General features: G+C 51.3%; 2 protein-coding genes across 3 annotated transcripts in view; one reads left to right on the forward strand and one right to left on the reverse strand.

The window, feature by feature from the left end:
• Positions 1-2,151, forward strand: part of Tkt (transketolase) — a 22,070-nt gene extending 19,919 nt beyond the window's left edge. Inside the window, exons 13-14 of the mRNA XM_021635208.2 lie at positions 740-862; positions 1,866-2,151. Of these exons, the coding sequence (XP_021490883.1) occupies positions 740-862; positions 1,866-2,041 (299 nt within the window). The 3' untranslated portion in view covers positions 2,042-2,151. The remainder of the gene's footprint in view (positions 1-739; positions 863-1,865) is intronic.
• Positions 2,152-29,903: 27,752 nt separating this feature from the next.
• On the reverse strand, positions 29,904-60,547 carry Prkcd (protein kinase C delta). 2 transcript variants are annotated; one of them, XM_021635228.2, is made up of 19 exons: positions 60,311-60,536; positions 56,812-56,921; positions 44,448-44,570; positions 43,372-43,571; positions 41,980-42,040; positions 41,655-41,817; positions 41,524-41,555; positions 40,469-40,554; positions 40,124-40,253; positions 39,185-39,285; positions 37,734-37,830; positions 37,366-37,466; positions 37,093-37,266; positions 36,801-36,892; positions 36,242-36,304; positions 34,302-34,440; positions 34,006-34,194; positions 33,399-33,527; positions 29,904-30,533 (listed from the first exon to the last, which is right to left on the reverse strand). In XM_021635228.2, the coding sequence occupies exons 3-19, from the start codon at positions 44,560-44,562 to the stop codon at positions 30,375-30,377; spliced, it is 2,031 nt and encodes a 676-aa protein (XP_021490903.1). In that variant the 5' UTR covers positions 44,563-44,570; positions 56,812-56,921; positions 60,311-60,536; the 3' UTR covers positions 29,904-30,374. The 2 variants fall into 2 exon arrangements, with proteins under 2 accessions (XP_021490903.1, XP_021490902.1); XM_021635227.2 differs by lacking the exon at positions 56,812-56,921 and having other exon boundaries at positions 60,311-60,547.
• Positions 60,548-67,962: the final 7,415 nt, after the last annotated feature.

Raw genomic sequence — 67,962 nt, forward strand, 5'->3', positions numbered from 1 at the left:
CATAGCTCAGCTGGGCACTAGTTAGATGAATTATTTGCCATCGTTGTGACTCAGTTTCCACATCTGTAAACTGGTACTTAACTTTTATGGCTATCCTGAGGGCTTAGGTGTCACTTGGCATTAATACTATTATAAGTATAATGTAATGTTAGCTAATGCTAATGTAGGGACGGACATTTAGTCTCCTCTCAGTATGATCACCAGGTGTGCCATATCTCAAGCTGTGAGCACCAGGAAGCAAAGGGTAATAGCTTGGTCATGTGCACAGTGGCCTGTGCAATGTGGAGGCGAACAGGACTGAGGCTTTAGCAAGACAGGCTTGAGAGGTTGAGAAAGCCGTGCCCAGGCAGGGCATCCACGCAGCTGGGCATGGTGAGCTCCTAGCTTTTCTTCTGAGAAGGCCACTGGCTACAGATTTTCTCCCCATACCCCGTACACCTTCACCTTAGATCAGACATCTGAAGCCCTCTGTTTATTTTCAAAAGCATAGGTAGATAAGAGCCCCATCCTTCCACTCTGTCCTTGAAGGGGCCACAGGGCACACAACTGACCACGATCTCTCCCAGAGGTGATTGGCAAGCAAAGGTTCACAGTGAGAACCAGTGGACAGACAGCTAGTCCCCCAAAGAGCAGTTCTTCCTAGGCCCAAGGCATCCTATTCAGGAAGAGGGGTCATTGAAGTTCTGTCATGGGGGAAAGCACAGCACCTCATCTACCATGCCCTCTTCTTCCCTCGCAGAGAAGATTTCCATTCGGGTGCTGGACCCCTTCACCATCAAGCCCCTGGACAGAAAGCTCATCCTTGACAGCGCCCGAGCAACCAAAGGCAGGATCCTCACGGTGGAGGATCACTACTATGAAGGTAACAGGGGCCAGACTGGGTAGGAAAGGCTAGAATGTGGCAGGGACCAGGGAGCCAAGGGTAGGCGTGACTTTGAATTCCTCTGAGGACAGCCTGCTTTGCCACGCAGAGCGCTGGCAGCGGTGTGTGGGGCCGAGCCAGCCAGCAGCTGTGACTTAGATGGGTCTCTAAGCCAAAGCCAAAAGCCTCAGAAGAGGCCAAGTCTCAGCTGTAGTGGTTGATATAGGGCTCTGGGTTTTCTGGCTACAGCTGAACTCCTAGGACTCGGGTAAAGGAGGTAAGAAGACTGGACAGAAGCAAATAGGTAAAGCAGTGCTGTCCTTTTAGTCCTTAACAAGCATCTTCTCCAAGCACACACCACTTTTTTCTTACAGAAGCCCCCCAAAAAAAGATGAGTTAGACTCCTAGGTCAAGTGCACAACCGGTGGGAATCAAGCTGACCTCTGCCCATACCATATATGTGTGCACATGTACATTAAATGAGAAATAGATGTTTAGAATATTAAAGGAGCCGGGAAGGGAGCAGTCTTCTAGAGGACCTTTGTTCAGTCCCTAGCAGCAGCTCATAACCATCTGTAACTCCCCGCATCCTCTTCTGGCCTCTGAGGGCACGGAGCATGCATGTGGTTCACAGACATGCAGGCAAAACACTCATACACATTTTAAAATTTTATTACACAAAGCTAAATGTCATGGCAACGTCCCTTTAAATCCCAGCACCCAGAAGGCAGAGATGGGTGACTGAATTCAAGGCCACTTTGATCTACATAGGGAGTTCTGGGTGTAGGGCTGAGTTGGTAGAGTCTTTGGCTAGTGTGCATGAAACTGTGGGTTCAATCCCTGGCACCACATAAAATCAGGCGGGCGGCTTATACTTGTAGTCCCAACACTCTGGAGGTAGAATTGAAAGATTCAGACGTTCAAGGTCAGGCTAGACTCTGGTTAGCTTGAGATCTTCGTGGTCTCTGGCCCAGGGATGAGACTCTGACTTTCCTTTGCTCAGGTGGCATAGGTGAAGCAGTGTCTGCCGCTGTGGTGGGTGAGCCTGGAGTCACCGTCACGCGCCTGGCTGTTGGCCAAGTACCACGAAGTGGGAAACCAGCGGAGCTGCTGAAGCTGTTTGGTATTGACAAGGACGCCATCGTGCAAGCTGTGAAGGGCCTTGTCACCAAGGGCTAGGGAGGCCATGGGGTGCCGGGTGGGAGAGCTACACATTCCTGGGAGGGTCTGGCAAGGTGCTCAAAGGTCTACTAAGAGGAGAGGTAAATATATGTTTTGAGAAAAATTAATCGTGAGACTTTTCTCTTTGATGTGAACACATCCAGTGCCAAGTGGGAAGAATGGGGGGAAGACAGCAGGCACTCAGCCTGGGGTCGGGATCTGGGTGTCTTCGGGAGGCCCCTTCCCCAGTCCGGCCTCTACAAAGCCACAGATGCTCCCTCCCAGCCACAGCCAGGGGGTTCACACTCTACCCTGCCTTTTAGCCAGACTAGGGTCAAGTCCCTCCCCTCACCAGTGTGCTCCAAAGAAGGCTGTGGGCTTCCCTCATGGCTTAGAAACTTTCCTGGATCCTTCGTAGCCTCCTCATGTCCCCCAAGGTCCCGGCACTCTATTGTCAGAGCTTGGAGTAGATAGATTTGTTTGTTTTGTCTTCATCTTTTTGGGGTGTCCGTGTTAAGTTCCCCAGAAAATCCTCAGCACCCCTAATGAGGAGGAGGCACATACGGGGAGCTGTGCCCCTTGAGTCTGGACAAACCACTGGTGAGCTGCTTGGTAGATCTGGCTGTGCCAGGGGCTGTGTGGCACCAACCCCAGAAACAGGGAAGGTAGGTCTTGGGTATGACTAGAACCGCTCAGTGGGTGATGGGGCTTAGGGCAGGTGCTGGGAAGCTTTGAGCTCCACATGTCAGGGAATCTCTCTCAGGGAGAAAAGGAGACAAGCCATCTCCCTGTCTAGGACAACTGAGGGACAGGGGCTACTTCTCAGCCAAGAGTTTGGAGTCCTCGAGTAATTACAGTGTTTTCTTCTGTAGTCCATAACAGCAAAAACAGTAAAGCACAAAAAGGGGTCTGGGATATTTGGTCACCACCTGGTGGTCATGTGTGGTACTACAATGCACACTCCACATAGGAATCTGAGGAAGAGCAGGCGAGGCTGTTTGCTGAGCTAAGAGGTATGGAAAGTAAAGGACTGCAACTTGATTTTTTGTGACTACCCTTTTTGTCCCTGTGGCTTTCTTAAAGGAGAAGCTATGCAGTCAGTCTTGAGTAGAGGTCCTTGTCCTGCGGGATGCTGGGAGCAGCCTGCAGCTTTGTGCCCTTGTGTGTCACAAAGTTGCTGCACTCTTTAGAAAGGGTGCCAAATGGGCCACGTACACCCATTTTGAGCCTCCACCTGCTAGTTGTCTATAGGCCCAAGGATTTGCAAAGCAGAGGGGTGAGAACCAGAGGTGGGGGGGGGCTTGAGTTTCTGCAGTGCTCTGAGCATTTCGCAGGCACCTGGGCAGTTTGAGCAGAATTGTACCTAGATGGCTTCAAGGAGCAGGTGGGTTGGCTGGACCACCTGCTGTCTGGATTCAGTCCCTAGCCTGCCAAGCTCGGGGTCGGGGGAAACATGACTTCCAGAGCAGGGATGAGAGGTTGCTTCCCTCACCTTCAGGCTGCCCGGCCTCGCCAAGGCCAACACACTCTCCAGGAAAATAGTAAGAGCTTGAGCAGGACCCAGATGCCCTAGGAGTGAGCAGGCTAGAGGATCTCCCAAGGCCTGGTGCCCAGTCACCTAAACTCAGACTCAGGAAGCTGTAATCTCTAGGACCCAGGAGCTTGAGGCATGTGTGAAGCTGCTTTGGGTCTTTGTTTGTTTTTCTGAGGATTCCGGAGTGTGCTGGAATCTCAAACACCTATCCTTGAAAACCTGAAGAATGCTTCACTCCTCCCTCAGCCCGTGGGGAGGGTGAGAAGGTTAGGCAGAGCATCTGAGACATCCTTGGAGCTCCTGGGCCTGGTGAGGGCTATGGCTCCAGGCTGCGCAGAGGCCACAGGTCTGACAGAAGGGAGCTCATACCACCACGTGGCCAGGTAATGTGACATGGCAACAGGAAAGAAGGTGCCCCGCTCATTTCTGTCTACGTTGCACAGGTGGCAGGGCAGGGGAGCCTCCCAATGCTTTCAGATCACAGCTGTGGGGGAGCAGGGTCCTGCCCTGGGCCCCAGGCTCCTGTGCCTCATCTGTTAAATGGGAACAATGAAAACATCCTTAGGCAGCCAGGAAGATGAAGCAAGAGGCATTAAATAATATCATTAATACATTGTCTAAGATGTCGCTTCTCATGCAGTTCATTCAGGGCAAGTAGATTTAAGCGCCAGTTTCCTGTGACTGCAGACGTGGAGCCCAGAACTCAGGAAGCTGCCCAGCACCGTTACAGTTATGATGACTGTCATTAACACAGCCCTGTCTTGTTTACCAAGGCCTAATGACATGCTATACAATTTACCCTTTTAAAATATAAGTCCGTGGTTTTTAAGCACTCACCAAGTTGTGCAACATTTTTACCATCCCTGAAAAGGAAACATGTGCCTTTTACCCAACCCTTCCTCCCCCCTACTCCCCCCCCCATGGCTGGGCTCCACACTTCTGGCTGCGGCTGGGGTGATGTCCATCGTCACTCCTGCCAAGCATTCCTTCTCCCTGTGGGTACATGTGGGAATCTGGCCTGTCCTCCGTGTCCTCCCTTTGAGAGTGGGGAAAGGTAACAGGAAAACCATAGCAGACACTCTGGGTGAGATTCCAGAAACCACACCCCTCGGGAACCTGGGATTTACTGGCATGTAAGGTGCCAATCATGGGCAGGAGTACTATCAGTGCCAGCCACAGGGCTTCTCCTGCCCACGTGGTGGCTCAGTAGAAACCCCCAACCCAGGATTCTTGCCCCTCTGTGATCCAGGGAGCCACCCACACAGGGCGCTGCTGGAGGCCCGACAGCATGGACACTCAGGTTAGAGCTAGCTTGGGAACATACTAGGTCAGTCACAGCCATGGGAAGCGTTAGCCCTTTGGTCCAATCAGCAAGGCAGACAGTTTGTCCTAAGAGCTGTTTCCCAAGAGCCTGAGCCCAACACAGAAGGGGTCCTATTCCTAGCCTTCTGGACTGGGATTAATAATGTCCAGAAGTAGGGAGGGGCCCAAAGCTATAGGAATCTCAGTCATAGGCTTGAAAAAACAAAATTCCATTTTTTTTTTTTTTTTTTTTTGAGATAGGGTTTCTCTTTGTAGCCCTGGTTGTTCCTGGAACTCACTCCATAGATGAGGCTGGCCTGTAACTCAGAGATCCCCCTGCCTCTGCCCCTGAGCCATCTTTCCAGTGCTGGGATTAAAGACATGTGTCACCACTGCCCAGCTGAAAATTTGCTCTTTTGCCTGTGAGTGAGAGAATACTGGGAAGAGAATAGGGGGCCCCCAAACAGCCTTCATCTGGCATTAATGATGGTTTCTTTCCTCCCTACACACACATCAGTTAATCTAACCCCATATACTCTAACACCTACCCCCGAGCTTATCTGCAGTTACAGCAGAATTGCACACAGAAGGCTTCAAGGAGCAGTTGAGAGTGGCTAGACCCCCAGGTAAGGGTCCAACACCATCCTTCCCCTCCAATAGGTAGGCATCTAATGGCCTCCCCAAAGCAGGCATAGCTAATCTGACAGAGATGGCTGCCACTCAGAGGACTGAGTCTGGCAGTACTCAGGAAAATACACTGCATAATCTTATGTGGAAATTAAAATTCGTACATATATATGTATTTGGGTGTGTGTGTTAGGTCAACAAGCTAGAAAAGGGATCATGAAAGTGAAAGAGATCTTAAAGGACAGTGGGAACTAGTGAAGATGATGGAGTCGATGTAATAGAAAAGCAGAAGTGAGAATTAACTGGGGAAAGAAAGGGAAGGGGGAGGGCAGGGTCATGAGGTATACAGTGGGGGAGAGGGGTGAATGACAGCAAAGAATAATGGCACACATTCATAAAGACATCATGGGTGAACCTGTTATTTTGTAGTCTAGCCCAAACAGAAATTATAATGAAATATTAAAAAACAAAATGAGGGTTGAGTATGAGCAAAGTGCAATGATACTATATCATCATACATGTACCACATATCACATGTATGTGAAAATGTCATAATAAAACCCATTATTTTATATGTTAACAAAAATAACGAGAAAATAAAGGGCCAAGTGGTGGCACACACATTTAATCCCAGTGTGAGGAAGAGGCAGGAGAATATGTGAGTTCAAGGCTAACCTGGTCTGCATATTAAATTCCAAACCAGGCAAGGCTACACTTTGTCTCAAAAAAAGAAAAAGAAAAAAGTCTATAAAATGGGAGCTTTAAGGAACAGAAATTTCAGGGTTTTTTAGCACTGGGGCTCAGACATAGGGCCTCAGATATTGCTAAGCAAGCTCTACCAGTGAGCTCTAATCCCTGCCTCTGGTGCCTCTTAGAAAGATGAAAATTCAGTGGTGGCCCATGCCTTTAACTCCAGCACTCTTGCTGGAGAGATGGCTCAGAGGCTAAGAGCATTGCCTGCTCCTCCAGAGGTCCTGAGTTCAATTCCTAGCAATCACACGGTGGCTCACAGCCATCTATAGTGAGATCTGGCGCCCTCTTCTGGTGTGCAAAATAATTGTATAAATAATAAATAAATAAATCTTAAAAAAAATATCCCAGCACTCAGGAGGCAGAGGCAGGGGGATCTCTGTGAGTTTGAGGCTAGCCTGGTCTACACAGTGATTTCAGGACAGCCAAGGCTACACAGAAACCCTGTCTCAAAAAAACAACAGATGAAAATTCTGTGAGCTCAAGGCCCTCCTCTGGGACCTATTTAACAGTTGGCTTTCTTTTCCATTTCTTCTTCTAAGACAGTGTTTCATATATCTCAGGCTAGCCTCAAACTTGCTGTGTAGCTGAAGGTGACCTTGAACTTCTGAGCCTCCTGCCTCCTCCACCTCCCAGGAACTGGATTATAGGCCTGTGCCATCTCACCTGACTGTCATTTAACCTTCGTTACTTTCTGTAGCCTACTCCTAAGTCCCTTAGGGCTTCTACATAGGACTTTTGGAGAATATGAGGCCAAATAGCCCCCAAATCTGTGGAGCTCTAGGCTTGCTCATCTCTTCCAGTCTGGAACTTGAAATGTAATAGAAAAGGGAAAGTATCTGAGATTTAAAAGGAAAGAGGGAAGAGTCTTCAAATGTGAAGCTGAGGAGTGCTTGAAGTCACGTCAAAGCCAGAACTACTACAGCTTAAGTGACAACTTCAGGTTCAGTGGGAGGCCCTGTCTCAAAAAGGGAGGTCAATAGGGACTGAGGGAGACACCTGGCCCCAACCTCTGGCTGAGTCCACCAGTTCATACATATGCATGCAACTCATACAGTCCCGCAAACACACAGAGGGAGGGAGTGGGAATCCACCAACAGGGTCCTGACCACCCCTAACAGACCCAGAGGCAGACCCCATCCTTCGTCCAGGGCCTAACTACCAAACAGCGGCCACCTCCAGTATCGGTGGTGTCACTACCCTCTTCCCCTATCCAGAGGAAGAGAACTAGAAGTCTTTCTGCCTGCATCCCCATCTAAGACTCAGGAGTGAGACTGTCCACACAGGACAGGGATCATGATCCCTGCAATGACTTCAGATAACAATGACTTCAGGTCACATTGATCTGACCGCACTCGATAAATGTTCTTCACATATTTCCACAGAGGAAGGACATCTAACTGAGTCTTAATGACGACAACAACAACATTTTGCATCCCACACTTTGAATTTAGAAATTGCCCCTTCGGTGGTGACTCACACCTTTAAACCCAGAAGTTGGGAGGCAGAGGCAGGCGGATCTCTGTGGCCAGCCTCAGAGTGGCCCGTCTTCAAAGTGAGTTTCAGGAAACTCTGTCTTGGAAAAAACAAAACAACAAGCCAGGCAAGGTGGCACACACCTGTAACCCAGCATTCAGGGAGGCAGAGGCAGGCAGATCGATGTGAGTTCCGAGGCCAGCCTGGTCTACAAAAGGAAGTCCAGGACAGCCGAGGCCACAAAGAGAAACCCTGTCTCAAAAAAAAATTTTTTTTTCTTAGAAATTCTAGAATTTCTAGAGATGTCCAAAAGCTTGAAACCCATTGCCCAATCAGAACTGGATGCTAGAGCTTTGTCCCTTCAGGAGGTTATTTAGAGACAGGCTAGGAACTTTGTGCAGCTGGAGCCATAGAGGGAGATAAGAGTGCTGACCTTTGAACCTCAGCAGCAGCTTTGTTTTACTGGTCTCCGTGACACTGACCTCACCTTGGCCTGAGTTTGTCTGCATCCCCAGAGGCCTGTGTTTCATCACTTTACACATAGAAGGCCTGTGTGCCATCTGTAAAGGTCAGAGCATGTGGCTCCTGGGCTACAGGCATGCCTTGCTATAAGCACACAGCACTGATGAGGTGAGATTTGTGCTGGATAGAAGGGAGTTTTCAGGCCTGTACATTTACCCACTATGAGGATGAACAGGGCTCCTTCCTAGTAGAACCAGGGCCCACGAGTTTCACTTCCTGAATGAACCTATGAATGGAAGAAGAGGAGGAGGAGGAGGAGGAGGGATGGGGGAGGGGTCGAGGAAGGAGGAGGAAGAAGATCTGAAGAAGATCCCAACGTCTACTTGACCTTGGCTGAGCAATAGAGTTTGTAGACAGATGAAAAGCTGTAAATTAAGAACAAAGTTACCAAACCAGGCCTGGCGGCCCACACCTTTAAACCCAGCACTTAGAGAGGCAGAAGCAGTTGGGTCAGGCCAGTCTGGTCTACAAAGCAAGTCCAGGACAGCAAAGGCTACTTACTATACAGAGAAACAAAGTTTGTTGAAGACAAACAAAGTTACCAGCTGGCATGGTGGCACGCCTTTAATCCCAGCAAAGGTAAAGGCAGAGGCAGGCAGATCTCTGAGTTAAAGTCCAGCCTGGTCTACAGAGCAAGTTCTAGGACAGCCAGAGCTACACAGAGAAACAAACACAAAACAAGAAAGTCACCCCAAGCTCCTAAACGGTCTTTATCAGCTACTTAGCTGAACCTCTGCATCTGACCTAGCATTCTTGTGACAAATGGTAAACTGCTAAAAATGTATCACTAACCCTGGCAGGCCTCCATCCCCCACCCACACTTATAGCTAAGAACACTAAAGGACTGCAGGTGAAGTTTATGGAAGAGGTTTCTCCATCAGCCTGCTTATGTGATCCTCCTGCCTGCCTGCAGCACTGCTTCGTGCTCTGTTCACTAGGAGGCGCTGTTGGCTCTGTTGTGTCTTCTGCCGCTGGAAGCTGGGGAATGTAGCAGCAGCCAACCGCTGCGGAGGCTGCTAAGCTAACCCCAGAGCGGTAAGCCTCTAGCCTAAGGATGTGTAGGGCTGGGGAGCTACGGGACTGGGGGAAGCCAGCCCCAGGCAAGAGTGGGGTCGAAGCGTGTCCAAACCCCGGAAATCGTGTCCTGAGATCTGCAGATGTAGGATTGCTCCCCTCCTGCATGTTCTGGCTCCTGTAGCCCTGACCTTTGCTCCCCAGGAGGTCATGTAGCCCGGTAGACAGGTTAAACTGCCTCTACCTTTATAAGGTAAAAAGGTCATGTCTGGCAGCACCTGGAATTTCGCCTTATGCAAATGAGGCATCCCTGGCATCTGGGCGGATGATGTACGCCCAATTCGAAAGCCCCTACCCACCCCCAAAAGGTTTAAGTAGCCTTTGTTCATTCCGTTAGCGAGCTGTCTTCCTGAAGCCTGCCCCCCAAGAGTTTGTTCTGTCATGCTCAGGTCTCATGCTGAGGTCTGTTCTGCTCCCGGCCATTCAGCTTCACTCCCCCGCTCCCAGGATCCACCTGCAGGTCTGGGGCTGAGGGAGCCACCACAGCGGAAAGCCGCGCCTGACCAGGACACAGGCTTTGATAAGAGCAGTAGGCGCATAGCTGTCCTGTGTAAATTAGTTCCACTGAACGTGGGTGTGGTGGGAAATGGCCGCCTAGTAATCAAGATGCAATCCCATCCTATGAAGACAATAGTACTTCTGAGCCCATTGAAGGTGACTATGCCACCAGGGCGCAGTCAGAGGGTTGACGTGATGGCTCAGCAGGGAACGATGGGTGCCACTGGGCTTCACAAGCTGAATTCTGTCCTTGGAATCAACATGGTATTTGTTTGGTTTTCAAAACAGGGTTTCTCTGTGTAACCTTGGCTGTCCACCTGCCTCTGCCTTGCAGGGTGCTGGAATTAAAGGCATGCATAATCATGCCCAGCTAATGAACCCATTCTCTCTTTTTTTTAATATTTATTTATTATTTATACAACATCCTGTCTGCACACCAGATCTTACTATAGATGGTTATGAGCCACCATGTGGTTGTTGGGAATTGAACTCAGGACCTTTGGAAGAACAGTGAGTGTTCTTAACCTCTGAGCCATCTCTCCAGCCCATTCTTGAAAGTTGTCCTTTGACCTTGACAATGACAGCCTTTGAGCTGTTCTGTAATCCCAGCACTCTGGGAGGCAGAGGCAGGCAGATTGTTCAGCCTGGAGTCTAGGACAGCCAAGGCTACACAAAGAAACCCTGTCTTGAGAAAAAAGGGGATAGTAGAGAGGTTAAGAGCACTGGTTGTTCTTCCAGAGGTCCTGAGTTCAATTCTCAGCAACCACATGATGGCTCACAACTATCTATAATGAGATCTGGCCTGCAGACATACATGCAGGCAGAATACTGTATACATAATAAATAAATCCTAAAAACAGAACAAAACAAAAATTTTGTTCTTGCTGGGCTCAGTGGCGCACACCTATAATTCCAGCACACAGAAAGGCAGAGGCAGGTGGAACTCTGGGAGTTCAAGACCTTGTCTACAAAGTGAGTCCAGGACAGCCAAAGCTACACAGAGAAACCCTGTCTCAAAAAAAATAATAATTAAAAAGAGCCTTGATAACCTGAGTTTGATCCCTGGATTCCGTGGGCTCCCGAAAGTTGTCCTCTGATCTGTATACACATGCTGCATGACATTCTTGTACCCCTACACACGTCATGCATAACACACACAGCAATAATAATTAATAATAGTAAATTAAATAAATGTGAAAAATGAAAATATTCATTTAAAAAACTCAAGCCTGTCATAGTGACACATTCTTGTAATCTTGGCATTCTGGAGGTTGAGATTCTGAATTCAAGGTCAGAGATCTCCACCTAATGAGATCTCTCAAAAATTATATATATATACATACATACATATGTATATATTTTTTTATGTGTATACAGGAAACTATTGTTTTTCTACTCTATAACGTGTAGTTTAAAATAGCCTTTTATATCACTTAACTGTAATGTTGGTATCATCCCTTACTTAATTTTTAAGATTCTTACATTCTTTAGTTCATATACAAAATTGTTGTAGTAAATTTAAAACATGGCCTAATAAATTTTTATTATTAGGCTACAATTATTGTGGCAGCTTTATCTATCCACTGTCACAATCAATAAACAGACACTTATTAGATTTTATAATTGCCTTATCACACCTTGGGCTGGGCAGAGATTCCACCTCCGCTATCTCAAAATCCTACCCATCATCTCCCAGCCCCCATCCAATGCCATTTGCCCTAACCACTCCCATCTAGCCTGTCTGTCTCCCAGCCATAACTCCAGAAATATTTGCTCACCCTTCATCTGGATCTCCTTTCCACGCCACTTTCAGAATCTTTCCTCCCCGCCCACGTGGTTCCCTCTTCCCATGATTCTCGCTGTCCTCCAATCCCGAGAACACTTAGCTCCACCCACCTTTTTTAGGCTTTGCCCAGGTACAGGCTTTTATTATTAACCCATCAGGAATAATGTCTTAGGCAGGTTTACACAACAAGGATAGGTGTGTCTGAGCAGGAACCAGATCTTGAGGACCAGTAATTAGTATCCAAATACAACCAGACCAACCCCCAACACATAATAATGGATTTAGAGGTTGAAGTTCCAGCAACCACAGGGCAGCTCACAACCAGCTGTAATTCCAGTTCCAGGGAATCTAATGCCTGCTCACGGTCTCCTCAGACATTCCATATATGTGGCATACAGAAATACATTCCAGCAAAATACTCACACACATAAAAGATAAAATAATTATTTAAATAAAACTCACAAAATAGTAGGTTTCATTATTATATTTTCCTGTAAGTAGATTATTATAGTTTGCTCATATTTATTCTCCTTTAAACCTTCCTGCCTCTAACTCCAGTTCATACTAACTTCCACCAAACAACCCAGCTTCTGCTTTCATTTTGTATACAAACACACAGACACAGACATACACACAGACATGCATACACATACACTATGCTATAAAAGAAAACGTGCTGTTTGTCTTTCTAAGGAAAATAAAGCTGCTCATAAGTTTCCATGTCGTCCTGCACAGGCCATGCTAATCTCTGGAGCATTCCAGTTTTAATGCCACTTGAAGTGAGCTGCCTTACTTAAATGCTTGGTCGAATCCTCTAAGTCCAAGGTCTGGAATTAGAGTGATAGAGCATGAGGCCTTGGGTTCAATCCCAAGAACTTCCGCCAAAAGAAGAAGAAAAAGAAAAAGAAGAGGTGGAGGAGGAAGAAAAGAAAGAGAAGGAGGAGGAAGAAGAAGAAGAAAAAGAAGAAGAGGAAGAGGAGGAAGAGGAAGAGGAGGAGGAGGAAGAAGAAGAAGAAAAAGAAAAAGAAGAGGAGGAGGAGGAAGAAAAGAAAGAGAAGGAGGAGGAAGAAGAAGAAGAAAAAGAAGAAGAGGAAGAGGAGGAAGAGGAAGAGGAGGAGGAGGAAGAAGAAGAAGAAAAAGAAAAAGAAGAGGAGGAGGAGGAGGAGGAAGAGGAGGAGGAAGAAGAAGAAGAAGAAGAAGAAGAAGAAGAAGAAGAAGAAGAAGAAGAATTATTTTTACTCAAGAAGTCCCCAATGTCTCTCATGGCTGTAGGAGTGCCTGGCCTGTCTACCTCTTCATGCGTGAGTCTCTGCATATCTCAGGGGATTGGTTCTTCTTCTTTAACCTGTGCTGCTTTAGCTGCATCCAGCCCATTTAGCCGCATCTCCGTTCATTCCTGTATATTTACAAGTATATTGTATATTATTTAGTTTACTGATGTTTGATAATTTCCAGAGATCGTTTTATACTGTCCACCAACTCAATTCCCTGTGGTCAGAAAACATACTTGTATGACCCGAGTCTTTTAAATTTACTGAAAACTGTTTTTTTGGTTTTTGTTTGTTTGTTTTGTTTATTTAGAGGGGGTTGACTTTTTTTGTTCTCTATTTGAGTCAGTTCTCACTAAGTAACCTCAGCCGTGTATTCATGGAAATCCTCCTGCCTCCAGCACCTAGGTGCTGAAATTACAGTTTTATAATCCACAGAAGGCTTTGAGAATTGTCTTAGGACATGTGGTCTTTAAAAGAAGGTCAGGGCCGGTGAGACAAGTTAGTGGGTAAAGGTGTTTGCCACACAAGCTTACTGACCTGAACTCAATTTCTAGAACCCATGAGAAGGCAGGACAGGACACTGACCTTCACGCATGTATCAATGTGCATGCACGCGCACACACACACACACACACACACACACACACATCTTGGACATGAACATTATAAATAATAACAATTTTTTATTTAAAAGAAAATGAAGAAGCTGGAGAGATGGTTCAGGGCTCTTCCTGAGGATTTGAGTTCAGTTGCCAGTACCTGTGTCACGTGGCTCAAAACCACTTGTAACTCCAGCTCCAGGGTTATTCAACACCTTTGGCCTCTGTGGTCACCTGAACACACACACACACACACACACACACACACACACACACACACACAATTTAAAAATAATTAAGCCTTTTTTTAAATAAAAAAAATATTATCTTGTATAAGACAAGTGATCATTAAATAAGTGATCAAAATTCATGTCACATCCCAGTTAACCAAAGCTAACCTTAATAATTTAGATCTCAACCACATCTGAAAAGATTGAAGAAACTACCAATTTTGCTTCCTCAAAAGTAGATTTTTTTTTTTGAGGGAGGGGACTACAGCTGGGATACAAAGTAAATAAACTGTAATTAATATAAAAAAATAAAATTTTAATTAAAAAGTAGATTTTTTTTCACCCTCTCTGAGTTTTGTTTTTCCCCAGTTCTCAAGATAGAACCCAGAGCCTTGCCTGTGGTAGGTAACCGCTCACTGCTGAGCTACAGCCCAATCCCAGCCAGCCAGGCCAATCGCCCAGCTCCTGTACTGAGGAACACCCATAGATGAGCAGGTGAGCCAGCCTGGGTTCTGCTCTCCAGGCCAGCAATGCCTGTATCTGGATGATTGGCATAGTGGGGCTTTCCCCATGTGACAGGTTCCAGGACCAAGACAATGCCTTCACTGCAGCGTGTTTATTGAGACAGGCACTCACGCAGCCCAGGTTGCCCTCAAACTGTCTTCTGAGGCAGAGGATGACTTTAAACTCCTGATCCTCTGCCCCCACCCCTAAAATGTTGGGATTATAGCAGTGCTCCATCATACCTGACTTGCAGTGTTCTCCAGCATAGGCAAATAGGATGACATTTCCAAAAGGGTATTTACTAAGGCAAGAGAAAATAAAAACGAATGAAAAGGAAGGAAAGCTGAGCGCTGAGACTAAACGTGTGCTCTACCACACCCGGATTTTCTTTGTTTTTAAAGACAGGGTTTCTCGGTAGCCCTGGCTGTCCTGGAACTAGCTCTGTAGGCCAGGCTGACCTGGAACTCAGAGACCCACCTGCCTCTGCCTCCCAAAAGCTGGGATTAAAGGTGTGCACCATCGTGCCTTGCTTTGAATGGTTTGTTTTCTATCTCCATAGATATTCTCAGGCTTCCTTCTAGAATATGTTTCAATTGCTTGGAAACCCATGGGTCCTTTGGGTGTTGCTTCTACATGTTATTAGGCAGGACCACAACAGTACCTAATCTAGAGGTAATTTTTCAATGTGTTTTAAACTTATGTGTGTGGAGTGTTTTCTCTGGGTGCTGTCTGTCTGTGCACCACACGCATGTTTGGTGCCCACAGAAGTTCAAAGAGGGCATCAGATTCCCTGGACCTGGAGTTACAGACAGTTGTGAGCTGCCTTGTGGATGCTGGGAATCGAACCCAGGTCTTCAGGAAGAGCAGCCAGTGCTCTTAACCACGAGCCACCTTTCCAGCCCTTAGAGTTAATTTTTATTCTGCTACTAGAGCAAAACCTCTCTGGGTATTGGACACCCTGACCCTTGAATTATGAGGCTTTCTGGTCTGCAGCTGCAACAGGCTCCAGTCGAGGTCACTGTGAGGTCTGAGGAGTGTTACAATTCATTCAGATGATTCTCTCTTCCAGCACAGGGTGTTACTGTTTGAAGGGGCACGTGGGGGTGGGTTGCTCTGCAGGTATCTGGGTTTGTCTTTCTCTGTGGCTCTCTTGTCTCCAGTGAGATCACTGTCGTTCGTTCGTTGTGTTCCTGATTTCGCATCCACGTATGCCCCGGGATGTTCAGATCTGTCCTTACCTTGGAAGATCTACCCTGTTGTGTGTGGCTTCCGCTTCCCTGTGCACAGCCCTGAGATCACAGACAAGCTGGGTGGCTGTGAGGTTGTCTCTGATCACCTGGAGAACACGGGCCTTGGTCGCCTAACACTGTGTGTGTTAAGAACTGTTGTTTCTTGTGTTTTTACCAGTTTGTTCCAAGAAGGATCTCTTTAAATACATCTTGGCTGAAAGCAGAATTTCACACCATTTTTTTTCCAGATTAAATGAATTGTGGTAAGTTTATATAATGAAACACCATATAATCACGGGAAGGGATGTACTTAAATCAGTCTCAAAAATGGTGTGTTAGCCAAGCAGTGGTGGCACACACCTGTAATCCCAGCATTCAGGGAGGCAGAGACAGGAGAAATCTCTGTGAGTTTGAAGCCAGTGAAACAGACAGTCCAGGACAGTGAAAGCTTCCCAGAAACACTGTCTTGAAAAAACAAACAAACAAACAAACAAACAGAAAAAGGTGTGTTGTCTGAGATGTCCCAGACAGACATATCTGTAGATATGGAAGATAGATAAGTCAGTGGTTTCCCAGTTCTGGGAGTGCAGGAGCCTATGGACAATAGCAGAAGTTACAGGGTGACATTTTGTGATAGAAATTTTCTGTAACTCTGCTGTGCACATACAGACAACTCTGACTAGACTAAAAGCCCCTAGAATGGGGACTTTTATAATTTATTTATTTAAAAAATTTGTTTTTTTTTTTTTTTGAGACAGGGTTTCTTTATGTTGCCTGGCTGTCCTGGAACTCTGTAGACAAGGCTAGCCTTGAACACACAGAGATCTGCCTGCCTCTGCCTTCCTGAATGCTGGAATCAAAGGCGTGTGCCACTACCTCCAGGCTGAGGACTTTGAAAAGTTTCAGGATTCATGTATTTTGTGTGAATAAGCACTTTGCTTTCACATATGTATATGCATTACATGTGTGCCTGGTGCCTGCAAAGGGCAGAAATGACTTTAGATTGGATTCTCTGAGTCCGAGTTACAGACAGTGAGCTTCTACATGGTTGCAGGAAGCGGAATCTACATCCTCCACAAGAAAAACAAGTGCTCTTAACCACTGCACCAACTCTTCAGCCCCACTTTTCCCCAGATTCATTTGATTTCATGGCATGAGTGTTTTCTCTGCACGTATGTGTGTGCAGCCCTGTACGCACACCTGGTGCCCACAGCAGTCAGAAAGGGCTGACCCAGCTCTCCAGTCTTCAAATACCTCTTTGAGACAGGGTCTCCTTACGTAGTCCTGATGGTGCTGGACAAGTTATGTAGACCAGGCTAGGTCAGAAGTTCCAGAGCGCCACCTGCCTCTGCCTGGCAAGTGCTGGGATCAAAGGTGTGCACACTACACCCAGCTCTGAACTGGGGACCTTAAATGGGTGGATGATGTGGCATTTGCTAAGTATAACTACTGAGAAAAGGAAGAAGCAAGGAAAGGCATGCCCTTGTGTGAGTGGGTTTGGCAAAGACCAATGAGGAGAACATGCAGAGGACAACACCTACCTTAGGGCATGGAGCCTGTCTCTCCTCCGTAGGCTAGAAGCAGAATTCGTGCAGACACTGTTTATATGGAGCTTGAAAATACGCTAAATAAGTGGACAGCAGCTCCACAAGGAGAGCAACAGAACCAGAACCAAAAAATCTGGGCCCAGGGGTCTTTTCTGAGACTGATGCTCCAACCAAGGACCAAGCATGGAGATAACCTAGAACCTCTGCACAGAAGTAGCCCATGGCAGCTCAGTGTCCAAGTGGGTAAGTGGGTTCCATAGTAATGGGGACAGGGACTGTCTCTGACATGAACGCATTGGCCTGCTCTTTGATCACCTCCCCTGAGGGAGGAGCAGCCTTACCAGGCCACAGAGGAAGACAATGCAGACACTCCTGATGATACTTAGGGTCAGAGGGAAGGGGAGGAGGACCGCCCATATCAGTGGACTTGGAGAGAGGCATGGGAGGAGAAGAAGGAAGGAGGGTGGGATTGGGAGAGGATGAGGGAGGGGGCTCTAGCTGGAATACAAAGTGAATAAGTTGTGATTAATAAAAAAAATAAATAAATTTGAAAAAAGAAAATATATTAAATAAATAAATAAATAATGTGTGCAGTGGGACGAAGTGGCTCAGAGGGTAAAGGCATTTGCCCCCAAGCCTGATGACCTGGGTTCAAGCCCCAGGATTCATACAGTGAAGGAGAGAGCCGACTCCTGAGGATTGTCTTCTGACCTCTACGCTCGCACTGTGGTGACAAACACACACCAATACATAAATACATAAATAAAAAATGTGAACTATCTCTCTAAAGTGCTGTTGAGCCATTTCCTCCCAGGCAGAACACTCCCTCTTGAAGAGAAGCTTAAGAGGCTTAAGAACCTGTGGAAACTTAAGAGCTCAGGAAACTCTCAGAACAGTTAGAAGACTCTGGAAGCTCAGAAACTAGCAAGACTTACAAGACCCCTCCCCAAAGTTACGTAAGCGGTAAACGGCGGCAGAGGGAGACTGTCTACTCACCTACTGTGAGGCAGGTAGCTCACGGATACAGCTTTGGTGAGTCACCATCCCTACTGGGATGAGTTTGGTGATCCAGCTGACTTTGAGTCACCATGCTCCCTCAAGTAACCCCAATAAACTCATGAATTTACCAGCACAGACTTGGGCAGAATCTTTTTTTTTTTTCTTTTTTGGTTTGCCAGTGTCATCTGAGGTGAGTAGGTGTTTGTTCATTTGACCCCAGGAAAAGTCATGCAACTCAGGCTAGGGAAAGTCCCGAGCCTGTGGAATACAGACATGCCCCACAAACTGAAAGGCAGTGCTGGTCTCCTGGTAAAAGAGAAACTGGAGCATGTCTAGGGGCTGGAGCTGGAAGGTTGCGAAGGAAGTTAAAAGGGCTGAAATCACACCTCCAGTGTTTTATTTCTTGATCTGGGACCATCATTCTCTCTAAGCTTTCTAGTATCTGAAAGTCTGACTAACAATTTTATCTGTTGCTGAAGGTGGTAATGGCCTGCACACCTTTAATCCCAGTGCTTGGGAGGCAGAGGCAGGCAGATCTCTGTGAGTTTGAGGCCAGCCTGGTCTACAGAGTGAGTTCCAGGACAATGGGGGCTACACAGAGAAACCCTGTCTCAAAAACAAAAAAGCAAAGCAAAGCAACAACAACAACAAAACTGCACCAATTTTATTTGTCAGAAAGAGTCGCCACCTCCCCTAACGTTGGGATCCCTTCCCTCAATGCATGTAGAAGACCCATGCGACAGCCTCTCTCTTTCACTTTCTCTTCACCTACTCCAGATCGTGGACACACAACACACTCTTCTGTAACCTCTTGTGTTGCAGCTTGCTGTTTGCTTTCCCGGAAAAATCTTCACTTTCATCCTAACCCCTGAGGTGTTGATCTCTTCCAGGTTTCCACCAGCTTTGGTGTAGGCTTTTGAGCGGGCAGAGGACAGGCAGCTGGGAGTGGAGCATGCTTGCCCTCTGTCCCTAGGTGAGTCATCAGGCTGCTGCTGCTGCTGTTGCAGAGCTCCTGTGAGAGTGTGCTCACAACCACAGACCAGAAGTGCCAGGCTCAGAATTCCCAGCGCGCGATGCCCGTCTCTTATCACCAGGCAGCGGTTAAACCCCTCTTCGCGCGAACCTGCTGGCTCCCCTCCAGCTGAGGGCTGTGCCCATGCTGTCAATGGCAGCACCCCTCTCAGGGGGCAGGGGGCAGCCACCAGGACCGCCACACCTTCAGGGACCGGGCATTCATACTCTCCCCGCTCAGCCCCCAGCCTGTCCGTGGCTGCAGCTTCTCTGTGCCTGGCTGCCTTCCTGACCTAAGCCTCTCGCCTACTCATTCTTCTTGATGTTTCAAAGCTTGGAAATGGCACAGCCATAAAGAAAAACACATAGAACAATAGTGCTGTGCGAGGAATGCTCATAAAAGGACCTGGGTGAGCAGACGGCAGGTCGAGTGAGAACGCCTGCTCTTTAAAAAGCGCTGTTAAATCTCTAGCCCCTTTGAACATGGACAAGCACAGAAACTAAAATAAGCATCCTTGGACCCACCACTGTGCTCTGGGGTGAAATTCTATTGGTTCTTCTTGCACATTCCACTGACTAGACTAGAACCCAGGGCTTTTCTATTGCTCAAGTGGCTCCATCTACCATGGAGCCACACCCTGGACTCCAGATTTTAATATGTAAAACGTTACCAATGGAAGAAGTCAAGACCTGGAGGTTCCCCCAGACTCTTAGGTCTCTCCTTTGCTTCCAGAGCTGGAATCCCCATGGAGCCCCAGTCTCCTGAATGTCCGTGCCTGGGTTGTTGCCATCTAGAGACTGCTTTGGTTCAGGCTTCACAAGGTATCACGAGAGGGTACCACAAGCGACAATGAGTGACGCTCCTGCCATCCCCACGAAGGAGGCTGAGGCAGTAGGATTTGAGGCAGTGGGTTTGAAGTCAGCCTGAGCTACAGAAAAAGGAAGTGGAGCAAGAGGAAGAAGAGGGGCTTCACAGCGCAGCTCCCCTTCCTCTCCGTCCCACCTCCCCCTTCTAACGATGTTTTGGGGCAGTTGAGGCATTTGTGGACGTGGCTTCACTGCGTAGTAGAGGCTGGCAGAGACTCACAGTGCCAGAATTACAGGTACCAACTGCCCCTTTAACAGAGACTGAGGGCGTTAGTGGAATTGGATCAGGGGGCTCCCTTGGTCCTTGGATCTCAAACTTGAACGAACCAGCATTGCTCAGAGAATGTAGCCCACTTCTTGATCTAGGTCTGAGGACATGCCAGTCATTTCTAATTTTTCCCTTAACAACATTTCGCCTCGAGCACTTTTGCCTGTGAGAGGATCCAAGCCACCACCAAGCTGCCTCTAAATGGAGTCACAGGGGGTCCAGCGACTGGGCTAAATTGCTTTCGGTGGGAAAGGAGGCCAATTTCTCTGCCCACTTTTGCCAGCAGGGACCCTGGGTTCTGCATCCCATCAGTACTGGGTGATATCAGACTTAACACATCTGTGGGACTTGCTCATTTTAGGGGCTGTCAGGAGTTAGCTGTACCCTTTACCAGGGAACCTCCCTTGGTTGCTGGTGTCGACCCAAGAAAAGCCAGCATGCCCACAAATCCCCTGTGTTCTGGCCCTTTGCTTACACACCTGCCTTCCCAGCAGACCTCCAGGCCGGCTCCTTATCTGCCCATCTCCCTCCATCCTTCACCGCCCTTATACACAGTCAGTGCTTACTAATTGCTCAAGAAAGTAATCAGGAAGGCTGGATTTTTTTCAGGGCCATGACCCCTCCTGCACCAGAAAAGCCTCTAGCACAGGATCTGCCTCTAGAAATCGTTCAGGAAACACTATAGCAACGTGTGCCTCCAGGCCTTGGATGCTACGAGCCAGAGATCTGGAGCCTCTAGCCTGCCGAAGGGGGCTGCTCTTGTCCCAAGAGCGGAAAGTTCTGAGAGTGAAGGGACAGTTTCCTATGGGTCATGGGACCAAACAAGAGCAGAAAAGGGGCCACACCACAGGCATCTCCTGCTCTTACTGATACTGCCACTTTCCATGGCGTTTCGTGACTGTGGTAATTGCCACCCTTCATAGCACTTTATTCTAAATGGTGCCAAGAACTGGGACATTTGACATTCATTTTTTTTTCTCATAATTTAAAGCCACATGGGATCTGCTTGCTGTTCCTATCAGCCTCAGGCACTTAGTTCCTACTGTTGAGCTGGCTGATGTCCCCCAGCCCACAGAGAAGGACAGAGAACATGAAGGATTCTGCTGTAGACTCCTGACTCCCAGTCCAGGGCTCTTTACCTGATTGCTGTGCCTGGAAAGGGCCCCTCCCCTTTTGGTAGGATTCCTGAAGGACACTAAGCCTGGCCATACCTTACATTTATGCATATTTAGCTGGAAACACACTTGAAAACATTTAAAATGCTCACAGAGTTAAGAATAAGACCCATCTAACATTTGCAGAACGTTAGAGGACCTGGGTCTCAAGCAGCGTAGGGAATTTTCTGTAATGTCTGCTAATGGTCCCATACAGTGGTCACTACATGCTATAGATGAGGCCCAGTCCATCGCTGCTCTGTGTTCTTGCTTTGGTTCTGGAGGGGTCACTGTACCTGATAGCAGGAGTGCGTGGTATAGGAGCTCTGTTCACTTCATGACAGCTGAAAACAGAGGTGCAGGGAGGGGTGGGGCCCGAGTTCGGTGACCTCTCTTCCTTTTCCTAAGACTACCTCTTCCCCTGTCAGAATCTGAGGACGGGGCCCAGGATGTGTTCGTGGGCATCCAGCAGCACAGTGGCAAGCTGACCTTCTGCCTTGCCCTACGCTATGGCCACATCCTGGACAGAGAACGACTCTCACAAGTGTTTGCAACCCTGGCCACACGCAAGTAAAGCAGCTAGGACTCTCACAGCCCTGGGTCCACTTGGATGTTAGACAGAAGGCAAGAGCAGGATAAAGCAAAAGCCAGTAGAACTGCGGCTGGGGCCGAAGCTCAGATGATAGACTGCTTGTGTGGCATGCATAAGGAGAGGCCTGGGTTCAGGCCCCTAGCACCACCTATAACCAGGAACGGTTGTGCAGCGTGCCTGGATTCTTGTACTGGTGATGGAGGCAGGTGGAGAAGAAGTTCAAGGTTGTCTTGGGCCAAAAAAGAAGGTATTGACCAACTTTAGGAAAAAGCACTTTGTGGAACACTGTCATGTATAGGACATTTCATTAGACAGTGGCCAGAATTGTCTGTGTAGAGGCAGTTCTTGGAGGAATACTATGCCAAAACCACCAAGGCAGCTCACTGCTGTGAAGCCAGAGGCAGGAAGTTGGCAGAGGAACACAGGATGTGGAGTCTGGAGACTTGGGTTCTGCTGGCCTCAGCTCTTTGACCTGGAGCAGGGCACTGAGTCTCTGAACCTTCAACTGCACTCTGAGATGGAGGGTCCTACCGTTCTCATGGGACAAATATGAAAATAAGCAGTAATGGCTGAGGCTGGGCTTGCCTGGCATGTGTAAGGTCTTAAGTTCCACCCTCAGCGCCACAGAACAGGCAAAACCAGTAAATACTGAGTGCTGTGGAAGAGAAGCATCCCAGAGCTTACAGCGTAGAGGAAGCCTTCCAGGCTGCCACTGGGGACCTAAGAGCCCTGCACCGTTCCTCATGCTTACCAGCTGGATGGCCAGGGCTGAAGGACAGAGTGGACTTGTGTTTTCCCATCAGGAAGTCACTATACACCAATGGAGACAGGGACAGCACCTGCTGAGAATACGCTAATCACCCAGAGGTCCAGAGGCCCTCACATTGGGGAGCTTCTTGGTGTCATCCAGACAGAAGGACTCTGTCCGAGCAACAATTTATCAGCTGAAGGAGACCATATATACTGTTTTTCATAATGAATAACAAAACACATGCTTGCTAGGTTAATTGTACATGAATAAAAAGCAAAACAGCCATTAAGAAAGAAAAACAAAAAAAGACTACCTCTTAAATACCTCTTAAAGATTCCACTACCTGGGAGAGATGGCTCAGAGGTTAAAAGCACTGGCTGTTCTTCCAAAGACCCTGAGTTCAATTCTCAGCAACCACACGGTGGCTCACACCCATCTATAATGAGATGTGGTGCCTCTTCTGGCGTGCAGGCGCACATGCAGGCAGAACTCTGTATAAATAAGTCTTTAAAAAAAAAAAAAAAGCTTGCACTGCCTTCCTACAACTCCACAGTCTGGAACTAAGCCCTGGGCAATTGGAACTAGGCATAGTAGCGCATACATCCTCCCAGCCTTTGGGAGGATGAGTGAAGAGGATTCTGAGTTTGAGACTAACCTGGGCAAGACTATCTCAATGAAGGAGAAAAAGAAGAAGAAGAGGAGAAGGGGAAGAAGAGCTGGAGAGATACCTCAGAGGTTAAGAGTGCTCGCCACTCTCGTAGAGAACCTGAGTTCAGTTCCCAGCACCCACACAGACAGCTCACGACTGCCAGTAACTGCAGCTCAAGGGGACCCAATGTCACACTTCTGGCCTCCATGGGCACCTGCAACACATGTGCATACACAAACACACAGAGAGGAACAGAGAGGGGAGGAAGGAGAGAGAGAGATTTTAAAAAAGAAACAGTGCCTACGAGATGGCTCAGCAGATAAGGATATTTGCTATCAAGACTGATGACCAGGCCGGACCCACCTGGTGGAAAGAGAGAGAACCAAGTTGTACCCTGATGTCCACAGCCTTGCCATGCAATGCCATGACACATGCCTGCATGTGTGCACATGCACATAGAATTAAAAAAATAAACATAACTTTTAATGAAACAAACAAAATTCCACAGGAGCCTTTGGAAACTAGGTAAGACCCAAACAGTCGCACCAAGGAACCCCCTAGGCCCCAGGAGCTAGGGATTTGCATGCAGAATGGAGCAGGCAGGTGCACCAGGTTCTAATCCGTGTTCTGCAGTTTGACCATCAGCAATGCTAACTCCTGGACATGCCAGGTGGAGGCTGAGTACGGGTGCATCATCAACAGGACCTTTACCGCAGAGCTACTGATATACTTGAGCCAGAGCTTTAAAACATCTCTTCAGTTTTTGAAACATAAACTTTGTTTCCAAACAGGTTACCCAAAAAACAATTAAGCTAACAAAACCAATTTTGTGTCCTGTATTATTTTTGACTCACTGTAGAAGCAAAGTGTATTTGATTGGCTTATTTTTGAACCCATGATTTAAAACCCGGGAAGTGGCTTCCAGAAGCCTGTGGCGCTGTAGGCAGCAGGTGTCTAATATTGAGGCCTCCTGCAGCTACCTTGCTCCTGAACCGGTGTCCATTCCCTCAGCAGGGTCTCTACCACCCCACACCAGCTGGAAGACATCGCCTCCTGAGGGGCTTGGACTGGATCATCTGTTCCTGGGAACATCCCAGGCAGGACTGGAGATCTGCTGTGCTTCCATTGCTGGCCCCTTCTAGCGCAATAAGGGGAGAGCAGAGTGAGGCCCGTGCCTGGGTGAAAGCAGCTCTCTGTTGCCATGCCCTGTGCTCTCACATACGCACTTGCCGGGGCATACCACCCGGCCTCTGGCTGTGATCTAAGTTCACTGTGCTGTGAACCCGCACAAGGCAGAAAGGAGGAGCCAGGCTGACCTCTGGATGTGTTTGGTTGGGGATATAACTTACTATCCCCTTTGAAGGTTTTCTTATGCCCATGACTGCCTCCCCATGCAAACTTGGCTCACATCCACCTCCTTCCCCTCTGGCTCCAGTTATTAAATTGTGAACCCCCAAAGATACCCATTGGGCACCCATAATCTCTATGGGCTTTCCAGGACCAAGCCAGACTGTGCCTCTCCGAGCTATTCTCTGCAGTTCCCACACCTTTCTTGCTCCTTTTCTCTCTTCTTGGGGCCTCTGTGGCCCAGGGAGGGCATTCTCTCACTTTCCTGGCGCGGCCTGAGCAAGCCCAGCACCCTGTGAGCAATTATGCTCCTTGCCAGAGAAAGCATGACAAGGGAACCAACCCACAGACTCCAAGGAGCCTCCCAGAGCTACGGAGCAAATCCTTCACTCCTCAGACCCTCTGCTGACTCACTGGTGAAGTGTGGAGCTCAGCAGCCAACAGCAGTGAGTTCCCTGGGGGCTGCTGTGGAGATTAATTACAGGCCACAGTGAGGGGAAGCTGTAAGAACAGCGATTGACATCGTGTCATTGTCATGAGCTTGGAGGCCCCACACAGTGCATGCCAGGCATACTCACTCATCTCCGCTGGGAGATGGCGCTGAGCGATACCCGTCAAGCCCGACACACAGTAGGCACTGGCTCTTACCAAGGAACATAGGCACTCAGGCACACGGCACACGCACCAACGCCACCCACAGCACGTGTGCCCACTCTCCAAAGTGACATCACGAGAAAAATCAACCCCCACCAGGCCTTTTGGAAGAAAGGACTCTCCCGCAGGGCCTTGGCCTTTGCGCAGCACTTACTGTGGGCTGAGCAGCAAATGTCAGGGCTTTCTGAGTATGTAGTTAGCACAGGCAGAGGGAGGAAACTGTGGGTCTTCTAAGGCCCACTTAAAAAGCCCGATTTAGGAACAGACAGTAAAGTTCAAAGACTGAAATCACGGAGGCTATAGCTGTGGAGGGTTGAAGTCGGATGATGGGACTCCGAACTCCTCAGACCTCAGGAGCCTGATGCCATCTGGGTCCCGGTGACCCGGGCCAGGCTCCCCACTTTGGAAGCCTTTCTTTGTCCGTGGTCCCCTTCTTTGTTTTCTGATCTTGCCAGTGATATCCCCCCTCCTAAGGGGATGAATGGGCCTTTGCTGGTGGTCAGGGTTCGGAAGACCAGGCCCAGCTAGTCAACCTCTGGTCTCCCATAGGCAGTCATCCAAGGTCATCTGCTAGGCACAGTTGGGGGTCAGGAGGGATCCAGAGGTTCTTTCCAGCTTTGATGGTTCCAAAGTGGAAGCAGGTGCCTGGGAGAGCTGCAGAAGGAAAGTGAGGCCAAGGGCAGCCACGGCAAGCCCTGGAGCCCCCAGCCCTTCCCACTCTAGCAAATGCTAGAGTTTCCTCTACTAGCAAATGCAACCTCGTTTCCTCTTACTAGAACCTACTGAAAATATAGACCTCCGGCTTGTATCAGCTGTGCATAGACTAGCGAGGATGTATTGGGAAATATGGCCACTACTTTAGGATGGAGACCATTGTCTGGGAGGTACTGCCTCTGTACCTCCGGGTCTCCAGCATATGCAGAGTGAAGAAAATAGAGTTGGTGTCTGGCCTGAAGACTGGCAGGTACTAGATGGCGTCCACCAGGGGGCGATGTAGTCCAGCTAGGCAGTGGGCAATGTTGCCCTGCCAACTGGCCACCTCACAGGCCCACCAGTTTTTTCTGTCTGCTCCAGGGGCTCCAGATCCAAGCCTTCTCCTCAAAAGTGCTAACAGGTGACTTGAATTCCAAGGTGTGGTCTCTCTGGGCAGCTCTTCCTAGCTTCACAGGGCAACGTGCAGATTCTCACCTCACCTAACTTACGCTCCATCTGGACACACATAAACACCAGGAGAGACTTTCAGATATGACATCCGGGCCTCCTCCAAGATCACAGTGTAATTAGTCCTGCCTGGCTAGCCTGGGCATTGGGTCCCAGGTCTCAGCCAGGGACTGGGACCCCTGCTTGGAACTTGGCCTAGAAAACATGTACCTTTTATCAGTATGCGCTCATGTATCCTGGATTCAAGAACCACTGACTGACACTCTTGAGTTCCAGGTAGCCTAAAAGACACTTAAAGTCTGGCTGGTCCACCCACCCACCCATCCATCCACCCACCCATCCATCCATCTATCCATCCATCCATCCATCCACCCACCCATTCACTCATGCATCTTTCTTTTCTGTAGCTCCACCCCATGGCCCTAGATGCCAGTACCCTCAAAAGCAGGCACATCTGGGGCTAGAGACGTGACTCAGTGGTTAAGAGCATGTACTGCTCTACCAGAAGACCTGAGTTTGACTCCTATCATACAGAAGAGGTGGCTCACAATTCCCTGTAGTTCCAGTCCCCAGGGGATCTGATTCCTCTGGCCTCTGAGGGTAGCTGTCCTCACATGCACATGTGCACACACACACACAAGAATAAAAGTATGTTTTAAAGCAGGCACATGGAAGCAGTAAGGTAGAATCCCACCAAATCACTAATTCTCAACTGATCTTTTTGCAAAGCTCTTGGCCCTGCATCTGTCAGGAAAATGCCCAGGCTTCTGCTCACTTCCTGTTTCCTTCAGTGAAGCAGGCATCCTGGCAAGTCTGAGCATGAAGTTCTTGAGCACCTCTGCCTGAAGGGGAGCATTTAAGTGACTGGGTGAATACATACTAGCTATCTACCTGTGGTTCAATCAGAAGCCACTAGGAGTAAAACTTGTTCTTCCCACTGAGGGGTGGGGTCAAGTGGCTGCTGTTTACCAAGCTGAGTCAATGCAATTCATATAAATAGCATGGTGTCATCACGGCCAGCAGCGGTCTCATCCACCATTTTCCAGTGGAGGAAACAAAGTGGGGTTCTGGGAGATTACGTCACTTGCTGAGGTCACTAGGACACACAGCGTTTAAAACCAGGGCATTTTGACTGCGGACTCCAGAGCATCCCTCTGTTCCTCTGTCTTGCACTGAGTTGGATGCTTGCTCTGTCCTTTAAAATAAGGACTGAGCTTCCTTGCATACCCACCTGGCAAGAGAAAGGGCAATCTGCCTGCTTCCAGGCCCCTAGATGCCAGGAAAAGCAGCTTGGAGCCTAGCACACGAGGCATTTCCTAAGGCCACTGCGCCAAGCCTGGCACCTACTCAAAAGCTGGGAACAGGTCTAGCGACACGTGCCCTTCCAGGCAATCAGGCAGTGTCCCTGCGAGCCGCTTCCCACAGGGAATCAGGCTTCCTGAGGCGGGTCCCACAGGCCTCAGACTACACCACCAGGCCTCAGGCGCTGGCCATCTATGATGCCTTCCCAAACTTGCTGTTCCACGTGGAGCAGCACAGATTAGTGGTTCTCTTGCACAGGTGAGGAGACTGAGACTGATAAAGAACCTAGCCAGTATGTGGGTAGGGTAGCGAAAGGTAAACCTTAGACTTCATTTCCAGGTACTGTTTTCTCACCATTCTTCACTGCCTGAGACTGATAAACTACTGAGCCCTCCCCTTCCGCAGGGGAGGAAACCTACCTCTGCATGCAAAGCTCCAAACGAGGCTCTGCCTGAGAGTGGCAGGATGGTGGGCAGCCCCAAATGTAGACACCAACACCACTTCTATGCTACAGCCATTGCCCCTGGCCTCACGGAGGCTCTGGAGGCCTCTGAGATTCGTAGCAGGAGCAGGACACTGGGAACCTTAGGCACCTCCTTCTGGACTTTCTTTATCCCAGGGTTCCCCAGCACACCCTTATCACAATGTCTGTGAGGAGAAAGGGCGCTGCCCCTGGAGCCTAGGCTGGCCCAGCACAGTACAACAGGAGACAGGTGTGCTTTCCCAAGGATGGAGAGAGGACAGAACTACATCTCCACCCCAACAGGCCTCTCCCTTGACCAGTTTCAACCCCTCTTGCCTTCCTAAGCTGTGGAAATTTGTACCTCAGCCCAGAAGAATGAACTGCTGGCAGTCAGCAGCCTGGCTACTGGACCAGCCAATCAGGCGCTAGAACTGCCTTCATCCCCCTCCTGACAAAGAGCCAACTGGGCCCCAGGGAGGGCCTTGTCTGAGACCTATGCCGCTGGCAGCAGACAGGAGACCCAGGGAGGTAGGGACAAACTGGAAGCTTGTAGAATGGGAGGCATGGAGGCCGTGAAGAGAGCCCCGTCAGGGAGCCCTGCACACCACAACGGCTCTGGCCTGCAGGCAGCTGCCAGGTGCTATGTCTTGGAGCCGGATTCCGTGACTGCTTAGGTTTGGTCAGCATATTGGGGCAGGCCTCAGAACCCCATCCAGGCACTAAACATTTCCTCTCCTACCCTGACCCCCTCCTCTTCTCCAGGCAGGCAAGGGCTCTTGTGGAGTAATTATAGAACTTGGATGCTGACTCTCTTCCAAGAATGAGATAATAATAAGATGTGTAGTTTCAGGCTCTCGTGGTGGCACACACGTTTAATCCCAGAGCTCAGAAGGCAGAGGCAGAAGGATCTCTCCGAGGCCAGCCTGGTCTACAGAGCAAGCTCAAAAACAGCTGGGACTACAGAGAAAGAGAGACCCTATCTCAAAAAATAGAACAAAAAGAGGTGCAATTATAGCTGTCACCTCCTTGCCCTGTCCCCAGTTCACAGATGAGAACTATTGTGGCTTAAAATAACCAAGGGGCATGACCATTTTTGGCTAGCTACTTTGGGTTTGAATCCAGATATACCTAAAAGCTGTTTCCTTTCTCTTTGTCTTCCTGCCTAATCTGGGGCCAGCCTCTGAACCTTTGAATCATTATTTTTGAAACAGGCTGGCCTCCAAACTCCGTGTGTGGCTGAGAACGAACCTGAACACCTGATCTTCCTGCTTCCACCTCTGAAATGTCAGGTTTATATACTCCCAGCCTCATGCATGCTAGGCAAGTATTCTACCAACTCAACTACAGCCCTTGTGCAAGCGTGTATGTGTGTGCTTGTGTGTGTGTGTGTGTGTGCATGCGCATGTGCAGTGACGGAATAGGACACGTGCTAAGCGAACACTCTATCACTGAGACACACATCCAGCTTTCTGCCTCTGCGCCTGCTTTCAGGCCTGGCTTTCGGCCTCTGAACTTCTGGGCTGGTCCTCTAGGCCCAGAGGCAGACTGCAGCCAGTCTCACCCCCACAGAGACCCCTGGGGGTTCCTACAGCAAAAGGAAACCCCTAAACACAAGCACATTTGCATGAAGACCCAGGGGTCTGCGACTGCAGTCAACAGCGGCAGGAGCACCTGCCACCAGTTTCCTGGGACACAAATGTCCCCACAGCTGGCTTGGTACCACTCAGTGTTTATTTAGACACACATAAAAGAACCTTGTGGTTCTGACAGCTTGTGCTTTTTTTTCTTTTGGTCACATATATATACATACACATATATGTATATCACACATATGCATGTTTTTTTAAAAAAGGCCAACACATACCAGTCCCTACATGCTTTCTATACTGAGCAATATATACAGCCTATGATAGATATGTGCACATATAATATATATATTTCAATAACTACATTCAAGTAATGAAACACAGGATTTACAGTTTCCCTCTGATGGCAAAGGGAAAGCAAGTTCACAAACTAGTTCACAGAGGAAGTACTGTGAGCCCCGCCAACAGGAGCCAAACCCTCGGATGAGGTGGCAGCAGCAGAAATCACCCAGTGCCCGCTGTTCTCCGTGGGCAGTGCGAGTGCAAACCAGGACAGACTGGCCTGCTCTGCTGGGGCATTTACAGCAGGTCTGGGAGCTCAGTTTTCCAGGAGTTGCTCAAACTTAGGATTCACAAAGGAGAAGCCACGGAAGGCTGCCTGGTCCATAGAGTCGATTAGGTTCTTGTCACTGTAGGAAAGGCGGGGTTTCTCACTCAGGAACTCTTGGTCAAAGTTGCTGTAGTCTGCAGGGGATTTCTGAGAGCAGAAGAGAGTAGTGAGTGAGTATGACAGAAATGCTGCCTCCAAGGTCTGATCTCAAAGGCATGGCAGGTACCCAGGCCTCTGGGGCCCTGCCAGCACAAGCCATGGCAGTCTGCTCCACTGGGAAAGAGGATGTCACTGCAGCCCCACCACAGGGGAATGCTGTTTCCCAAGGGATGAGGAAAGCAGGCAGGGAGCACTGGTTAGCGGGGAGAGGGGACATCCTTCAAACAGGGCCCATGGGCCACATATCTCCTGCTCTGCTTTTAATGGGAGCCTATAAGCTAAAAATAGCTTCTGCTGTCTTTGGTTGGTTGGTTTTGGCTTTGGTATTTTTAAACAAAATCTCAATTCGATAGCCCAGGCTGTCTACACAGTCGTGATCCTCCTGCCTCAGTCTCCCAAGCACTGGGATTATGGCCAAGCACCACTGCTCTCAACCATAGCCGCTATGGTTTTAAATGGTTGGGAGAAAAAAAAAAAAATTAAAGAGCTCTCCGGCAGCAGATGAAAGTGAAGTCAAATGCAAATTTCTGTGCCCACAAATCAAGTTTTATGACTACAAACCACACATCTGTTGACATGCAGAGTATGGCTGCATTGACAGCATCAGGCCTGCAGAACTCTAAATATTTATTCTCAGCCTGTTTATAAGAAAAGTTCCTAACTCTCTGCTCCTAAGGACTGGGTAAAATAGTAACAGGTCTCTGGTGACCTTAGAAGGCACAAGCATTTGAGCTAGCACGGTTTTGTCTGGTAAGACGCTGGGAATCCAATCCAGGGCCTTGGGTATGTTACACACGTGCCTAGCCCTCAGTGCTGGGTTTTGATAGAATCTGAAGCAATATTTTTTTTAACATGAAAATTCAGATATCTGGCTTCTTTTGCAAACTGGTGGATTAGAGGAGCCCTGGATCAACTTCCTTCTTCCATCTTATCCCACACTGCAGTCCCAGAGATAAACTTGACGATCCCATTTGTAGAAAAACAGGCACAGACGCAGACGCATTAGGCCTTCTCTGTGGCCAGAGAGTTCATGGGTAAAAGATCGGAACCAGGTTTTTTGTTTTGTTTTTGCTCTTTCAAGACAGTCTCATGCAACTGAGGCTGGCCCGGAACCCTTGCTTTTCCTGCCTCTACCTCCTAAGGGCTGGGCTTACAGGTGAGTACTATCATATCTGGCTCTGTTCTTTCATCTTAGAGGCCGGCATGGTAGGTGAGTACTCTGCCACTGAGCTCGCTACAGTAGAGCCTTTGGGCTCACTTTCCGGCAGGCCCACTCTTGGGGTTGAGAGCCCACTGCCCTGTCCCTAGTGGCAGAGGCTGCTCATCACCACAGCTGCCTAGTGTGTGGAGGTAGAACCCTCTCTCAGGAGCAAGAGCCACGTGCTGCTTTGAGAGCTGGGCCAGCCTGTCACCCTGCTCAGGGACCTCTGAATGCGAGATCCACAAGGGGCAGTGCTCTGCTCTCTCAAAGCACAAATGTGGGGCATGCCAGAGACTCCAGCGGGGACAGTATGTCCCAGCAGAGAATAGAAAGCCAGTGAGAGAGAGGCAGCCAGAGAAGGAGCTATGATTACAAAAGGGACACTGTGCCCTAACTTCTTTCTTTTTAAAAGACAAGATCATGCTGTGTAGCCCGGGCTTGAAGCTGAGAACCTCCTGTGTCCGCCTGAGCATTGGGGTTATAAGTGTATTGATGGGCACACCCAGCAAGTTCCAACTTTCCAGTGATGTAATCTACCTATCTCAACCAGTGCCACTGGCCACTGAGGATCTGGGGCTTTGATGCAGACCATCTCATTACCTGGGTGCCCTCTGCCTGCCCGACAGCCTGGGCTCTGCTCACATATACCAGTTTTCCCAGAGGAGCCTTGTAGACCATCTGTTCCCTGCATTTCAGGCTCCTGCTGCTATGCCCTCTGGAAAGCAACCCATGCAAGTCTGCCCTATGACATCTCCCATACTGTTGTTTTCTAGGACAGATTGTCACCAGTGTGCAAATGTCTTGCCTGGGCTCCTCTGGACACCTCACCAAAGCCCAGCACAGTGTTCTGTACCCAACAAGGACTATGCATGTCCAATATCGATTGGAAAATGGATGTGATTAGGTCAAGAGATGGATAAAGGATGGAAGTAAAGCCCTAACTCTGGTGGTCAAATCATAGTTCCCGGAAGACAAGGTACTAAAGAATTTGGCTACAAGAGATGGCTGAGACCACCATGTGATAGTAACACACAGTGCTGTGTACCTATAGGAGGATAGCTTAAGCCCAGGAGAGTTCCGAGTCAGGACTGAGCAACATAGTGAGGTCCTGTCTTGGATAGGATCTTGCTATGCAGCCCTGGCTGACCTGGACTTGGCACCTCAGCGCCATCCCCACTGCTGGCAGCCACCACCGGGATTACAGAAACGTGCCACTTTTTGTTGTTTGGAAACAGGGTTCCACTATGTAGCCCTGGCCAGCTGAGGCCTGACTATGAACACTAGACTGGCCTTACACTTGTGGTTACTTTCCTGCTTCTGCTTCCCAAGCTCTGGGATTATAGGTGTGCTCTCTCAGGCCTGCCTGTTTGTTTCTGCTGCTTTTTATTTGGCGATGCTGAGGATCAAACCTGGGGCCTTGTATGCACTAGGCTCACTGTCTGCCACTGAGCTATATTCCCCAGCTCAAGATCCTCAACCCACAGTTCCAAATGTCTGCTGAATGACTGCTAAGCCAAGAAGATTAAGAGAATGCAAGGGTAGAGGCTGTGGTATACAGCACGCCAGGGGAAAACAGGAAGCAGGCTTGCTGGAAGGCAAAGGAGGCAGAGCAAGGGAGGGTCCAGGCTTGGAGCAGGGAGGGGGTAACATACCACTTTGGGCTTAAAGGGCGGCTCCACTTTCCGTTTCTCCAGCAGCGTCCAGTTGATAGTCTTGAAAAAGGGGTGAATCCTGATGTTCCCTGTCACTCCCAGCCTCTTGACAGGCTCTCTCTCGAACAGCTGCAATCCACAGGGGCCTTAGCTAGAACTTGAGGCCATGGGAAAAGGGAGCTCTGCAAACTGTAGACAGCCTAAGGGCCCCAAGACTGGGCAGGCTCACCCCAGGGAATTCTGGGGCTGAGGGTAAAGCTGGATGTTTCACTGACACTCCTAACTGCCTAGCTGCTAAGCACTAACGGGTTTCTATGTGCCACTAGCAACTCTGAGGCAGTCTGAAGATAAGGAGGAGAGGTTGAGGGACCCACACAAGGTCACCAGCTAGTCGCAGAAAGAGCCAGGACTTGGCCTCAGGTCTGCCTGTCTTCTGACTCTTAGTCATCACACCCTACTCATTCCAGGCAGGGGACTCAGAAAGAAGTGCCTGGGAATGGGGACAGAGCAAGGCTTAAAATATGTCAGGCATGGATCCCCCAGGGAGCCCCTATTTGAGAGACAGGCCCTCCTGAAACCCCAAAGGCATGGGTCAGCCAGGCCCCACCTTCTCCATGATGTCCTTGGATTCCTTGGTGATCCAACGAGGATAGTGTGGTGTGTCCACCCGGATGGATTCGAAAAGTTCATCCTCATCATCACCATGGAAAGGGGACTGACCAATGAGCATCTCATAGAGGAGGACCCCAAAGGACCACCAGTCCACGGAGAATGTGTACTTCAGGCCCTGCAGGATCTAGGAGGCAACAGCGGTCAGAGTAGGGTGCAGCCCTCTTCAGGAAGCCTTTCTGGCTCTGCCCTACCAAGGCCAAATGCACAGCTGAGTGAGATGCATCTATTTACCTCAGGGGCGATGTAGTCAGGGGTGCCACAGAACGTGCTGGCCCGGTTCTCCCCAAATATATTTTCTTTGCACATCCCAAAATCAGCGATCTTGATGTGTCCATCCTGGTCCAGCATCACATTGTCCAGCTTGAGGTCCCTGAGGAGAGGTTAGGGCAGAATATCCCTGAACGCAAGTTCTAATCCTCCCTAGCCTTGCTGCCATATGCAGGATCTCAGGCCTGCAAGCCCACAACTTTCCCTCAGAGCACGAGAGAACACAGAGGAGAAAGGGGGACACAGGGAGCTAACACAGGTGGCTTCTGGCAGCCACCATCGTGATAAATGTGGAACACACAGCACCCTACTCCCTGAAGCCTTGAGAGAAGCTCCAGAGTGCTGACATCACTTGCCCCTTGTCACCTAAATGTCCGGCAGATATATCCCACCCCCTTCTACCCAACTCAGGTTTGTCTGACTCAACAAGGGCAGGGGCCATGTTGATTTCAGGCATTAGTCATCTGAATAGATAACTTCTATGCACGGGAACAAGTAATAAAGTGTTCAAACAGTACAAGGTTTCTCTCTACTAACTTCAACCACCAGGCAGCCTTTAGCAATTCCAGGCAGAGACAGGTAAATTAGAGTGTGTATCTCACGCTCACTTTTAATGTATTCCTTTTAAAAATTTATACATATGTGTGTGTGTCTGTGTGGGTAAGTGCATATGCGTGTAAGTGCCCACGGAGGATGGAAGAGGGCACCAGATCCCCAGAGCTGGAGCTGAGAGCAGGCACGGAAGCTAAGAACCCAACCCTGCCAGAACAGCAGGTGCTCTAACTGCTAAGCCCTCCCTCCAGCTCCTCGCCCCAACCTCAGAAAACCAGAACCCCGGCAGATGATACACACTGTCACGTGGCTTGGTTTGGTAGATTTCCTTTTATTTTATGAGATAAGGTCTCAAATGCAGGCCAGGCTGATTTTTAAATTCTTTTTGTTGGGTTTCAGACCCGGGACAAGTGGCTGAGTTGCATGCATATTTAACATGCCAAAGTGGGGCTGGCTTCCAGATTCTCCCAGCTCCCTCAGTCCTTACCTGTTAGAGGGCATGGCTGGCACACCCTGCCCTCTGCCCTGAACTCTGCAGCCCAGGGGCTTCCCTACATAATCTAGACATTTTGGGTTCCTCCCTCTCTCTGCATTTTCTCTCTCCCTGCATGTACATGCTCTTTCTCTCTTTCTCTTCCCCTTCCTCTTTGTCTCCCTCCCCATGGCAATTACCTTGGCCTTGTTCCTTGGGACTAGTGCACCCGTCCAAGAGCTACATCCAATAAACCTGCCTTTATGCATTAATTTGACTTGAACTGGCTCATTTCATCAGCAAAGAAAACCCATTACTTTTTTGTTTGAGACAAAGTCTCACTATGTAGCCCTGGATGTCCTCCATAGCCCGGCTGGCACTGAGCTCTGCCTGCTTCTGCCTCCCGAGTGCTGGCATTACAGAGGTGTAAAGGCACAGCCTGGTTCCACAGGTTAGTTTCTGCTTGATAAACAGTTTGGTATCATCCCATGTCAAAATACAGAGTGCAGCCGGGGCGCTTCTGGTAAGTGAATGGCATTCCGCCATAGGATGGAGCACAGTGTACTGGGATGAAGACTTAGGGACCAGTTCATATTGCTCAGGTGGCTCAGCTGGGGGCTCTGGAGTGAGAACAATGAGCATAAAGTAGGGAGACCCTGTCCTGCCAGCGCTGCCCCCCCTTTCAACAGCACTGAGTGTGGGCAGTGAGTTCCCAGCTCTGGGAGCTACACCAGCCTCAGCTGAGGGGCAGAAAAGCTCTTGCTCTGGGTTAGAGGCTGGCAAACACTCAGCCTAAGACTCACTCTCAGCAGTGCGGAACTGTGTCCAGGCCAGGCACCGCCCTTCCCAGAAGTCCCCAAGGCCCCGGTGCCACCAATACCTGTAAATGATGCCTTTTCTGTGTAGAAACTGCAGTCCGCAGATGATCTCAGCTGCATAAAACCTGAGCAAGATGGTGTTCCAGGAGTTTGTTCACTGGTCCCATCACCCCACCCCCGGGGCAGGAAATGCTCTAATACCAGGGACCCAACCAAGCATTTTTATCAGGTAAGTGGGGGCTTGGAGCCCGGGCAGCAGAATTTGCATTGAAAGCTTAATAAGCCAATGCTCTGTTGTAGGAGGGATTTCTGTTGACACAAATGTGTAAACACTAGTTTAGGGGTATACAAATGCTTGACTTCTGTAGTCTGGTGGCCACACACCAGTTCATTCTGCTGTCTATCTGAGGCCTGAAGAGAGGACAGGCCCTACAGGACTTCCGTGCCTGTCCTCTGTGCCTGTGCTGGCCCCATGACCAGAGCTGGCTTCCCACACGGTGTCCCAAGTCTCCTCAGTGCTAGCTCTAGCCTGACTCAGGCCTTTCTTGGGGGAAGGAGAGAAAGAGTGACGGACAGACTGGCGGTACACTCGGGCTCTCTTCACACAGGGCCCTCACGTACGTAGCCCGGTAGAGTTCGAAGCGGCCTTTGTCCTGAATGTGGTACATCAGGTCACCCCCATTGAGGAACTCCATCACGAAGAACAGGTGGTCCTGGGTGGGGCAGGGAATAAGCAGAGGTCAAGGGACAAGCAGGAGGAACCATTGTAAAAGATTATGGAGCTCCAACAGGAAGCAGCGGGCACAGAGCTTGGGCTGAGGGTGACAACTGAGAGGGGTGACTAGACCAGCAAAGCCCCACTGTGAGGACGACAGCGCTGGGGCACAGGCAGTGACAGGAGAAGGCCAGGAACCTTGGTCTGGAAGGTACAGATGAGGTGGGTGAGAAAGGGATTCTCCCAGGCGAGCGCCAGCACCCGCTTCTCCACCATGGTGCACTCCACATCATCGTCGATCAACACCACATCCTTCTTCAGGTACTTGACCGCAAAGTATTGGTTTTTGCCCTTCAGCTCGGCAAGCAGCACCTAGTGACAGGCAGGATGCTGAGCAAAGACCCAGGAGGGTACCAGCAACCCAGCCGCTGGGGCCCAACAGGAAACCCCCGGTCCTCAGGCTGCGCTCACCTTGCCGAAACTGCCTTTGCCCAGCACTTTGTGGAAGATGAAGTTATCAATGGTGCACCGAGTGCAACCCTCCCAGATCTTGCCATAGGTCCCGTTGTTGTCTGTTACAGAGAAAGAGAGAGAGAGAGAGAGACTAAGGTCTCGGTCTACATGACTCCCTTCCCAGGGGCCAGGGGTGAGCTAGGCAAGGAACCTCAGAGAGGAGAGAAAGGGCTGCTACGCACAGGTCTTTCCAGGACTCACTGGAGTCTCAAGGATAGGCCGGGGAAAGAAGGAGCTTTGGACTCAGTGCCTTATCCCAGGACTCCCTTGGCAAGGGAGACCATCCCCGTTCTTTGCCCTGTTGGGGATATTTGGCCCAGCTTCACCTGGGATGTCATCCCCAGAGACGCCTGTCTTCTTCTCGAATCCCTGGTATATCCCGACATTGTCTGGCAATCCCGAGTCCAGCTTTCGCATACATTTCTAGGGAAAGGACATAAGAAGGGAGCCAAACGGTAAGATCACTGTCAAAACTCTCAGGCCAGGCAGAGGGCCTCAACCACAATACACCCCCAATCCCAATGACATCAGAGGGGTAGAGCCCAGGCCTCACTCTTCCCTCCCCCCAGCCCTGAGAGCTGAAAGGCACAGATTATGGGCAGAAATGTAGCAAACTGAACCATAACTTCCTAAGCATTTAATATATTGTTTAATCTCATTTTAAAAAGCATTTTAAAAAACATTCATTCATTTATTTATTATGTATATTGTGTTCTGCCTGCATATATGCCTGCATGCCAGAAGAGGGCACCAAATCTCACTACAGATGGTTATGAGCCACCACGTGGTTGCTGGGAATTGAACTCTGGACCTCTGGAAGAACAACCAGTGTTCTTAACCTCTGAGCCATCTCTCCAGTTCCCTAAAAACACTTTTTTTTTTTTTACATTTATTTCTGTATATGTGTATACACATGCAGAGGCCACAGGACATGGAGATCAGAGGACAACTTGTGAGATTTATTTTTCTCCTGTTCTCTGGGTTCTGCGGAAGGAACTTGGGCTGTCAGGCTGTGTGGAAAGGGCCTTTACCCACTGAAACATCTTGCCAGTCATTAACTTCAGTTCTGGCTCTTTCACTCTAAGGTTTTGTGTCCTTTAAGTTCCAGTCACACATAAATACACACACACCGTTAAGAACCCCTTTCTCATACACCCAACATACAGCACACACTGTGCATTCTCACACCACACACACACACACACACACACACACACACACCATATATGTACTCACAGCACAGATATGTCTACACAACATACACTCCTCATACCACAGAACCTACATACCACCCATCCCTATTTATCACACTGCACACACATAATACACACAATGTAAACATACCATACACACTATGCATACACAGCACACACATGCACATACTACATACTCTACCACCCACCCCTAGATACCACACTGTAGGCACACATAACTACATACCAAATAAATACCATGTGCAGACAGATATGCAGACATCTCTCAGATACACAACACGCACACTACACAAATCCTACACGTCACACCTGCCACACACACACCATGCGTGACGCACACACAAGGCAGACCCGGTCCATGTTTAAGATGTCTCAACACTGACTTCTGCAGCTCCTGTCTCCCTTCAGGTACCAAACCGCTCGAATGATGAATTTCCCAAGACGACAAAGCCCCCTCTCTCTTTCAGAAGCCTCAGCCAGTGTAGGGCTCCCCAGGCATGCTGCCAGCCCTGACACCGGCTGCTCCCACTGCTCTACACCTGGGTCCCACAGCCCCTCCCTACCTGGCTCACTTGGGTCAAGGCCTCAGCCAAGAGCTTCTGGTTGATACCACACAGGTTGGCCACTTTCTCCCGGCATTTGTGGTGCACATTCATGCCACAGTCTGCAAGAGGCAGAGGCAGGACCAGAAGTGTTAGGTCTCAGAAATGGGCAGGGAGGGGAGAAGGGGGTGGTAGGAGTCAGGAGGACTTTTTGGATGGTTGAGCTTCTGGGGATGAGGGCATCTAAAGCCATCATGAGCCTTTTAAATCTTTCATCTTTACATAAATCTTTAAATCTAAAGGTTTAATCTTAAATCTTTAAATCTTTACATAAAGAAAAAGAATATAGCTGGATGTGGTAACTCACACCCATAATCCCAGCAATTGGGAGGGTGAGGCAGGGGGATTGTCAGCCTTGGCACTGTGTGAGGCCCAGTCAAGAAGGAGAAAGAATGGGGAGGGAGGGAGAGAAAGATGGGGGAAGAGATATGGAGGGAGGGGAAGAAGGGAAGGAAGAGAGAGAACAGGAGGGAGGGAGAAGGAGAAAGAGAGAATAGGAGGAAGGGTGGGAGGGAGAGAAAGGGAAAGAGAGAGAGAATGGTAGCTAATCATAACCTCCTTCACATCTTGGACAATGGAGAGAGGCAGCTTTCCTCAGGGCCCTGAGACTCTCCTGAAGGGAGCCTGGGAGGGGCCTACGAGGGGCAAGCAGTGGTTATGCACTTCCAGTCACTTGCTGCTCAGTGATCCCCCACACATAGCTCAGAGGTATGGAGACTTATGGTCTCAATAGTCAGGAAGGTTAGTGAGAAGTTCCTCCGGAAGGAGGAGTTCCTCCCAAATGAAGGGAAGACAGATGAGAGTCATTTTACACTAGGGCCAGGGTAAGGGGTAAAGGCATCATGGCAGGTACTGGGGCTCAGGAGGTTTGGGGGCATCTGGGATTCGGGCAGCACACACCTTCACACTTTAACCCCTGTTTCACCAGTCCCCAGAGCAAGCTGCCACAGTGGTCACAGAAGGTGGGGCTCATGTAGTTATAGACCTTGAAGCGGTGTGGCATGTCAATGTTGAAGCGTTCTTTCTGGAACTGAGGGGAAGGGAATCACAGATCACATGACAGTTCTCCCCCAAAGACTCCCCCAGAGTCTTAATAGGGTTCCAGCAGAGTCCGGGAAACCCAAAGGCCCAAGGAGCCCAGGCCAGAGGTAAGGGAAGGTGAAAGAAAGCGAGAAAAGAGGGTGAGCCCCGAACAAAGAGTGCAGGATACCGCAGCCCCCTGTCCCTGCCCCCGGCCCAGCTCACGATGGTGTCCCGGCTGTTGGCAGCGGTGCCTGTGCAGCGGCCGATGATCTTGTCAATGCATTTCTTGTGGATGGCAGCATTGCATTCTTGAAGGGGCGCAGGCCCAGGACAGGGGGGGAGGCACCAAGAGAGGCAGAGTCTGAGCTGGCATTGCCGGCCAAGTACAGCCCTCTGCACAAAGCCAGCCTTCTCACTGGCCGCCCACACCCTCACCCTACACAGGCCTCAGCCTAGGGTTTTGTTTTTCCCTCCTCCTGCTATCCCTTCCAGAGGGGCCTAAAAAGCATGGGCGAGAGATGGGCCCCTAAAAGGTTGTAAAAATTACAGAAGGGCTCCCAGTAGGGCTGGGGGTGGGCAGGTAGATGGATAGGGGCAGAAGAGCCCCTCTTTCCCACTTCTTCATTTCACACTAGCAAGCAGCTGCTAAGCTCTCTCTCACACGTACACACGGCATGCCCCTGTACATCCACACAAAGCCTGCAGGATCAGGACAACGGCTTCTTTACTGAACGTAAGCCCTTCAAAACACAGCGTACACACTTTATCCAGGGGGTCCTCACACTCGGGTCTATTATCTCTACTTTATGGACGAGGAAGCAGGCATTTGACCAAGGCCGTACTGTGAGTCAGTGGCGCTGCCTCTGCCTGCTCACACCCACAGTCTGCAGAGCCTGCTCCACACTTCCTGTCATGGTGAAAGGTGTGCTCACACCTGCGCATCAGAGACACTTGCATCCACGAAGCACACAAAGTCAGGGGAGTGCTAACAGAGCTCTCAGCCCCCAAGGGCAGAGGCCTCATGTGTGTCGGTGGCTGGTTTGTGGCTGGCTTCCGTGTAAATCTCAACAAAAGCCTACTTTGGGTAACAACCTGAGAACGTGCTCAGAGCTGGGAATGCACAGAACTGGCTCTGGCCAGCTGCAACAAGCCGGCCTGGCACTAACTGGCTGGAGCCACACACAGAGGGCTCTCGTCCAGATCCAGGGACACAGGTGACTGTGTGCGGCATTCGTCGGCACACACGCATGCACACATCAAACAGAGGAGAGACTTACGTCTGCACTTGTAGCCTTGCTTGTTGAGGCCCCTGGAAAGCAAAGCCCCAGCAGAGTGAGTGAGGTCGCTCTAGTCCAGTCCCTCCCTCTCTGTCCACCCCCCAGCCCCCGCAGCTGTCACCAGCCCTTACCAGACAAACTCTTTGCACACAGAACAGAAGGTGGGCTGCCCAAAGAAGGTGGCAATGAACTCGTGGTTCTTAATGTAGTGGATTTTGGCCTGTTTAATGGCTCCACGGCGGTTCATGGTTGGGAACTTGGCCTCCTCCTCACTACGCATAGACTGTTTGCAATCTAGGAGCCATATGGTAAAGTCACCCCCAGTCCATGAAGAGTGGCCCCAGCTTCAGGCTCTCCCAGAATGGCCCCATGGCCCCATGGGAGCTGCTTCCTCAGGCATTAGTGCAGGGTCTGACCTGGCAAATGAGGTTGCCCCTGTCCCCGTGGAAGTCTTACCCCCATCTTCCAGGAAATACTGCACAGACATCAGCACCTTGGCCTCAGGCTGCAGGTCCAGCTGCAGGGGTGAAAGGGGCATGCCAAATCAGCCTGGGCCAGGTGAGACTCAGAACCCACCTCCATGGCTCTCCCCCAAGGCCAAGGGGGCCCCTAGAGCCTGGCCAGACACCTGCCTGTCCAGGGTGGGCAGGGCCCCGCCCAAGCCCCGCCCCACTCTGCACCCAGGGTATTATTACATTTGGGGAAGTGAAAGGATCCAGCCCACACCCTGCTGGGCCACATGGCTCAGGAGCAGTGCAAGGGAAACTCCCCACCCAACCGCCATATGCACACGCACACACCATACCCCCGTGCCCGATACACGCACACTGTGCGCTCTGGGACAGGGTCTTCACTAGCCCAAACAGCCCAGAAGGAAGGGCCAAGCCTCTATCAGGACCTAGACCCTGTGACATTCCTCAGGGAGAGTGCATGGCCAGGAGGCTCCTCGGTCCCTGACTAACTGGCTAAGAGCTGTGCTGCCCTGAGTCACCCTCTCTTCTACCTTGGCTCCTTCCCTCCTCATGGAAGGCTGACCAATGCTACCGATGGTCACTGAACCTTTTTGGAAAGACGTTTGGGCTGTAGAAGCTTGCAGCTTGTGTTGGCACTGGCATCCGCTGCCACCAAGAAGGTCACCATGGATGCATGTGGCCACAGTTCTGGTTTCGGCAGGTGAGTGGGCCACCTGTCAGCTTTCTTCTCTTACCTCTTTGCTGCTAAATATCATAGGGTTGGTTCTACGCCTGGCTAGACCTTTAACCACCAAAATAGAAACAGTGGTCCTCTGAGCAGGGAGCCTGGTGTTGGGGCAGGAGAACACCACTTTGCAATGCATATCCTGCCCTTCCAAAATTAAAGGTGGGGAGAAGTAGTTGCAATAATCAAGATAACTTCCTTCCACACCTACAAGGTGCCAGCCTCTGCAGCGTCTCCAGACTTTGCGGAGGTGGAGACAAGCACAAGACCACTGAGCTACACCCCAACTCTAACTTTACATTTTAAAATTTCGAGACAGGATCTCATTAAGTTACCCAGGAGGCCTTGAACTTGTGACCATCTTGCCTCAGCCTCCCAAGGACATAGGACTATAAACCTGGAACACCACAATTGGCTTGCAATAGGCACTTGACATTAGTGCTCATTTTATCCCACAAGGGACCTTGAAGTAAGATGTTTTTGCTCCTTTTCATGAAAGAAGGAATAGCTCAGAGGGCCTGAGGCCCTGGCAATCAGGGCCAGGGTTCAAGCCCAGGCCACAGCGGGTACAGAGAGCCCTGAAGTGCTCACTCCCCAGGCCCCAGCCCCCTGGCATGTATGCGCATGCAAGGCCCCCTCAGAAGCCCTCACCCAGAACTCAGCCTTGCCGTTGTTCTTCTTGCAGCGCTCAGCCAGCACTGACACGCCCACCGTCACCTCAGACATGGGGTCTTCAGCTGCCCGCATCAGCACGATCTGGATGACACGGCCTTCATAGATGTGGGCATCAAATGTTGACTTCCACTCGGGGTACATGGTAGGTTTCTTCTGTACAAGTGTCTTCCCTCGCTCTGTGACAGGACCAGGCAGAGAAGTCAGGCTGGGACGAGTCACCCCCTCCCTGGACGTCCTAAGGATGCGCTATGGCTCTCAGGATCCCACTGACACCCAACAACCTCTAGTGCCTTCTAGATCCTCTGGTGGGTCCCACCTCTAGTCCTTTTTATTTTCCCTTTCCTGTAACCTTTTTGCTCTAGCTCCATTTCAACTTCTCTTTCTGTCTGCATTCACCCAGGGAACATCTGTAAGAGATGCCACATGTCAGCCATGGACTGGAGGCAAGCAACATAGCCTGGTTCTGTCCTAAGCCCCAGACAGAGACACAAACCACTGCATTCCTCAGATAAGCACTAAGCCACAGCTATGATGGGATCAAAGAGGGCAGAGACGGTAGTTCTAAACCTTTCTGCAATCAAGTGGCCTGACCCTAAGATTCAGAGAAGACTTTCTGGAGGAAGGGGCAGCTCAGCTAGAACCTAACAGGAGTGTAGGCAGTAGCCAGCATGGAACAGAAGTGAGACTAAAGCGAAGGGTCCCTCTCCCAGTAAGCCACCCTGACCCCAGGCTAGGACAGGGCCTGCCCTAGGCTCCTCAGCAGGACTCAGTCCCTGTGACCTGTTCAGCTCCCCCAGTAGGGGGAGTCAGTCCTGGAGCACGACAATAGGCTCAGTGTCTAGCTCAGGGCCTGGCCCAGGCAGACATGTGGAAGCCATGACATGAAAACCGATGTGGGAGGCTCAATTTAACCAGTGTCAAGTGCAGAGAACTGGTGGGTTTGTCTTCCTGCGTCCACAGCCGGGGAGCTCAGGGAGACAAGAAGGATCCAGGACGAAGGGAAGCCTCCCTCCACTCTGAGCCCCCCTCTAGGGACTAGCTTCCAACCCTACCTGTGCTGAGCGCCTCCTTCATCTTCACCGCACAGAAAGGCTGGCTTGCCTCGTCCTCGGCCTGCAGGGAGCCCAGCTCGTAGGAGTTGAAGGAGATGCGCAGGAAAGGTGCCATGGTGAAGCCTGCAGTGAGACCAGGCACAGGAAGGGGTGACACCACGGCGGCAGAGCAGAGACAGTGGAGAGAGATGGCCGCCAGGGATGCTCAAGCACCCACTCCCCACAGAGCTCACACAAGGTACACCAAATGCACGTAGTCCTTAGTGTCAATGGGAAAGGCTGGGCAGCCTAACATAAGCCTGGACTTGGGTACCTCTGGTTAAACTAAAAGACAGGAAACCAGGCCTGCTGAGCAACAGCCACTGTTCTTGCCAGTCTGCTGGGCCAGGGCACAGTCCCCATCCCTGAACTGGAGGCATCTGAGCCTGTGATACTTAGACAATCATTTGGGGAGTCACTCAGTGGCCCTCTTCTGGCCAATTACTGAACACCTTTGCATGCCAGGGACCTAGAATGCCCTCTCCTCTCACTGGGCTCATGAAGCACCTCTTGATTCTCTTGTCGACTTGGCTCATAACCACCCAGGTAGAGAAGCATGACCAAACTAAGTCCCTTTTCAAGCAGCCAAAGATCCCCACTACTTAGATGGAGAAACTGAGACTCAGGCTGAGCCAGAACTGAAAACCAGAGCTTTGTTCAGCACACCCCACCCTTCTGAACAAAAGCCCCTCTGGGTCACGTGCCTCCTGCCTATTTTGGTCTCCTGAGAATGGAGGCAGCAACCAAGCAGGTAGGGAGGTGTGAAAGGAACACAGTAGGGGGATATGAAAAGGGTATGCAGTTTCATATTTTTTCTAAGTATGAAACTATTTTAATGTTGAATGTAAAATGCAAAACTGGACTCAGGGCACCCTTACAAATACACATACCACCACCACCATCATCACCATCACCACCACCAGGACAGCTGCCCAGCCTCAGGCAGCTCCCTCCAGCTCCTCAGCAAGGCAACTATAACAGCAGCCAGGTCTGCCCGGAGCTCCCAATTCAGATGAGCTCACAGGAAACACTGACCTCAGCCTGAGGCCCAACCCAGAGTGCCCAGCCAAAGCTCAGGCCCACACCAGAGCAGAGCAAAGAGAATAGAGAGGCTGATTCCACCAAATCCTACCCTGGTCTGGTTCCTGCTCAGGAAGAGTGAAAGCAGGTGTACAGTGCCTGTGTCCACACCCCCAAGTCTCTGGCCTGAAACCAGCAAGTGGGCAAATGCTGAGTGCTAGACCAGTGCCCATGACAATCTGGAGGGCAGGAAAGGAGAAGCAGCTGTGGGCTCCTTCTGGCCTGGAGCATGCCATGAGCCTGCGTGGGGGTGGGCTTGGAGAATAAGCCATGAGCCTGCGTGGGGGAGGTCTGCAAGAATAAGACTGTTCTAGTTTGCTCTCCGTTGCTGTGAGAAACACAAACCCGAGGAGGAAGGGGTTAAGTTCATCCTTCAGCTTACGGTTCATCATACAGTGCAAGAACCTGGATGCAGGACCTGATCAGACACCAAGTTGCTTCCTGGCTTCTTTTCCAGGTGGTCAGCTACCTTTCCTATACCTCCCAAGACCACCTGCCCAGGAGTGCCACTGTCCACAGCGAGCTGTGCCCTCCCACATCAAGAAAATGCCCTGAAGACTTGTCTACAGGCCAATCTGATGGAGGCATATTCTTAATTGAGGTTCCCTCTTCTCAGAGGCATATTCTTAATTGAGGTTCCCTCTTCTCAGATGGTTCCAGATTGTGTTAAGCTCTCTCTCTCTCTCTCTCTCTCTCTCTCACACACACACACACACTAACCAGCACAAAGACTTACACTGTGTGCACCTGTGAGGTGAGGCCATGCAGGTACATGGCATGATGGGAGGTCAGTAAATGGCGGAATGAAAAGCAAGCTACATAGGCCTGGCATTGGTCACATGTAGGTGTCTTAGATGGATGTCCCAAATTCCCAAGGAAAAAATGCATCTGGACCTCCTACTGACCTCAGAGTCCAGGGCAACAAGAGCCCCAGGGAGTGCTTCCAAGGTCTGAAGTAACGAGCAGTGCCCCTCAGAGCACAACTTGCCATGGGCCTGTGTCTACATACCAAGGGCCAGATCCCAGCGGCCGCAGCTCTGCCTCCTGCCTCTCAATAAGATCGCCCAGAAACAAGATAGGGTAGTGACTGACTTTCATAGTAACTCAGAGGGTAAAGTTGAACAGAAAGAGGAAGAGTTGAAGGAGCCTAGGCTCCTCGGGAACAGGAAATCACAGCCATCCTCGTGGCAGAAGGTAAGGCTGGCTGGACACAGGTCCCTGACACCACCGCTGCTTGGCTATGTGGCTATGTCTCGTGAGCTCCGCGTCTCTGCCGCCCCATATTCCAGATGAGGGTTTGTCTGTCCCTGGTCTCTAGGCCGCCATGCTGATAAAAAGCCCACTAGCATAAGGGCCAGCATCAACCTGGCAGGCCCGGGCATATCCTCTGGTTGATGTTACCAATTGCCGTGCAGCACACCCTCTGTGAGTCCACTCGTGTGCCCCCACTGTGCCTCTTCTACCTGCCAACCAGCCAGGGGGCAGGGAACTGTCCCCAGTTCTGGGAGAGGAAAGTCACGTCCGCAGGAGCATGTGGCGCTCACCCCGGACGGGGAGGCACTCCGCACACTTGCTGACCAGCCTCTCCCCACAGCTCCCTCTGGTGTCTAGCCCTGCCTGAAGGCCCATGGCTCTCTTTGCCCCTAGCTTGCCCTGGACTCACGGAGCTGTGCAGAAGAGACAGGAGGTCAGAGCAACCACAGGAAGGTGATGCAGAGTTCTGACCTGTGGGCTGCCCTTGAGGCCTGTACTTGGGCTCACACTCACAGCAGCTTACTGTTACAAGCCACTGGAGGGAAAACCACAACCACAGCAGGTCTGGGCCCCAGCCTTAAACCTGCATTCAGGCCACAGTGCTGCCAGCACAGGGGAGCCGTGGTCTCTGCGGGCTGCCATGGGACTACCCAACAGTCACTGAGGGGTCAAATCATTTTGTTCCAAGTTCCGAAGCCAGAAATGAGAACAAAGGTCCAGCTGGTGCAAACCCCCACATGGCTCTCATTTGGAGTACTCAGACCCCAGAAGGGAAATAAGATGCATGAGGTAACTAGCAACTGCGTCTGCCTCAGTGTGACCTTGAGAGATAGTCTGGGTAACTGTCCGTCTGCACAGTGAAGTCAGCCTGCCCCACAGCCTTGCTGTGCCTGAGCAGCAGTGGGAGCACAAAGGCGAGGCGTGCTCACCGTTTATAAACCCCAGGCAGATAGGCCCAGGGGACAGCAGGGGCTATCCTCACAGCACTCCTCAGGGGACAGGTGGGCCTTCCCCAGCATCAGAGGTGCCGAGTCTCTCGGCTCCTGCTCCTCCAGTCTGTCTATGAGGTAGAGGGCAAGGGAAAGAGTCACACAGCCCAAGCTGCCACTCTCAGCTCTCCCACTTCTGAGAAAGACAGTCCTGTCCAAGATGACAACATACTGCATTAGCCTTGTAATTAGCTCACTCTATTCCTGCGTCGCCCCAGGAAGTGTTTTCTGGATGAAGAAACCTAGGTTCAAAGAAGGTAAAGTGACTTACTCAAGGTCACAAAGGCAGAAAGTAGTGAGTAAATGGTGGGAAGATTTGAAGGTAGGCCTGTTGGATGCTGTAGCTCATGTTCTTTCTAGTAGACTCTGCCATGGGAAGATGAAGACAGGAAAGAGGGCAGGAAATGGAGACATAAATATAGCAGAGATAGCACAAACACTTACGAAGGCAGAAAAGCAAGGAGAGAATGTAGAACCTTCTGCCTACAGTCTATTCACCTACACTCATCCTGAGTCCTGGCCTGGTCCCAGCCTGTCCTTAAGGGAACTCCTCTCCTTTTGGACAACAAGGGCAGTACAGACCCCTGAACTGCTGTCTTTCCTTCATGTCTGAAAACATGGGAAACTGGCCCAGGTCCCTATCCTTGCCAGAGACCAGAAGCCTTGAGGTGAGCAAGGCAGTGGCCAAGCCACCACAGCAGGTCACCTTCTCGAGAGCAAATAGAAACCTGTTTCCAGCCAGCCCAGGGCACTGAGAAAGCTAGCCTCAAGGTGCCCAGGAAGGCACTGTTGACATTGCCATTGGGTGTACCCAACTGTGCTGAGAAAGAAAGCAGAGATGCACACACCACCTCCTTTCGGCACAGAGGAGAAACTAAGGCCAAGGTTCTCCCAAAGGTCCCAGCTCTCACAGTTTTCCCTGTACCCTGGTCTGATTCTGCCTCACAGGCAATGGGGTTACATCCACCGGGCAGAGGGAAAAGCTTGGGTTGAGAGTGAAGAAGAAGGACCTAGGTCAGACTTCTATGGCAAACTGAACAGGCTCAAGAAAACATGAGCTGAAAGTCCTGGGTGTGTGTGGCGGGGGGCGGGGGGAGTGTTATCTGACTTCTTCAACAGATTCCTGGGAGCCCTGACCCTACCTCATATAGCCCTCTACTACCCACAGCTGCCTACCTTGGACTGGCACCCATGGCCTCCCATGAAAATACCAAGACTAGATGCAGATGGTAGCAAAGTGGTGCCCTCCTGGGGCTGTCACCCTACCTGGTGTGTAGGTCTGGTCATGGAACAGGATGGATTGAGAGGTGATGTGATGGGCAGGTGAGAGGAAGCTGGCCCTGCAGTTTTAAAGAGTAACAGGTAGGATAAAGAACAACCCGGCTGGGCCTCGGGAAGCTGACCTCTTCCATGTTGGAATTCCCAGACAGAACCAAGCACAGAGGGCATGGGCTTTCACAACTCAGAAAATAGGCTCAGCTGGAATTGCAGGAAGAGGGGAGAGAAAGCCTGCCTCTGTCAGAGCCCATGGTCTCAGGTCGTAGCCAGCCCCCAGAACAGGAATGCCTTCCATGGGACTGGCCTCATATGCTTGCCAGGGTTCCTTCTGCCCCTCCCTCTCGGGGACCAGTTACTGGCCATACGCTCCCCCGCATGAACTCTTCAACACTCTTCTATTCCTTTCTGCTCGCCCCAGCACCCCACCCCCTGGCTGACTCTACCCAGAGCATGGAAGGAACCTCCTTGGCTAGCACTGTTCTTAGAAGAAGCCAGAGGCCTCAGCCTGGCATTTAAGGCTCCCCACACCCTGGCCCCATCCTGTTCTCCACCTCAAATCCCTCTCTGGCTGTTTGGCACCTCACTTGCCAGCCCCATAAACCACTACATGTTCCCTGAGCCAGAATGGCTTCTTCTCATATATCTATCTAGATTGTTCCAAAAGCCAGCCCTGGTAATCTTTTCCCACTCCCAAGAAAGGCTGCTGCTTCCATGTTGGTAATCTGTGCCATATGTTATCTGTTGTAGGTGGGGTGGTGTCCCTTTGCCTCTAGCTTAGTCATCTCCATCCTGGCTACGTGGTGACCGCTCAGCAATCCCACTACTGAGAGCTGGTAGTGACACTCACGTAGAACCCTTGCCTGGCATACATAAGTGCAAACATATGCATGCACTCACAAAGAGAAAAAAGGAAAAGAAAAATCAAAACCCCAATCTGCGAAACATGAAAACCCACATTAACTGCATACAAGGGTGTCGGGCCCTGTCTGTCTGTAATCCCAGCATTCAGCAGGATTGGAAATTCCAGGCCAACCCGGGCTAAAAAAGGGTTTTTAAAGGGCTAAAAAAGTCTTTTTTGTTCCTGCCTCAGAACAAAAAAGAATTGCAAAAGGGAATAAGAAGGGGACACCAGATGGCATGATCATACTATTTCAACCACATAAGGGTCAGGCTACCCTAAGAACCGAGTAAAAGCTGGGGTCTTCTCTCAAAAAAATATACATGCTTATTTTCGCACAAAACAGGATGGGGCTGGGCTACAAAAGTCTGTCTCAGCCCCAATCAGTGAGTGGCACAGACACAGCAGGCTGATGGAGGACTAAGGATTGCTGAGTAGGATGAAAGCAAGCTTCGCTCAGGCAGTGAGAATCAGGAGTGAGAGGGCTGAGGTAAAATGGGGCAGCAAAGGGCTACTGGCCTGGGTGGCTGGAGGGTCTTTAGCCTGACTGATATCACAGCTGACCCTACCAGAGGTTCTAGATGAGTTACAGGGCCAGGACTAAGGGTTCATGGCTGTCAACGGGCCACAAGCCCTTTGCCATCGAGGGCACAGCCTACATCAGGCACAGAATTGTGGTCCTCTAGCTGGCCTCCAGATCGGGGATCTCTGAGCTCAGCCAGAGAGAGAGTTCCTGGTTTCCATGAGGGAGAAACAAAGACCCTTCACGGCCCAAGCCAGGAGCCAGCTTCTTTGAGAACAAGAAGTTCTCTGTAATGAAACAGGGGAGGAGGGACATTCAGGACTCTCCAAAGACAACCATACACATGCACACACATGGTGCGCTGATAAACTTTAATACAGTCAGGCATGGGGAGTCTCCTTGGAGACAGGCACACACACAGCCCTAGGATAACAGAGCGCATACACAGGAATGCCTCCCACTCAACCACAACTGTCACACGTGAACAAAGAGCCAGGCATGTGCACATGCATACACGCAATCACACACAACTGCTTGGTGGGATAAGCCCTAATATATAGACCGTGAACAGGCACATTCTAGGCAAAGGGAGGCCTGGAAGAACCTTGCATACCTGATTAGGTTCTGGCACCGAATACAGCTTTTCCTGTCACAGTACCCTTGGGGACAATGGCTGGGGAGAAAGGACGGACTGGGAAGGATAACAGGGAACCAGGCCAAAATGGGCTTGCCTCTTCAGGAGGTCCAAAGAGAAGTCCAAAATATGGAAGAGAAGGGACAGGCTGGTCAGGCACATCTCTAGGCAGGCCTTAGCCTGCCCACTGGCCAGCAGGCCCTGCAGGGAAGTGAGCAAATGCTGAAGCTGGAGCCCACGGTGGCAGTCACCAGCCTGGCAAGTGAGGAGAGGACTCTAAGTGCTATGTTGGGGGCAGCCCACACATGACCTCCATGAGCCCCAGGCTTACACTGCAGAAGATGACCAAGGGGGTTGAGCAATTAAACCAAAGCCACAAAGCCAATGGGGCCAGGGGGAGGAGGGAGGACAGTTTCCAACCCAGACTCTTAGACCTGCCCATCGGACTTATCAGGGGAAGGGGCTATGTTTGTTGGTGTGGACTGCTCCTTTGGACCCTAGTAGTTGGTCCCAAGCCCATGTCTTATACCTTCTCTCTCTGCCCCCTCTCAATGACTGTCCCCAGAATGTTCAGATTTATAACCATGAACTGTTTTGTGTCTGGGAGAAGGCAAAATGGCCACTTGGTCTTTTGCTATTTGTCTATAACCTTCAAGATGGGCAGTGTGCAGAGGACAGGGCCTAGGACCTCAGGGACCTAGAGAAAGCTGGGAGAATCAGCAGCATCCACAAGGTGTGCCATCGCCCCCACAACTATTACATGGAGAAACTAGTGAGCTCAGGCCTTCATAGGCTGGGTGAATGTAGTTCAGAACATGGCCAAGCCTCCCTAGTGTTCCATCTGCAATGGGAATGATCTCACCCGTGTACCATGCTGAACACAGGGCCTGGAATGAGGCAGTGATATACACAGAAGTCAACCCTACTGTCCTCATGTCTGGCTCTCTCCCACCTGCCCTTCTACCCATCTCCAGTCGTCCTTGATCCTCTCGGGGTTAATCCAGCTGTGGGATGCCCCAGGATGCCTGCTACACTAGGATCCCATCTAGGCCGGTGTAGTTGAGTCCGTGGGCAAAGCCCCGGTCAGCAGCTGCCACTCATGGCCTAACAGTCCCCTTGTCTTGATAGTCTAGAGCCCCAGGCTTTGTCTGGCTCTGCCACCAGTGGACTCCGGAGAGCCTCCTACCACAGCTACACCACATCGACATCTGATCCAATCTTGGCCTAGTGACTGGCCTGTTTACTCAACATGGCTACAGATGTGATCCAAAGCTTCCGTGTCTGTTGTGAAAACAGCAGCTCAGTGACCACAGGCCTGCCCTCCTGGCCCCTAGGTAGGTACCTTTGAGGGACAGCTGTCCTATTTTGCATCTGAGGTCTTTCAATCTTCCACACCAGCGGAAGCCCCTCTCCTCCCAAGCCAGCCTTGCATCATCGGGCCTCACTTTGGACCTAGAGTACTGTACTATAGGCTTCTGTGCCCACCTGGCTCTCCAACCTCACCACGTGAAAGAGTCAAAAAAAAAAAAAAAAGCTCAGAGCAGCCCACAGCAGCCTACTGATGTCCTGCTTCCACGTGTTCTCATCTGCCAGGAGTGCCCACGCTCACAGTCATCAGGCCAGAAAACCTGGGGCCTGTTTTCTGCTTGCCTGCCTCTCCCCACGCAGACCACTCCCAAGTCCACCTTTGTGGCAAGCCTCAGGCCTCTCCTGCCTCTCCTACCCCGACCTGGTCCCTATCGCTGAGGCCAGACTGAACACCTGCCTGCCTACTCTCACTCTCCCCCACAGTCTCTATGCTCCAGCTCCAAACAAGGCTTTCAAGACTGAAGGCAGGAAAGCAAACTCTGTTATCCCTGGCTTGGCTCTTCGTGTGTCCCAGCAAGTCCATCAACCCATAGCCTTGACCTCCCTGATCTAGGCAGCTGCCTTCTCCTCACTCCTGTGCCCTGGCTGTGGGGACCCCTTTCACTTCCTAACAACCAAGTTCCTCCTCCAAGGAGCAGAGGCTCTGTTCTGTCCTCCTGTACCCTACCCCAACAGTGGCTCCTTCCTGTCATTCAGGTCTCACATGCACACTCCTGCTCTGCCCATTTCACAGATGAGGCAACAGAGGCTGAGAGCAGCCTCGACTCTGGCTGGGTACATAGCCAGGAATAACTACATCAGAGAACGCCTGGTGCTTCAGAGGTCTTGCCCCTGCACCTTCAGTATGTCCTCCCTCACTCTCAGCACAGGCTTACAGTGATCTCCAGCCCTCCAACCTTGTGGGCCTGCATGCCACACCACCATCCTTAGTATTCATCACCACAGACCCCCAGCCTCTTGGTCCCAAACAGCAACAGGCAAAGAGGAGCTGACCTCAGCATTCCTGGGACACGAAAGCCCCTCTCACCGGCTGTCACATACCTAATGAGTCTAATCTAATGAGTCCCAGATACCCAACCCTTCTATGACCTAAAGGCTGACTCCTGAGGTCCTGAGGACAGGCAGCCTGGTAGGAGGGTTCACTACCCACCTCCCCATTCCAAACCTAAAGTCCTGTAGGGGACCTGGGCAGAGAGGAGCTGAAGGGATCCCTAAGCAGCTATCTGGGGGGCTTCCTCTCCCCTCTCTTCACCCACTGTTGTGAGATTTATCGTCCTCACTTTGAAAAGGAGCAAGAGGGACACAAGCAGGAGCAGGCTGCGCTGCTGATTGTGCACAGCTCTTCTGCCCTGAGCTTCTGATGAGGACATGGGGCCCCCGGAATCAGCAGAGCCTTACTCAGCACCTAGTATTGTGGGTGGAGGCAGAACTGACAAAATGGAGGGAGTCAGAGACACAACTTCTCAGCTGGCTTCCACAGCCATGTCGCTGAGATGCCAGGCCAGTCCCAGCACATCAAACAATGATGACATATTATCAGTGCCACTTGCTAGATTTGAATAGTTACTCTGCATCAGGCACTAAGTGCTTTAAAGCCCCTTCAGTTCCTGATATTTTGTTGTTGTGTTTTTTGTTTTGTTTTGTTTTCCAAGAAGGGGTTTCTCTGTAGCCCTGGCTGTCCTGGAACTCACTCTGTAGTCCAGGCTGTCCTGGAACTCACTCTGTAGTCCAGGCCGGCCTCAAACTCAGAGCTCTGCCTGCCTCTGCCTCCTGAGTGCTGGGATTAAAGGCCTGCACCACTACTTCCCAGCTAGTTCCTGCTATTTTGCATACATTCTCTTCTATTCCCAAATAACTCATAAAAGTGTATATAAACACGATTTTGTCAGAGAGGGAAACCAAGGTACTGAGTGTGAAAACCGCTTGCACAGAATTATCCATACAGCTGTTTAGTGCTACCTAAGTTCTGGAACACAGGAAAGTCCCTGCCATCCCCGGGGGCCGTGCCTACTGGTGCTGAAGCCCTGTACTTGGACTTACAAGCCTGGAACAAAGAAAAGCTGGGGTTGGGGCTGCAGGAGGCCTACCGGCCTCAGGCTCCTATTTTCCACCAGAGCTCCAGACAAGCCTGGACAGTCTCGGTAGGGAAAGCCCGGTCAATTGACCTAACCCACTGGCCAGACACTGCTCCTCTCACAGGCAGAGTGGAGTGAGGCAAGCCCTAGGCGGAGCTGGTCAATCCCACTCTGAAACCACTTCCTGGGCAGTCCAGAGGAAGTGAGTCTCCAGAAACCTTTGGACAAGCTGGGTCTCTCCCCTGGGCTTAAGCCATGGAGCGTGGACCCCAGGAGAAAAGCACCACACTGTACAGGCCTCTGAGTTCAGCTACTCCACTCTCTCCCGGCATAGTGTGGGGACAGAGCAGCTCTAGGTCCTCCATTGGCCTATCACCCCTTGGCCCCATGACCAAACAGCCCACTCACTTCCTCTTCTGTGGCAGTGGCCACAGCTTGAAGCAGCTAACAGGACCCCTCCTCCACACTTGTGCCCCTATCTCCAACACCAAACCCTGGTCAGCTGGGGGCCTGGGTCATGTGAGCAGATCTCCCTCCCAGTGTGGCCTAACTTCCTCCACCCTGGTGATTGTTTTCTCCCGTCTTCCCCTTCTGTTTTGGTTTTGTTTTTATTTTTGAGACAGGGTTTCTCTGTGTCCTGGAACTCACTCTGTAGACCAGGCTGTCCTCGAACTCACAGATCTGACTGCCTCTTCCTCTCTAGTGCTGGGATTAAGAACATGCGACACCGCCAACCCAGTCACCCCTGGTGACCTTGGCTACACCTGGAACCTCACTGTCAGGTGACAGGCTGTGACTGACTGACTGCCACAGTGGATAATGGTCCTGACTAGGGCTGCCCATCTGACCTGGCACGGGTATGTATGGTGCCTGTGCGCGTTCACAGGAGGAAGTAAACCTCCTGTGAGTGCATGCGTGTGTCCCTTGAGGAGATGCATGTGGACACCGTGTGCTTATGTGTAGGCAGTGTGTGCCTGGGGCAGAGAATGCCTAGTGCAGCTTGGCCTTGTCTACCTGTGTGAGCACGTGTGCTCCTCTCCAGACAGACAGGTGATGCTTAAGAGTTTGCAGTAGGTAGGCAGGCTCCAAGGCTCATGAAACTGAGGCTTAATTGATGGGAGGAGCTGGCTTCCCTGGCTTCAGACCGCTGAGAACCCCTAGTGGATCAACCCCTCCCCACCAGGTTTGGGGTACGATGAATAGACAGAAGATGCGGTGAAGATCCTGCCCTTGTCCTACCCCCACTCAAGTGAGAAGTCTGACCTCCTTCCTCCCTCTCTCTACACTGAGGAAGCTTCAAACACCTCCACACTAACTGTGGCTAACAATCAGAAAAGTGGGAATGGAGGCTGATCTGGGGAGATTCCTGGAGCAAGACCATCCTTGCCAGCCTGTCCCAGACTGTCCCAGATTCCAGTACATACACTCAGCCCCCCTATCCACATACACAAGCACGTGTGCACGCCACATATGCAGACCTCTGCTCGCTGGGGCTCCTCTAGTCACATACACAGCTACTTCCTTCCTCCCTCCTCCTTTCTGTCTCTTCTTTCTTTTTAGTTTTTTTTTTTTTTTTTTGGGGGGGGTGCTTCGGCTTCTACCAGGGCTTCACATGCTGAGCCCACTCCCACAGAGCTTTAGCACTAGGACTTTCTGGCAACAGGGGCTCAAGGAAGCAAGGCTGGCCCCATAGTTGGCACTGCAAATTTTAGACTTGCTGCTTTCCCTGGCATTCCTTAAAGGCATTGCCCAGCCGAGCCCAGCCCTGAATCAGGAGGCTGAGGAGATGGAGGGAGAGCTAGGAGACCACTCAGCCTCCATTCTATTCCCAGCCCAGCATTCAATCCAGTTTGGGACACAGGTGAGCTTGTTTCCTTGTGAAATGAGGGAGGCTTGAGGAGCCATGAAAAAGCTGACACCTCCACCCCAACCCTTGGCTTACACGCTCCTTTCCCTCCAACTGACTGAGAACAGTGTCACCACTCCTCCCTCCATACTACAGGCAGGTTCCAGCACTCTGAGCTTCAAGGCCAAGGCCACAGCCAGGTATCAGGCAGGAAGCCCCTTATGTACAAAGTAAGGGACACCTCCCTTGGACACTCCACACCCAGATCACAGCTTCTGAATGTACCCCAGGATCCAGCCAGTGCCAGTGGACGAGGACAAATCTTGAAAAGGGAGGGTACCCTGGCACATTGCCCATCTGCCTGGGATGACCCACCGTACCTGGGCCTCCCAGGTCTTGCTAGTCCTGGCTCCTGCTGTGCTGCAGCCGCTCACTAACCACCAAAAGTAAGTAGGCCCAACGCCCTTGCCTGGGCTAATTTCCCGCAGACCTGTAGAAACAAGAGAAAACAGCTGAGCTGGGAAGCACAGCCAAACAGGCCCCAGCACCAGCCAGCTTCTGTACAGGCGGCACAGCTCTGCTCTGCAGGGCGAAGGAGCTCGACTTCCCCGGACCTGATGTTTTCTCTGAACGGCTGTTAGGCCCAGATTCTCTTGGGAACCAGCTATGTGCCCCTTCCATGTTAGGGTCTAGAACACTGTGTCCTTGCCCTCAAAACAACATTTCTAGCACGGTTAGGAGGCCATGGAACACAGTGGGGATAGAGGGTGGAGGATACCTGTTCTGACCCTCCTGTGGAGAGGGTGGCCCTAAAGGTTTTGGAGCTGCAGGGTGCAGTCAGTGGAACACCAACCTCTGACAATTCCTTTGAGCTTTTTTTTCTTTTAAAATAAAGGCAGGGTCTTGTGTAAACCAGGCTGGCTTTTGTTTTGTTTTGTTTTTCTTTTTTTGAGACTGAGTTTCTCTGTGTATCCGCCTGCCTCTGCCTCCTGAACAGAGATTAAAGGCCTGGGATTAAAGGCCTGTGTCACCAAGCCTATTTTTTAAATGGAGGAAAATGTTACTGCTCCACTGCCAGGGTGGCTCCGAGGCTTCCTGCCAGCTCCGTGCTACATTCACAGTAAAAGCAAGAAATGACCCTGGGATAGTGGAACACTTCTCTTAGCCCAGCTACTCAGGAGCCTGAGGCATAAAAGCGAAAGTTCAAGGCTAGCCTCTGCTACATGGAAAGTTCAAGGCCAGCTTTGTCCCTGGTTTGTAGTTTCAGGTGATTGCACAGTTACACAGCTGAAAAAAAAACTAAGGCCTAGAGATACCCTGAACAGGAGGCATGGGAAAAGCAGCACAGTGCCCTGGCCCAGGTTTCCTGGCATTTCCACTGTAAGCCAGGTCTCCTCAAAAGGTACCCTGGAGACCTCATCGCTACCTCCTGGAGGCACCCTCACGCTTTATCTTTCCATCAGTCCTTCAATCATTCCTAGTTTAAATTTAAATTCCAATTAGCTGTGCCAGACAAATGGTGTCAGAGCCCTGCAGTAATCACAGTTCTGAGTCACCCCCATAACCCCCATCATAGCTACAGAGACTGGGGGCCTGATGGGGTGGGGCTGGGCAGGGCTGGGTCCTGAAACTGTGAAGAAACCCTCCTTCCTGCAAGCAGCCGACACACTGTGTGTGTGGGAAATACGGTCAGGAGAGATCTGGGTTTCCATTCATCCTGGATTCCAGAAGAACGGGACACACAGCCAGGGACAATGCCCAGATGAAACCTTCACGTGTGTACGACTCTCGGGGCGTGTCAAGACTGCCGAAGAACTGCTGATCTGAGTCCTCACTCTCTATCCCACAAAGCAAGCTCCGCACACAGAGGCCGGGGCCTGGGATTCTTGCTCTTAAAGGACATGGGAAGTGTTTGAGCCCACGGCTCTTTAGCTCCAGAACCTGAAGTCTCGATCCTACCACTACAAGCTCAGGACTTGCCCTAGCCTTCTCCATCTCTCTAGGAGCCAAGGCTGGGCTTGTGCATGGCAAGCACACACCCAGCATCTCCTGTGCTCCCGTTCTCATATGCATCCAGGCACTCTCCTTCCCTCCTGGTCCCACCGCATACTCTATCACACCCTTCTGTTGCTGTCACCCATACTCTGCCATTGCTACCCACACCACTGTCACTCCCTAACACACACCAGCAGTTCACACAGCCAGACTGAGGCTTCTACCACTCACACTCTCCCTCCGCAGCTCTAGTGTCACCTTCCGCACCGTCCTGTCATATACCGGAGCCTTTACAACATCATACAAAGATACTATCACTGAGAAACCAAACACACGCACGCGCGCACACACACACACACACGCACACACACACACACACACACACACACCACAGCCGCCCTCTGCTGGCCTGCCCACCACACCCCAGCCTAATCCATAGCTGGAACGAGGAAACCCAGGGACCAGTCCCCTCCCTCTGCACAGAAGCTCAGCAGCAGAGGACGAAGAACCAAATATGATTACATGCACACTTATGCAGACACACATACATGACCCTAGCGGGTAGGCACAGTGATGATGTGAGCTCCCGGGGTTAAAGGATCTAATGTACTCATGGCCAGATGGTCACTTTGGAGACGCTAAGGGATACAGATACATGCACAAGTGAAGACACAGAATATGTAGGGGAGACCAGTGACAACTCACCAAGACATGCTGTAAGAAGTTGCAAGGGGCATGCACGGAGCCTCAGGACACAAAGACGGCCATATATGTACAAGCAAGTCCCACGTGAAAAAGGACACATTCACAGGGGAAGTCCCACTGTGACAATACACAAGGAGACAAGACACATAACATAGCCACAGGCCCAGACACTGAAACTACAGCGACAGACACCAGGCTCTTCTGAGCGCCCCGACTCCTTCTAACTCCTCCGGACCGCGTTAGCTTAGCGAGGCTCCCTGTTCTCCCCTCCCCTGCACCGACGGAGTTGGGGAAGTAGGAGCAGTTGTGTTGGTGCTCTCGGCCTCCCTCTCCACCGCCAGCTAGCAGGGCAGGGTACACCCATCCCTGCTGCCCTCATCACCTTCCTGGGCCCCCAGAGGGGGGCGGCGTCTCTCCAGTGGGGCAGACTGACAGCAGCAGGCAGAGGCTACTCCGAGAGAGGGGGCTCAGAGGGGCGGAGAGGACAGGGGAATGGTGGAGGCTGGAGCCACGCCCAGCCCAGAGACAGATGGGGAGCCAAGAAAGACACCGAGACTGAAAGAAGAGATAGGGCGAGGAGGCGGCGCCGCGCCGGTCCGCCCGCCCGGGACCCAGGCACGGGAGACTAAGGCTACCGGCCGCCCGGCCTCCGCCCCGTGGTGGAAAGGACCGGAGGCTGGGCTGGCAGGGGCCGCCGAGCGTGGGCCGGGGGCGCGGCTCTGGGAGGACTGGGTCGAGGGGGTGGCGGGCCTGGCGGGGGTGGGAGAGGAGTACACGGACGGCCAGGGGCAGGCAGACCTGGCCCGGGAGCGCAGGACCTGGCGAGAGGGGTGAGCACCGACGACTGTGCAGAGGCCCCAGGGAGATTCGGGAAGATCGCACGGACCCTCGGAGGGGCTGAAGACACATGGGGCGAAAAGCGGGGGGGGGGGGGGAGATGCCGGGAGAAGTCGGGCCTGGGCTCCAGCCGTCGAAGAGACGGTCAGACCGACCAGGGGACCGGTGGGTCTCCGCACTCGGCAGGGCTCTGGCTGCTCGTGGCTCAGTTTCTCAGTTTCAGAACCGAGAACCGGGGAAGGAGGAAGGCGAAAGGAGGCCACCAGGGAGAGAAGGAGGTTAGAAGGCCGCTGCGCCTTGGAGTTAGCGCAGACCCCGCGCCCAGGCCCAGCTCTCACTCACCTCCCGATGCAGGGCCGGGCGCCAGGGGTCCCGGCGGGCCGGGGTCTGTCTCGTGGCGCGGCTCTCCCGGATGCGCGAGGACGGGGAGGTCGGCACGGGTCTGGTCAGGACGGGCCCGGCGGCCAGCAGGGACCGCCCAGGTCCCGGGACGGAGGGTAGATGCCCAGGGGCCGCTCGGGGGATCCCGCGGCCGCCGCCTCCCGCTCTGGCGCCGCGGCACACGGAAGTGCGGGGGGGGCGGGGCTGCGCGACCTCACCCAGGTGCCGGCCCCGGTCCCGCCCCCGCTCAGGACCCGCCCCGCCGGCGCCCGCCCCCAAGAAGCTCCACCCATGAGAACTAGGGGTCCGGCGCGTCTCAGCCGCTTCCAGGGCAGTTCGCGTTCCCCAGGTCCTCTTGCGGGCTCCGGCTCTGGTCGCTCCTCGCTTACTGCCATCCCGTCTCAGGGGTCTGTTTTATAGAGGAGAACTTGGAGGCCAAGTTGGGGAGCACAGCACACACAGAGGAGCCCAGGAGGCACCGGCGGGGCTTCCCCAACTCCTTGCGCCCACGCCCGGGACTCCCCTGTCCAGCTGGCCAGCCGCGCCTGGCCTCATTCCTCTTCCTGCTGGCTTGAGCGGGGCCGCGAACGGGCTCAGCGCCCGCCGCCAGGCCTGCCGGTTCCAGCCCTGCCCAAGAGAAGGAGCTAGGAGATCTCCAGGTCTCCAGAGCGAAGGCTCTAGCCAGTTGTGGGAATTGCCTCTACCTCCACCTTTCCAGTCTCCTGCGACCGCAGTCCAGAGCTCCTCTCGCCTCAGTCAGGCGCTAAGGAGAGAGTTGTCAGCTGTAACTCATTCATTTATTCCTTCATTAAGGGTCCCCTGGGCCCAAAGTCTGAACACCAAATGGGAGCCAGAGAGCCCATTCTTCCGTCCCCAAAGCCCACAACACTAAGCTTTTACATTATACTTGCCCCAAGAAATGGCTTCCTGGGCTGAGCAGATGGTAGTTTGTCTAGCATGCAGGAAGCCCTATGTAGTTAGCACACAGAGTAAACCACAGATGGAGGCTCGGAACGATACTCCAGTACTCAGGTAAGAACAGGAGTTCAAGGTCAGCCTTAGCGCCAAAGCAAGTGGAGGCCAGTCTGAGCATGTGAGACCCTCTCTCTAGTCAATTAACTAGGAGGTTAAAAGAGGTTTCTAGTATCCTGAGGTCCGTTTGGGGGACCACCTAGAAGGAATAAAAGTCTAGACAGCTCTTTGGCATCTGAGGCTCAAAAGAAATGCACCCCCCACACCATGGAAATTTGAGATTTCCAGGGATGGTGGACCCTGACATTTAAAAACTTCATTTTAAATGTACACTGGGGATTGAGCTAGGGAAAGAAAAACCACAATGACTTGTCCTTCTGTAGAAAGAGGAAGGCTCCTGGTTCCCTCTACCCTGGAAAAAAAGGAGGGTCAAGTTAGAGTATTAGTATTTAGGTCCCCAGTTCTGATAACTGCCCCATCCCACAAAGCTGACTCTGATTCCTTTTGGGCAGACAGCCACCTTTCTCCTCACGTCAGGCTTCCAAACATGCTGTTTCCTTCCTAGACCATTTCCTACCAACATTTCTCTACCGGTCTCAGCTGTGTCTCCTCACAAGCTCCTTCTTCTTGATGCCCAGGTGTAATTCGTGGTCTTTCCTTCAGCTAAGAGACCCTAGTCTTTAACTCACCTGGGAAAGATAACTTCTTGAGCTGAAGGAAAGGGTGTGCGACCTTTGCCCACCTGGAATCAGGTTTCACTCTATCTGGCTTCTCAGAACCACAGCAGCCAAGCCAGCCTCTCCCTCAACATCAACAATGGACCTACCCTGTGCCAGGGACGACAGTGAGAGAGCCAGCATTGGGGAGCTCTAGGCCAGCCCCTAAGCCTTTCTCACCACATGCTGCTTCTGCCTTGGAAAAAGGAGGTGAAGAAGAGTGGTGATTGGTGATGGGGCCTACCCGGTTTGGGCTCTGTTCTAGGTGCCAGTTGTGTAAGCTGCCTGAGAGCTTCAAGCACCAACAAGTGAGGAGCACTAGCAATACCAGCTTTGGTGACTAGTCAGAGGAACTGGGATAAAATGAGATGGAGAGCAGCTAAGACTCATCTGGCCATGTTCTATCAAGTGTAGAAGAGAGATGCAGGTGGCCTTCTCTCTAGCCACTGGCCCAAGGGCCTCAGAGGAGACGAGCTTGTGTGGAGGTCAGGGACTTCAGGCCCAGGCTTGCTAGGATCACTCTTGGTCTGTATGTTTGTGTGTTCAGGGTTACAGGAATAGCCATACTAAGTCACAGGCTCTGCTTTGAAAGGGTCCTGGATTGTCTCTCATGACGTGGGGTATAAATCCTAGACTCAAAGCAGCCACCAGAAGTGAGTTCTACCCCCATCCAGGTTAAAAAAAAAAAAGCTGAGTGATAAGATGTATATGGAACTGAGCAGCAACCACTCTGGGCTAGTCCTCTGTGGTTCTCTGGAGGGCTTTTCCAGAGAGGAGGAGGAAGACTCCTGCTACCCTGGCACTATACAAAATCATGAGCAAAATAGAGTCCTAAGACCCCTGAAAAAAAGAAGTCTGGGATCTAATCAAGCAACCTAAAAAGACCACCCACTGTCCCCAAGGCCCAGCAGCTGAAGACGGGATAGGGTCTCCCATTTGATCTCTGCCAGCAGACAGTTCTTGTCTTATGGTCAGTACCATTTGCTCTGTTTCTGCCTGTGTCACCACTGGAGCCCTGGAGCTTTGGCTGCCATCTCTACACACTCAGAGCACTGGCCTGATCAAGATAAAATGGCAGCGTTTTGTTGGAGACAGTGAGGTGGGAAGGGTACTGGGGGCATGCCTGTGCCTCACGTCTTCTGGGTAGTGCCACATGGCATGCAAGTGATGAAGGGGCCAGGCTGTTGCCCCACTCTGCTCTGGACCTGTGATTTCACTCTGCACAGACTTCCTCTGTAGAATGCAGATGCTAATAATGACATCTTGTGGTTGAGACCGAGCTTCTGAGACCAAAGGAGCAAACTCAGTCTGGGTGGGTTCCAACTGTCAACACAAAGCCAGCAAGGCTGGGCTAATCCCTTCGGAGAGTCCTCTCCCATGTTTGTTTAGTGAAACTTGAGGAATTCCTGGAGGGAAATGGGGAAAATTCTTGGGGGCAGCAGGGCACAGGGCTTTCCTGTGGCTCTCATAGGTACACCCCTAGACTGTCCCCGCTCAGCACTGACCTTAGCACAGCTGCCTTCTGAGCAGGCTCCTCTGTCCCAGTTCCTCACAGGGACCTGGGAGTGGCTAGGAGGGGCTTTATTGCTGGGGCTGGTCACCAGTGACAAATAGAAACACAAAGGAAAATCCAGATCTCCTGCACTGATCTCCCCAGAACCAAGTCAATGTGCCTCTGCTGGGGCTTATACTCATGTCCTACCCACACAGAGGGTGAAGGCCAGGAGAGCGAGATTGGGGTGGCCTCAGCCCCTCGCCTGCTCTCCTGTGGATGCTTCAGTTCCTCTGCAGACTATGGCTCATGAAACTGAGGACGGGGGATGAAAGAAGTTCCTCGGAGGCGCCAGGGATTCAAGCCACATAAGCTCTGACAACGGTACCCACCCCTCCCCCACCCTTCACCCTCCTACACACAACTTCTACTGTACCCCCACCACCCTGCAGACGCACTCCCCTAGACGCACTGGCGTTGTGCACGGTAGGGGCAGGCTTGCAGCCCGGCCCTGCCCTGCCCTAGGGAAGCATTTCCCAGCAGGGAGGGGGAGGTGCCCGCCTGCCATGTGATTCTGGCCTGACTATAAAAGACCCAGCTCTATTCCTAGGTCATATAGCCACCTGGAGGCTGCCAAGACACTGACACCTGCCCTGGCACTGCCAGGCTGGTGAGGAGGGAGCCTGGTGAGGACCCAAAGCTGGAGATGATGGCAAATGGGAAAGGAAAGCCACAGAAACCTGGAAAAAAAAAAAAAGAAAAGAAAAGAAAACCCATTGGCTGTTTTGATGGAAAAAAAAGGATGTGTCCTTTAAAGTGGATGAGACAGTCCCATTTGCAAAAGAAAGTAGAAGTGTTTTGTAATTGCACTGATCTCCGCAGAGGGATCTCTCCATGTCTCTTTTCAGAAGGAAACGGCTGCCCCCCCCTCCCCCCCCCCCCCCGTATTCCTCCAGACTGAATAGAACATCCTGGCGCTCAGGACCTCTTTACCCTTGTCTTGGCACGGGGAAGTGGAGCTGAGGCCCCTGACAGATTTTCCCCGGCATCTCCTGGCAGGGCTCTGCACAGTGGCAGTGGGTAGTGCCCAAGAAAAGTGGTTGGGCCAGTTGGACCAGCAGGGCCCGACCCAGCAGCCTAAATACAGTCAAGTCCTCCAGAGGCATGAGAGGCCCTGGGGCACTTCTGCCAAACCCCTGCCCTCTCAGTTCTGTCTCTGCTTAGCTTGTGCTTTGCCCCCAGAGTGTCTTTCTATCCAGCTCTTGGTATCCCAAAAGACCCCGAACAGCCCTTCTTCGGAGAGCCTTTGCTTCTCAAGAGCCCACCCCCACTACAGCCTGCGCAGGGACTCCTCTGAAACATAGCCCCTGGGCAGAGGCCCCAGGCAGGGAAGAACCAGTATGCAGACATCATGTTGGCTGACTGTGTGACCTGGAGCAAGTGCTCGACCTCTCTCAGGCTCATTTTCCTTAGCTATAAGAGCTACACTCCCTGGGGCTGTCCTGAATCTAACAGGCTGTGGCCATCTTGGCCATGGTGGCTAGGCAGGCAGCCAGGCTGCTGAACAGGCTTGGACAGGAGGAATTGTAAGCCCTTGAGGTAAAATAAAAGCACAGTCAATACCCAGGCCAGCACCTCAGTACCTACGACTCTACAGGGCAAATAGGAGAAGGCTATAATTTCTGGATATGGGTAGACTTTGGGTCAAGGTCTGGAGTATGGAATTTAAACTCTCAAGTAGGCCACATGTAGGGTAGGGGACTCAGCTGGTTTCTGACATCCAGCCATACCAGGCTTCTTCAAAGTGGGCTTTGGAAATGAGACCTCAGCCACAGGTACCGGGCCCAGGATCTGGGGGAGTTTCGGGGCACAGAAGAGATCTGGGACCCAGTTGTGAGATCTGGGGGGAGGGGGAGATGAATTAGACTTTGTCCTCAGGTTTTATAACCTAGATGCTTAGGGAGTTCATGCTGAGGTCTGCCCTAGCTCCTTCTTATTCCCAAAGCAAGCCTGCTGGCTGGGTAGAGTGAGAGGGTGGTTCTCTGGGTGTGGACTGCTTCTGGCCAGGGTAGGGAATGGGGCACTATTCGGAGGCCAGAGAGTTGAGGAGGCATCAGTGGGTCTGAGTTCTGGCCTGTAGAGGCTGTGGTAGAAGTGAGTTCACGCATGTGTGCAGAGGTGCCAGCAGGTTAGCAGGAAGAGAGACTGGGGGAGCACCTCACATTTCTGCACCATCCATACCAGACTCTGGAGCCCCAAGGTCTCCCTCCCCCAGACATTCAAGAAGGCCAGTGTCAGTCACAGCCCCTGTGGGGTGCCACATGTGTATGCATGGGAGAGCTATAACCCTGAGCGATACAGAATGACCTTTCTTGCCTCATGCTGAAGCCTTCTCCAGCCCACAGGGCATCAATGGTGAGGGTTCCTAGGCCCTGGCCAGACAGCAATAGGCCTGCAGGCACTCATCAGTCTTTTGACCCATTCTGTATTCTCAACCTCGGTCCCCACAATGGGCCTTACCTGAGCCAACCCCACTCACTGAGGGAGCCTGTACAGATCTCTAGCACCAGCATGCTTCAGTATCCCCAACCTGAGTTGTCCTCCCTTCTACCAACACTGTCACTTTGCAGTCCCCTCTACTCAAGAGAATGCCTCCCTCAGCCCTGACACTCTTTTCTCTTCATGGCAGCTATGTGGTCATCTTATAAAGCATTCAGGACTCACTCCTTGGCCCTGAGGTCGATCGATCCTGACCTCTTACAAAAAGGTCCAAAGTTCTGAGTTGCCATTAGCTCATGTGACCTAGTCTCTCCTTGCTCCCCTGTCAGCCTCCAAACTCCAGGAAGATGGATACACAGACCCCACAACACCTTACTTCTGGGCCTTTGCACACAGCTTTGGCTTTGCCTGTGATATAACACCTAGTTAGGCCCTCCTCTACATTTAACTGGGTGCTGGCTAAGTGATAATCTCCAGGTCAAAGAAGGTGCCCATCCCTCAGCACAGCCGAAGGCCTCCCACTTCTGTTCCTGTCAACATCCGTGCCAAGCTTCCAAGCCCCAGTCTGACACCTCCCCCCCCCCTGCCGCCATGAGCTCCACCTCAACCCCCATGACTGAGAGAGTGTGAGCATTCAGAAAGACATGAGGGCTTGGAGTGCCTAGAGAACCAGAGGATGCTTCTCACGAGAGGCATCCTGGGTAGCCTAGAGGATGAGGATGAGTAGATATTAGATGGCCAGTAGATACAGAGATATGCCCAGGTTCTTCAGCATGTTTGGTGCTCAGGGCAACCTACCGACTCAGAGCAGCCCTGAAGACTCCAAGGTGCAGAAGGGTGTGTTCAAGGCCATTCTGTAGGTCAGGTGGCCCAGCCACACCCCCTCAGTCCATGAAGGACCCACCGCCCAGACGTCAGATGGAAGACCTGCTGGCTGCAGAGGCAGAGGTGCCTAGGCCGTGTGTGGAACTTCCTCCCAGCTCAGCACCCCCTAACTCTGTGACCTTCAGAGAAGGTAGTAGCTCTTAAAAAAAAAATGGGAGAAAGAGAGGCCCAACTGCCAGTGCTCTGAGGTGATGACAGACTGAGGGTATGGAGGAGCAGGGTGACCACCTCCCTTTTCTACCTCTCCCTCCTCAGCTCTGCACTGGGAGCTGACGGGAGCCCAGCAGCTGCCTCCTGCGGCTCCTCATGCCTCTGTGCCCTCTGGGTCCTTGGCAAGGAGCCTCTCCCCGTCCCCGTGGGGATGATGTAGGCAGCATTCTGAGCAGAGGGGACTGTAAATGGCTAGACAAGGACCTAACTGTTGTCTAATTAATGGCCTACCCCTGGGGTACATCAGGTATTTCCACTCATAGCACAGGCCAAGAGATCAAGGCTTGGGGAAATCCTTGTCTGAGGCCACACAGGTTGTCATAGGGGACAAATGCTAAAGTCCAGGTTCTGTGTTTATCTATCTGTTCCTTGGCCTGTCCCTCTGCCTGCATGTCCCTTACCTGGACTCTCTCTCTCCATGAAGCACTATTTTGCTCCCTCATTCCTCCCCAGACCCCAGAGCCTAAGCTTCCTGAAGGAGTAAGAAAATAGTATGGGAGGGCCTGCCCAACCATACAGGTTTTATTGAAGTGGCCAAGCCCAGGAATCTCCTAGGAGTGTATGTGTGTGTGTGTTGGGGGGGGAGGGTTAGTCTTCTATTGAAGAGCTAACCACTCAGCTATGTGACTTTGGACAAGTCACCTTCCCTCTCTGGCTTCAACTTCCTTATCTGTATAAGGGACTATTAGTAGCCCCCCAAAGGCCCCCAGAACTTGATGCCCGGGCATGTATTGAAGAGGGGACAAGAAATGAAACTACAGAGAAGGCAGAAAGTTCCCTGGGCCCCTCGACTGAAGGATCAGTGAAGACCACCAGAGCTGGGACCGGAGAGCCCTCCC

Source organism: Meriones unguiculatus, chromosome 9 (assembly GCF_030254825.1).
Source record: "Meriones unguiculatus strain TT.TT164.6M chromosome 9, Bangor_MerUng_6.1, whole genome shotgun sequence".
NCBI classification, from domain to species: domain Eukaryota; kingdom Metazoa; phylum Chordata; class Mammalia; order Rodentia; family Muridae; genus Meriones; species Meriones unguiculatus.

Coding starts and splice junctions, on each gene's coding strand:
- Prkcd (XM_021635227.2), bottom strand. CDS start 44,562: ATGGCACCTTTCCTGCGCATCTCCTTCAACTCCTACGAGCTGGGCTCC. Junction 36,893..37,092: donor TCTGTACCTTCCAGACCAAG/GTTCCTGGCCTT, acceptor TGCCCCACCCAG/GACCACCTGTTCTTCGTGAT. Junction 36,305..36,800: donor TTCGAACTCTACCGGGCTAC/GTACGTGAGGGC, acceptor CATCTTGCTCAG/GTTTTATGCAGCTGAGATCA.